The sequence below is a fragment of the Mobula birostris genome, chromosome 2, assembly GCF_030028105.1.
Source record: "Mobula birostris isolate sMobBir1 chromosome 2, sMobBir1.hap1, whole genome shotgun sequence".
Lineage (NCBI taxonomy): Eukaryota > Metazoa > Chordata > Chondrichthyes > Myliobatiformes > Myliobatidae > Mobula > Mobula birostris.
In genome coordinates, this window is record NC_092371.1 from 7318849 (window position 1) to 7380301 (window position 61453).

Here is a 61453-nt window from a genome sequence, read left to right on the forward strand (position 1 = left end):
CGCCCTTCAGACGGTTCACAAAACTGCTTCTTTTACACCTTTTTCTTTCAAATGTGGTTCTGCTACTGTTGGAGCCTGTGATTTACAGTTTGACAGTGTGTTTTCGGGTCGACTGAGCAATCTGGCGCTTTGCTGTTCCTGAGGGGGTTTCCATGAGGCTTCGAGCGGCCTAGAGGCCAAGAAGCCTGAGACGGGGCGCGAGCCCACGATCGACTCCCTTTCTCGCCAATCTCACCGATTAACGTGTCGAGCAAGTTTGAAAATCATCGCGGCAGGTGCGGAAGGAAAGCAAGTGTTTAGGCGCTGCCTACCGGCCTCTTGCTCGCTGCCCCCCGGAGGAAGCTCCTGTACTGGAATGGTTTCTCTGTCCCTCAATGCCGTCAGAGGATGTCGCAGAGCCCTGGGCCTTGGGGAAGGTTTAATCGATGTGGTTAGGGACTGGACTCTGTAGTTCACATTATGATGTGTTTCTGGTTTCTGGCGGCTCCTGTTTTTGTCGCTATTTTGTGCGACTGTGGTCGGGGCAGCCTGCAGGTAAGGAACGACGGTGCTGGATTGAACTGAACAGACGACGATTTTGTGGGTTGGTGTTTGACGTTCTGTCTTTTCTGCCCATTCTTTTTGCAGCCAGCGCGATTTTATTTGTGCGGTGGGCGATTGAACAGGATCCATTGTGTTCTTTTGTTTCGTGGCTGTCTGTGGGAAGATAAATCTCAAGGTTGTACACTGCATACGTACTTTGATAATAAATGTACTTTCAGTCTTTGGTGGCATGCAAAAACCTTGGTACATGTCAAAAGAGCAAACCAATTCAAACCTTCCCCTTGCACCTCAAACCTATGCCCTCTAGTCATAATCAGAATCACTGATGTATAGAACACAGAACAGTACAGTAGAGCAAAGGCCCTTCGGCCCACAATGTTGTGCCGACCTTTTAACCTACTGCATGATCAGTCTAACCCTTCCCTCCCATGTAGCCCTCCGTGGGCCTGTCTAAATATCTCCTAGACGTCCCCAATGTGTCTGCCTCTACCACCACTCCTAACAGTGCATTGCACACACCCACCTGTCTCCGTGTAGCAAAACCTTCCTCTGACACCCGGTGTATGCATCTGTGCAGCTTCTTACGTTGTGTGCGTCTGTGTGCGGTGTGCGTGTGCATTTGCATGCTTGCTTTGTCTCTGTTCTGTATATGTCATGAAATTTGTTGTTTCGTGGCAGCAGCACAATGCAACACCTAAAAATTACGATAAGAAGTCTATAAGAAGTAAATAAATAGTGCAAAAAGAGATCATGGATGGTTCAGAAATCTGATGGTGGAGAAAAGGAGCTGTTCCCAGCCGGTATCTTTTAACCCAGGGTCAGGGTTATCACTAGAGGGCATGGGTTTAATGTGAGAGGGGAAATGTTCTACGAGTCTGTGGTGGCCAGTGCTATCATGTTTGCTGTTGTGTGCTGGGGCAGCAGGCTGAGGGCAGCCGACACCAACAGAATCAACAAACTCATTCGTAAGGCCAGTGACGTTGTGGGGATGGAACTGGACCCTCTGACAGTGGTGTCTGAAAAGAGGATGCTGTCCAAGTTGCATGCCATCTTGGACAATGTCTCCCATCCACTACATAATGGACTGGGTGGGCACAGGAGTACATTCAGCCAGAGACTCATTCCACCGAGATGCAACACAGAGCGTCATAGGAAGTCATTCCTGCCTGTGGCCATCAAACTTTACAACTCCTCCCTTGAAGGGTCAGACACCCTGAGCCAATAGGCTGGTCCTGGACTTATTTCATAATTTACTGGAATAATTTACATATTACTATTTAATTATTTATGGTTTTATATTGCTATATTTATACTCTGTTCTTGGTTGGTGCAACTGTAACGAAACTAAATTTCCCTCGGGATCAATAAAATATAACTATGACTATGACTATGAGACGTGGGAGGCAAGTTATTTTTTAACACAGAGAGTGGATGGCGCCTGGAATGTGGTGGTGGAGGCAGATTGACTATCACTGACAAACTGTGGTGTCTTGCGGCAGCAGTGCAGTGCAATGCATTAAAAGTGACTATGAATTACAGTAAGAAATATATCAAAGATACACAGTGCAAAAAGGGAGCAAAATACTGAGGATGTTCAGATACAATTGGGTCTTGGGTACATGGATAAGCAGAAAATGGAGGGACATGCTCATCCAGCAGGTAGAAGGGATTCGTTTAGTTATGGTTAGTTTAAATGAGTTCGGCACACCATTGTGGGCCAGGCCTGTCCTGTGCTGTACTGTTCTATGTTCTATGTTATAATGTCATTTCTCCTGCCACTTCCTCCCTTGACTCATCGAGAGGGGATACAATATTCCGCTTTCCCAAAATAACATCCTGTTGCTGGATTAGGACTGCGAGAGCCTCCTGAGACTTGAGAGGGACTGTTTGCGAACTGGAAAAATGTGATCCTAGTCCTGAGAGCTGTTACATTTTGTAACTCGGAAACTTATTATTATTATTAAACATTAAAACTAATCTAAAGGAAAACAAGGGAGCCAGAAATGTGAGTCCAACTTCATTTTTTACTTCTAAGTGAGGCATGCACATGTGACTTGGTGGCATGATGACGTATGCCATTTACATACTTTTACAGATAAGCCTCAAAGCATCATGTAAACAACAAAGGATGCTTAATCAAACAATATATTTACAATATTACTCAAATATTACTGATATATTAAATAAACAACATTCCTCAATTGGAGTCAAAGGATGTGGTTTTGGGGTACTTGGAGGCACATGATAAAATAGGCCAAAGTCAGCATGGTTTCCTTAAAGGAAAATCTTGCCTGACAAATCTGTCAGAATTTTTTGAGGAAATAACAAGCAGGATAGACAAATCAAAATCAAATCAAATCAAATTCAAGTTTGATTATCATTCAACCATACATTAAAACAGCATTCCACTTGGCCAAAATGCAAAACATACACAGCATATTCAAAATATTGAGGAAAAAAACATAGTCACACAAAAAAATATATACACAGCTTAAGTCCCTGAGCGACAAGGCCCGCAAATTGACGATACAGTTCTCGGCAGTGCGCAGACACGCGCAAACCAGTCTGTAATTCCACTGATCAAGCACTGGAGGGCAGCACCAATGGGAGAGTCCATCCCCCAACCGAGTACAGACGCCAAGCTACAGTCTTAGGAGAATGGGCAACGAAGCGACAAATGGAATACAGTGTTGGGAAGTGTATGGTCATGCATTTTGGTAGAAGGAATAAAAGCATTGATTATTTTCTAAATGGGGAGAAAATTCAAAAATCTGAGGTGCAAGGGGACTTACGGGTCCTCATGTAGGGTTCTCTAAAGGCTAATTTGCAGGTTGAGTTAGCAGTGAGGAATTCGAAGGTAATGTTAGCATTCATTTCGAGAAGACTAGAACCTAAAAGCAAGGATGTAATGCTGAGGCTTTATAAGGCACTATGACGCCTCACCTGGAGTATTGTGAGCAGTTTTGGGCCCTTTATTTAAGAAAGGATGTGCTGGCATCGGAGATGGTTCACGAGAATGATTCCAGGAGTGAAATGCTTATTGTATGAGGAGCGATTGAAGCCTCTGGTCCTGTACTCACTGGAATTCAGAAGAATGAGGGGAGATCTCATTGAAACCTATCGAATGTTGAAAGGCTTAGCTAGAGTAGATGTGGAGAGGATGTTTCCTATGGTGGGGAGAGTCTAGGGCTGGGGGCACAGTGTCAGAATAGAAATATGCCCATTTAGAACGGAGATGAGGAAGAATTTCTTTAGCCAAAGGGTGGTGAATCTGTGGCGTTTACAGCCACAGGCAGCTGTGGAAGCCAGGTCATTGGGTGTACTTAAGGCAGAAGTTGACAGGTTCTTGATTAGTCAGGGTGTGGGAGAAGGCAGCAGAATGGTGTTGAGAGGGATCAGGATCAGCCATGTTGAAATGGAGAGCACACTCGATGGGCCGAATGTTCTAAATCTGCCTGAATGTCTTATAATATTATGGTCTTGGGAAGGTGTATTTAGTTCACTGGAGTATTCTCTTATTAATCCTCTATTGATCTCTTTACAATCTGATCCCTCCGCCTGGTTTCCTCATCCCCAACCTCACCTGACGAATTCTCATGTTTTCGTATCTCCATCGACTCCTTTCTTTTTGGCCTTCCATTCATCCAGCGGAGCTTTGATCTTTGTACCTACATTTACAAGCAGCTTCTTGTCTCCCTCTTGAAGTTCATGCAATAACCTTAATGCACGCAGAATAGATTCTGGTTCTTTTCAGTGGAATGCCTGCAACTTTCCTGAAGCTCCTTGAACTCTCTCCCAGCTTAAAGTCAAGCCACATTTCACAAGTAACTGCCTGATTAACAGATCAGAAGCTTTCTCAGATATGTTGCCTATGAAAACCGTTGTAGTCAGACCACTGCTTTTATCAATTTCACGCTTCCTCTGAGTAGCATGGTCCTTCCTTGGTTCAATATGCTTTCCAACCAGAGACACAGAGGTTGTCACCAACACCCGTTTTCCCTCTGTTGGTGACGGTTCATGGTGTTTGGCATGGAGACAGTCGTGGCATCATCTTAATTCACTTTCATTTGACTCTGTTGCCGGGGATGTGGCATGCAAATGGTGGATGGATCTCCAATCCAGTTGTAGTTGTCTCAGCCACTCACATCTCCACAATGTTGGCCCTTCTGTTTTTACCACATACAAGCCCAATGTGGCTTGTTGTTTGTTCTATTTCACTGTCACGAAAGTCACCTTTTCTCCAGAATAAGTTCTCCGTTGGACATCTGCAGGCTTCAATTTAGTATCTGCGTTCAAACTTATTTTGTGTAATGACTGAGACAGCTGAAACAGTGTCCAATTCCATTTTAATTAAATTGCCATTCTATTTTGGTGTAAGCCATATTGCTGGTCTCTTGTTAGTTTTTATAATTGTAAATCTCAAGACTATGCCGTCCTGTGTCATTCATCATGATCAGATTTTTCATCAACAGCATGCAGAATGTTCTTTTTGAGACTGCAACTTGACTTTTTATTTTTTTCCTCTTCCCTGTGCAGTCCATTTAATTTTGTCTGCGCAGCATGCTCTTTGTACATGTCCTACTTTGTTGCATGTTCTGCAAGTTTCATTTTTAAACCTCCATTTGTCTAGTGATGTGAACCTCTGCCACAGTTTGTTTGGCCACATAGGTTTCTGTTTAGATGTTGCAATTTTATTCACACTCACTTTTATTCCTGACTGTAACTCAAATGCGTTTCTGCCTGCTGTTTCCATTGACAAAGCTATTTCAACTACTCCCTTAAATGTAAATTGTGCTTCAGTAAGGAGCATTTTTTTGAATGCTTTCCTTTAAGATTTCACAAACTAAATGATCTCTCAGTGCATCATTAAGCCCATCACTGAACTGACAATCCTCAGACAACTTCTGCAATTCGCCTTGTATGCTGAAATGGACTCCCATACCATTTGTTTCCACTTATGATACCTAAAACATTCTGCAATCAATAATGGTTTTGGTTCTAAATGTTCCTGTATTACTTTCGCAATATCAGCAAAGCTAATTTTGGCTGGTTTGGTTAGACCAGTTAAACGTTGAAGCAAACTATGTCTTTAACCCCAATGCACTCAGCAAAACTGGTATTTGTTTCTCATTGGCTGTTACTTTGTTTTAATACTGCTCAATCAGCTCCATATATAATATCCAGTTATTTATTGTGGAATCAAATGCATCAATCTTTCCAATGTAGCCAGTTATTTCTGCTCTTTTTTTTAAAAAATGGTTATTATCACCTGATACTCACTGTTTATGAATGTGAATTGGTCTGTTTTCTAATTTTTAAAGAAGTTGATCATGTCTATCACTCAAAATGAAGCATGTGCTGTGCTATTTTTTTTTACTCAAACGTCTCGCTGCACTTAAAAAAAACTGAACGTTTTGCTGCGCTTCAACGGGTTTGTTTAAAACTTCCTCATCACCATTGTTATTTTTTAAATATAACTCTGAAACTTTAAAGCTAATCAGAAAGGGAGCTGGGAACGCAAGTCTAACTTTGTATTTTACTTTAAGCGAGGCGTGTACATACGACGTGGTGGCATAATGACGTATGGCATTTATATACTTTTACAGATAATCCTCAACGTATCATGAAAGCATCAAAGTTTGCTTAATCAAACAATATATTTACCCAAGTATTACTGATATATTAAGTACACAACAGCTGACAAAAATCCCAAACCGCACGAATCATCTGTTTTACTGGAGCCGTCTGCCAGATGATCATGAGTCTCTGGAGCCAAGAATGACCTCATGCTTTAAAATTGCTGGTGCTGTTGGCTGGGATGGTGGTTGGGGAGGGGGTGGTTTTGGGAAACATTAACCCATTCCTCACCACAACCACACCTCCAGAACCTTGCCGACCAACTCTCCAAGGGCTGGCAGAACACAAGATATCACAGATGCTGGAAACTGTATGAGAGAGATAGAGAGGCTGGGTAGAGAGTGAGAACACAGGACAGAGGGGTGGAGGAAGAGAGGGAAAGTGATAGAAAGAGAGAAAGAGTGTAGAGAGATGGAGAGAAACGGGCAGACAGAAAGAGACTGTGGTCGAGAGATGGACTCAGCATCTGTGGAGGTAAATGGACAGACGATGTTTTGGTTTGAGACCCTTCACCCCTAGCACTGTGCTCCAAAGGATGGCTCTGCAGACACACTGAGACGCAGGAGGAACAGCAGGTGGAGAGGAAGGAGTCACAGAGACCTCTAGCACAGTTCGGACAATGAAGTCTATGCCAACCACCTAACTTATGCTCATCAATTTCTCTTTTCATTGTCTTTCAGCTCCTCCCACCTTCTCCAGACCTGAGGTGCGACCACGGGCGTCTGCATGGGCTCCAGCTATATCTGCGACCTGGATGGAAGAGTCCGTGTTCCAAGCCTTCAGTTTTGGTCCCCTAATCTGAGGAAAGGCATCCTTGCCTTAGAGGGAGTACAAAGAAGGTTCACCAAATTGATTCCTGGGATGGCAGGACTTTCATATGATGAAAGACTGGATCGACTAGGCTTATACTTGTTGGAATTTAGAAGATTGAGGGGGGATCTGATTGAAACGTATAAAATCCTAAAGGGATTGGACAGGCTAGATGCAGGAAGATTGTTCCCGATGTTGGGGAGGTCCAGAACGAGGGGTCACAGTCTGAGGATAAAGGGGAAGCCTTTTAGGATCGAGATGAGGAAAAACTTCTTCACACAAAGAGTGGTGAATCTGTGGAATTCTCTGCCACAGGAAACAGTTGAGGCCAGTTCATTGGCTATATTTAAGAGGGAGTTAGATATGGCCCTTGTGGCTAAAGGGATCAGGGGGTATGGGGGGAAGGCTGGTACAGGGTTCTGAGTTGGACGATCAGCCATGATCATACTGAATGGCAGTGCAGGCTCGAAGGGCCGAATGGCCTACTCCTGCACCTATTTTCTATGTTTCTATGTTTCTGTGTAAGCCTTCATTGGTAACACTCCCCAACTCTTTCAGCACGGTATTGTTGACTGCGGCCACCCACGCGAAGCAGATTGGGGGACCACGTCATCGAGCACCTTCGCTCTGTCCGTAGCAAAAGGCAGGATTTCCTGGCAGCCCCTCCACTCCAATCCAACTTCTCGTTCCCACTCTGACATGCTGTCCGTGCCGACCGAGAATTAAATGCAGGGGCTTGACCCCCCCCCCATTGCTTCTGCCCCCATGGATGCTGCTCAACCTGCTGAGATTGTCTGTGGCTCCAGATTCCAGCATCTGCAGTTTTTTGTGTCTCTGACACTGCAGGGCAGTGATTAGAGCTTTGCTTTGCAGCAATAGGAGTTCAATTCCCACCGCTGTCTGTAAGGAGTTTGTTCTCCCCACGACAGCATGCTTTCGTCTGGGAACTACGGTTCCCCCCCATAGTCCAAGCTCCTACAGGCTAGGATCAGTGAGTAATAGGCTTGCCCCGTTGGCACCAGGAGCATGGTGACACTTGCGGGCTGCCCTGAGCACTTCCTCGGACTGTCTTGGTCATTGGCGCAAATGACACATTTCACTGTGTGTTTCGACGTACGTACGACACATAAAGCTAATGTTTAATCCTTTATTTCCCCCGCAGCTTCTCATCAACTTCCCCCAGATTCTACACCTCACCCCACACACCAGGGGGAGATTTACAGCAGCAACCTTGCACGTCGTTGGGATGTGGGGCAGGGGGTGGGGGGAACCAAAGCAACCAAAGCATCCAGGGAAAAATAGACACCGTCACAGGGAGGATGTACACACACACACACACACTCAGCGCCAGAGGCTGGGTCACAGGGAGGATGTGCAAACTCGACACACGTGCACACTGAGTGCCAGAGGCTGGGATCGAACCCGGGTCGCTGGAGCCACGAGACAACGGCTCTACCCTCTGCATCACCGGGGTCTCCTGCAGGTTCTCACAACCGAGTGTCTTACCCTAATGGTGCCGGCTTGCGAGACTCTGGGACACAGAGGGGTCCAGATAACCCAGTACACAGTTCGGAGACGGCTAAGATGCAGGTCGTGTAGGTGGTGCACTGTTGCAAGTATCCTGACTGGATGCATCACAGCCTGGTACAGCAATGCCAACACAGAGGCTCTGGAGATCAATGGGCACAGCCTGGTCCGTCATGGGTACACCACTGATACCACCTACAGCAGGCCCTACCTCAAGAAGGCGGCATCCATCATAACACCATAAGGCATAGGGGCAGATTCAGGCGCTCGGCCCATCGAGCCTGCCCTGCGATTGGATCAGAGTGGATTTATTATTCCTCAGCCCCATTCTAATCTGAGGAGACTGATGTCCTTTAACATCTGCCGGACGATGCTGAGGATGTTCTACAAGTCTGTGGTGGTCAGTGCTATCATGTTTGCTGTTGTGTGCTGGGGCAGCAGGCTGAGGGTAGCAGACACCAACAAAATCAACAAACTCATTCGTAAGGCCAGTGATGTTGTGGGGATGGAACTGGACTCTCTGACGGTGGTGTCTGAAAAGAGGATGCTGTCCAAGTTGCATGCCATCTTGGACAATGTCTCCCATCCACTACATAATGTACTGGGTGGGCACAGGAGTACATTCAGCCAGAGACTCATTCCACCGAGATGCAACACAGAGTGTCACAGGAAGTCATTCCTGCCTGTGGCCATCAAACTTTACAACTCCTCCCTTGGAGGGTCAGGCACCCTGAGCCGATAGGCTGGTCCTGGACTTATTTCCTGGCAAAACTTACATATTATTATTTAATTATTTATGGTGCAACTGTAACGAAAACCGGTTTCTCCCGGGATCAATAAAGTCTGACTGGGACTATTTTCTGAGCTTCCCATGCCCTTACCAGTGAAGACCCTATCAACTTCTGCTTTAAATATACCCAATGACTCAGCCTCCGCAGCCACCTGTGGTAATGAATTCCAGTAGTCCACCATCTGTGGCTAAAAAAATTTCTCATCATTGTGGCTAAAAAAATTTCTCATCATCCCCGCCATCTGGGCCGCGCTGTTTCCACAGCTGCCTTCGGGAAAGAGGTAGCCTGAAATCCCACACTATCTGGCTGAGGAACAGCTACTTCCCTTCAACCGTTCAGTTATTGAACCCACTGGCAGAACCCTGATCACCACCTCAGTAATGGAGTACTACGGACCACCTCTTACACTACCGTGGATATGTCTCTGACTGTGTCTTAAATTGTTTACACTAAGGTTTTGTGTTTGCAGTCTTGTTATTTTTATCATATCTAAAGATTTGCTGGTTGAGCCTCATTGTGGGATGAAATGAACTGTAGCTATTTGGGTTGAAACACAGTTTGTTTTTTCTCCTCGCAAACACGAGGAAATCTGCAGATGCTGAAAATTCAAGCAACACACATAAAAAGTTGCTGGTGAACGCAGCAGGCCAGGCAGCATCTATAGGAAGAGGTACAGTCAACCCTTCATCTCGGCCCAAAACGTCAACTGTACCTCTTCCTATAGATGCTGCCTGGCCTGCTGCGTTCACCAGCAACTTTTTATGTGTGTTGCTTGTTTTTCTCTGTCTGTCATTCTCATATGGTGAGTGGTTTGTATCTACAGCAGGTGCCATGAGGGGGCTTGTGTTCTGCGGAGACCATTCCCACCGGTTGCATCACCGTCTGGTATGGAGACGCTAATGCACAGGGTCGGAAACGCTTAACTGCGTTGTAATATCAACCAGCTCCATCACGGGCATGAGCCTCTCCACCATGGCGGACATCTTGGAAAGGTGGTGGCTCAGAAAGGCTGCGTTTATCATTGAGGACTCCCAACCAGCCAGGACATGCCCCCTTCTCATTGCTACCTTCAGAGCAGAGGTACAGGAGCCTGAAGGTCCACACTCAATGTATTAGGAACAGTCTCTTCCCTTCCGCCACCAGATTTCTGAACGGTCACGAACCCGCGAACACCGTTTTTGTTGGTCGTCTGCCGTATCTGACAATGGCGGTGAAACCTCTGCGGGAGAGTTTTCAAGCGTGGATAAACCGTTGCACTGGGGCAGTTCCTCAGAAGTCCGGGTCCGGTGGGTTCAGAAACTGGGGTCTTCCTTGGTTTCAGTCGATGACCATGACATCTCCTGTGCCTCGTCACGCCTTTCACTCTGTACTAAGCATTGACTTTGCGAGTTGGGACAAGTATGTCCCCCATCACAGCGGGGTGTGACAGCCGCCGACATCGCTCAACTGGTTCAGCTCGTCGAAGCAGCGCACTGGGGTGTGGCCACTGCCACAGGTGAGAGCCCAGTGTCCCACGGGGATCACAGGTGAGTACGTTGCCCCAGAATGGACATAACACCTTCACCAGAGGTGGTGTCCCTCCCTGGCCCCACCCATGAACACTACCTCACTATTTTTGCACCCATCTATTATTGTAATTTATGGTAGTTTCTTTTATTATGTTTACACTGCAAAATGACATATTTCACAACATATACTCAGTAGCCTGTGAGTATATGTTCATGGTCTTCTGCTGCGGTAGCTCATGCAGTTCAGGGCTCAACGTGTTGTGTGTTTAAAGACGCTCTTCTGCCCACCACTGCTGTTGAGTTACTGTTGCCTTGAACCAGTCTGGGCGATCTCTTATGACCTCTCCCATTAACAAGGTGTTCCCCCCACCCCACAGAATTGCTGCTCACTGGGTGCTTTTGGTTTTTTTTTTTGGCACTATTCTCTGTAAAAAACGAGAGACTATTGTGTGTGCAAACCGTAGTTTCTGAGATACTCAAACCACCCCATCTGGCACCAACAATCAAATCATTCCACCATCAAAGTCACCTAAGTCACATTTTCCTCCCCATTCTGATGTCTGGTCTGAACAACAACTTGACCATGTCTGCACGCTTTTATGCATTGAGTTGCTGCCACATGATCAGCTAATTAGATATCTGCTCTAACATGTGCACCTAATAAAGTGGCCTCTCAGTGATTCTGAATCTGAGATACAGCAAGCACGTTTTCCATTGTACCTGTGCCTCTCCGTACTTGTGAACATGACAGTAAACTTAAAAACAAACTGTTACTGACAGGAACTGAACAGTTTTTGTTTCATTTAAGGGTCTTCAGATAAAGTTAGTGAAGTGAAACTTAAAACGAGCGGGATGTCTAATGAGAAAAGGTCAGACAGGCTAGGCTTCTATCCACAGAGGTTGGGGGTGGGGGATTGGGACATAGAAGATCTTCAGGACAGGGTGTTTTCTTCTGCTGTGGGAGAATCTAAAATCAGAGATCACTGTTTACAAATAAGGCGGTGCCCCGTTAGAGGAAATTAATGCATTACTTTTTATTCAGAGGATGATATGTTTGGAATTCTTTTCCCCCAAGGGAGGCGGAAGGTGACAATTTAAATGTTTCTGTGGCCGAGGTTTATATTCGATGTGTCATGTAGATCAAGCACAAATTTCTACAGAGGTACCGTGGAGAGCATCCTAACTGGCTGCATCTGGTATGCTGCGGGGAGGGGTGCTATTGCACGGATCCAAGTCAGCTACAGGGAGTTTCTAAAGTCTCAACTTAGTCAGCTCCATCATGGGCACTGGCCTCCGTAGTATCCAGGACATCTTCAAGAAGCAGTGCCTCAGCAAGACAGCATTTGTCATTAAAGAACCTTATCACCCAGTGCATCTCCTCTTCTCATTGTTACCATCAGGGAGGAGGTACAGAAGCCTGAAGGCACACACTCAACGATTCAGGAAGAGCTTCTTCCCCTCTGCCATCTGATCTCTGAATGGACATTGAACCCGTGAACACTACCTCTCTACTTTATTTCTATTTTTGCACTACCTGTTTAATAATTAATACTGTAATTCAGTTCTTCCCTGTTATTATGTACTGCTGCGACAAGGTAACAAATTTCACAACATATACCGGTGATATTAAAAACGCAAACACGAGGAAATCTGCAGATGCTGGAATTTCAAGCAACACACATTAAAAATGCTGGTGAACGCAGCAGGCCAGGCAGCATCTCTAGGAAGAGGTACAGTCGACGTTTTGGGCCGAGACTCTTCGTCAGGACTAACTGAAAGAAGAGATAGTAAGAGATTTGAAAGTGACTGCACCTCTTCCTAGAGATGCTGCCTGGCCTGCTGTATTCACCAGCAACTTTTATGTGTGTTGTCCGGTGATATTAAACCAGATTGTGATCTGTATCTGCATGCCTGTGATGCCCCTGCCAGCAAGTTTTTCCATTGTAGCCGTACCTTAGATTTCCTGAGATGCAAAGGGAGGTTATGGGGATACTGGCAGGTTCCCCCATCAACTCTCACTAACTGTTACAAATGCACCACAGAACGCATCCTACCCAGATGCAAGCAACACACATCAAAGTGACTGGTGAACGCAGCAGGCCAGGCAGCATCTCTAGGAAGAGGTACAGTCGACGTTTCGGGCCGGGACCCTTCGTCAGGACTAACTGAAAGAAGAGCTAGTAAGAGATTTGAAAGTGGGAGGGGGAGGGGAAGATCCAAAATGATAGGAGAAGACAGGAGGGGGAGGGATGGAGCCAAGAGCTGGACAGGTGATGGAGAGGGTCCAGCTGAAGTTTATAAGCATGATTCCAGGAACGAGAGGGTTAACACATGATGTGCCTGGACTTGCTGGAGTCTAGAACAATGAGGAGGGATCTCATTGAAGCCTACCGGATATTGAAAGGCCAAGATAAGGTGGATGTTTCCGATAATGGGAGAGTCACCAGAAGGCACAGCCTCAGAAAGGAAGGACATCTCTTTGGAACAGAAATGAAGAGGAATTTATTGAGCCAGAGGTGGGGGGGGGGGGTGAATCTGTGGAATTCATGGCCACAGATGGTTGTGGAGGACAAGTCATTGGGAATATTTAAAGCGGAGGTTATTAGATTCTTGATAAGTCAGGGTGTGAAAGCTTACGGGGAGAAGGCAGAAGAAAGGGGTGAAGAGGGATACTAAATCAGCCACAATGGTACAGGGAAGCAGACTCAGTGGGCCGAATGGCCTACTTCTGCCCCCGTGTCGTATTGTTTACCAATTCTGCACTTTCTCTGTAGCTGTTACACTGCATTCTGTTATTGGTTTACTTTCTTCTACCCCGATGCACTGTGTAATGAATTGAGCTGTATGAACAGTATGCAAGAACATCTCACTGTTTGTGATAATAACCCAGTACAACACATGTAAACACAGGTTGGAGGGGGAAATGTCTGAGTAGCCTCCAGCCCGACAGCATGAACACTGATTTCTCTAACTCCCAGTGATTTCTCCTCCTTCTCTCTATTCCATTCCCCATTCTCTATTCCTCACTTCCCTCCTCCCCTTTCTCCCGTGGTCCATTCTCCTCTCCTACTAGATTCCTTGTTAAGCCCATTTCCTTTCCCCCCTATCACCTCCCAGCTTCTCACTTCATCTCCCCCGCACACACCCAACCCCTCCCTCACTTAGTCTCACCTACTACCTGCCAGCTTGTAGTCCTTCCACCTTATTCTGACTTCTGCCCTCTTCCTTTTCCAGTACTGATGAAAGGTCTCGGCCTGAAACACGGACAGTTTATTCCCTTCCTAGACGTTGGCTGACCTACTGAACCCTCCAGCATTTGGTGTGTGTTGTCCATTTACACTGATCCACATTTCGTTTGTACATTTTCGCATCAGATTAGTAATGATGTCAACAGTTACATGGAGAACAGGGTTGAGGGGGAAAGTGAATCGGCCACGATCGAATGGTGGACTAGACTTGAACCTAATTCTGCTCCTACGCCTTAGTGCAGTGCCAAGACCATTTCTCCGTAGCTGTTAGTTACAGTAGTTCTATTTTGTTTGATCTTAATTGCTGTATACAGTACGGAAGAATTTTTTTTCACTGTAGATGTGACCATAATAAACCAATTCCAATACGAAGATGAGGTTGCAATTAGATTCGACCTAACCTGCTGCATGGTAGTACTGGTGAGAAGGGCAGAGTGGCCTTTACAGCGTATCCTTGCTGTTCCTTAACGAGGCGAACAGCGAGACCAGACTGCCCCCTGCTGGTCACATAGAGGGCGGCTGCTGAAGGGACACAAGATTCGACAGATGCCGGAAATCCCGACCAACACAACAAAATGCTGGAGGAACTCACTAAGTCAGGCAACATCTTTCGAGGGGAACTAACAGTCAACTTTTCGGGCCGAGGCCCTTGGCTCCTTCCTGATGAAGCGTCTCGGCCTGAAAGTTAAGATTGTTTATCTCCTTCCATAGCTGCCGCCTCACTTGCTGAGTTCCCTCCAGGCAGGGAAGATCACAGCACCCTGTGCACCCACGAGGAGGTACACAGAGGCAGACAGGCGGGCGTCCTCGGAACGCCGAGCATATTTCTTGGGTTTCTCGTCCCATTCTGTGGGGAGCCCAGATCCACCGGGTGAGGGAGTCCAATGGTTTTTTTTGTCGAATATTTTTCCGCTCCAAGGGAAGAATCGTTTCCATTGACAAAGCAATCGTGGGGATGAAACCTCTTTTGTATGCCAGGAAGAATTAAGACATGCCTGCACACTGGAACGATTTTATAGATTAAAAAACCTACGGGGTTTGACAGAGTAGATGTTGTTTGTCTTGCCTGGTTTAACTGCGACCCCAAGAACCCGTGGACACGGGTTCAGCCAGTCCACCACTGAAACCAGCCTCCCCTCCATGGGATCTGTCTTCACTTCATGCTGCCCCCACCCACCCCCGGACATTATCTCTTCCATCAGGCAGAAGATTCATCTGCAAACCACCAGGCTCGAGGACGACGAAGTGGACTCTTTCCCTCACAATCTACCTTGTCACGACTTTATTGCCTGCCTGCACTTTCTCTGTAACTGTAACGCCATATGCTGAAATTCATTGTTTTTTTTTGTGTTGAGGTGATGAAATAGTCTGCATGGATGGTGCACAAAAGTTTTTCACGACACCCCAGTACACGTGACAATAATAATTCAATTGCCAAAACACAAGGGTTACTCCAGGGAAAAATACCCTTCAGCCCACCGAGGGAAGAGGCGTGGAGGGCATTTTATCGTACAAGGAGCGTTCATTAATCTTGTAACAGCGGGGTAGGAGCTGTCCGTTTCATCGGGAAGAAGGCAGAAGACGCAAGGGTTTCGGCGCGAAAAGTCAACTATTTCTTCTCCTCATCGATGCTGCCTGATCTGCTGAGTTGTTCCTTCAGCCCACTGGGTGGGGGGGGGGGAGAGGGAGTGTGGATGAGGAAGAGATGGGAGGGAGAAGGACGAGGGAAGGTGGGGAGTATTGAGAGGGAGAAAGAACGAACCGGGAAAAGGGGGAAATAAAGGGAGAGGGAAGCAGAGAGAACGAGAGAGCGTGGGACCATGTGAACTGACACCGGACCAGTTACTCCAACGCACATGTGCTCTCCCCTTTCCATTTCCAGCGGGGTCTTTACAACATTCTCCCTTATTACCGCAAACCAATGATCTCACCCTGTTTTCATCTACTGTTACACAATTTAACGTTGCATGTCTTCTGGGAGTTAATTGCAAGTCCAGGAAATCCGACTGCAAGGGTGGGAAATCCCGAACCAGGATCACCGACTGCCCGCTCGCGTGGGCCGGAAGGGACAACGGCTGAATTTCACTCTCACGCACACACACAACGGCGGGGGTGGGATCGGGATCGATTCCGGGTACCTGCAGAGTCGGGCTAACTGACCGTGCCTGAATTCTCCACGCCCGAGTCAGAGACCAGGGGCCGTGCACAAAACGGAGGGAGGGGAAAGACTGGAGAGGGAGAAAGCCGATCCCTATCCCGGCTTAGGCGCACGTTTTCAGGTTCCTTTATTTATCACACGTACCACCCGACACGACCTCAGAATGTGCCGGGAGCCACACATTCCGGTGCCAATGCAGCAGGTCTGCAGAACACAATGTCAAATACCTGTGCCTAAGAACGTGGTAACCTGCATTGTCCCAGCAGCACTTACATTCACTGTGATGAGGTTGGCAATTGACCAGTCAGTGTATAGGAAAGAGATTGAAAATACGCTGAAAGGGGCAACTTTAGGAGGAGGAAGCTGGAGGTCCATGAGCTAAACCTCATCGGGAGAATCAGAGGCGGAGAGGGTCAGCAACTTTAACTTCCTCAGTGTATCATTGCAGAGTATCTGTCCTAGGTCCAACGCGTGAGCACCATCACGATGAGAGCGCAGTAGCGCTTCTACTTTGTTAGAAGAGTTTATTTTCGATTCGGCATGACATCCGAAACATTGACAAACTTCTATAGATGTGTAGTGGAGAGTATATTGACTGGTTGCATCACGGCCTGGCATGGAAACACCAATTCCTTTGAACGGGAAATCCTACAAAGAGTGAAGACGGCCAAGTCCATCATGGTTAAAGCCCTCCCCACCATTAAGCACACCCACACGGAGCGCTGTCACAGGAAAGCAGCATCCATCATCAAGGACTCCCATGACCCAGGCTATTCTCTATTCTCGCTACTGCCATCAGGAAGGTGGTACAGGTTCTTACCCCTCAACCATCAGGCTCTTGAACCAGAGGAGACAACTTCCCTTGCCCCACAATACATGGACACACTTTCAAGGATTCCTCTATATTATTATTTTTCCCTATTTGGTACTTGCAGAGTTTATTTTTTCACAATGATTCGTCGGCCCTGTTAGGCATGGTCTTACATTGAACCTATGGTGTTTCTTGAGGCTCTGGCCATCAGGCCTCAACTTCTGTCTGCCTTCGGTCTTTGGTCGACGAACGAGGACCCCAAAAACTCCAGTTTTGGCAGCTATGTATTGAAGGGAAAGACTGCCCCCCCCCACTTTCCCATTCCATTAGATGCGACCTTGGCTTCAACTGCTCATTCCCCAGGACCATCAACCCTACCCCACAACTCCCAGGAGCTGAGCTGCCAAGGTTCCCCCAATACTACATCCTCACTGGGTGGCCCTGCTCTCCACCCCCACCCCAAGTTACCCTCCCTGGAAGGAAATCTCTCAGATGCCATCCTATCGGAATCCGATGTTCCTCTCACCCTTTCAAACTTTAGCGAGCTGCAGCTCAATCTCCCCTCGAACATCAACCCCAAGGAGCACATTGCAATCCAAACCCTCTCTCTTCGACCCAGCAGCTGGGGTCTAACTGTATGAAACTGTGGTCAGGCCGCACTTAAAGAGTATTGTGTGCAATTATGATCATCCCATCAGAGAGGGGATGTGCAGGCTTTGGAGAAAGCAAAGAGCAGGGTCACCAGGACGCTACCTGGATTAATGGGTATGAGCTACAAGGAGAGGTTGGACAAACCTTGCGTCGCTTTCTCTGGAAGTTTCTAAGATTATGAGGGGCACAGATCGAGAGCCAGTATCTTTTTTCGAGGGTCTAAATATCTAATACTGGAGATGAAAGTTTAAGGTTAAAGGAGATTTGTGGGGTAAGATTTTTTACAGTGATGATGCACTGAATGCACTGCCAGGGGTGCTGGATACGTTAGAGGTATCTAAGAAAGTGCAGAGAATAAAGGGAAATGGATCATATGCAGGCAGATGGGATCAGGCGCCACCATCCTCATTAGTTTAGCACAATATTGTGGGCTGAAGGGCCTTATTCATGTGCTGTACTGCTCTAGATTCTAATCTAGGATTTTGACAACTGATTTTCCAGACCTTTGAAAGTTACTCAATTTCTTTCTAATATTAAACAGTTGTATAAATTTTCCAATAAATGTAGTGAATTTAAAGGGAGTGAGTACAAGCACATTCGCGGATCACAAATCCAGATCTGGTTGCGTACCCCAATTCCAGTCGGGGCCCCGGACCTCAGATCCCAGAACAACGAGTGAGTGAGAACGCCCCCACACACAATGTTTCCGTCTGAGACGCAGGTTTTACTGTACCGGCGTTACCCACTAGAGGGCAGCAGCGTCGCCTCAGCTCCAACCTCGGTCCCTCACCCACAAGGGATCGCAAATGGGTGGAGGAACGACCGGGAGAGGGAGAGGCCAGTGGCAAAATTTGAGACGGGGGGGGGGGGGGGAGGGAAAGACACCGAAAGAGGGGGGTACGGATACCGACCGGGGGGGGGGGGAGAGAACGACACCGACAAAGAGAGAGAGAGCTGAAGAAATGGCAGGGATGGGAAGGTGGAGAGGGGCCAGGTGAGGGGGGAGATCCAACTGTCTACAAGGAGCTGGATCCCAGTAGACTCCATGAAGGGAGACCAGCCTCCATGGGCTTCCAGCAGTCCCCGTCTGAAGAGGTCCCAGAGTTCACTCAGTTGCCGGAGGAAGGGTCTGAGCAAATCTACTGAAGGGTGCTGTTTCTCTGAATGCCTCACTTCCCAAAGACGTTTCCAGCACCGTGCTCCGGACCCTCAGAGCGAAGCATGTGACACAGGAGGTGGTAGGTGGGGGCTGTCTGGTTTCTGTTACCAAGAGGGGATATTCACTCTGCCAATTGCCGGAGGCATCCACACCTTCCTACCAAACCCTATTCCCTCCCACCACCCAACAGATTAAATTCCTCCTAAAATCAGAAACCACCCAAGGACTGTGCATTATCTTTTTAATATAAATATATGCAGCTTCAAAGGGGAAGATATTGGGGGGATGGGGAGTGGGTGTGGGGGTAGGGGGGAGAGGGTGCCCCAAAGCCATAGTCTTGATTGCAAGTTTTGCCCCCTCACCCACTCCCAAGGGGGAAATAAAACCATCCAAGAGAAATTTTTGGGACAGACGAGATGAAATATCAGAGTTCCGGGGTTAAAGCAGGAGATGCAGAATCTTTGTGTTTATAATTTTTTTTTCTGCTTCCTGCAAAGCTTCATTCAGGGCACCGATCCCACATAAAGACCCATCACTCATCACCTCCCACCCCACCTGAACACCTATAGAGGGCTTGAAAGTTGGGAGGCTGTTTGCATCTGACCTCACCCTTCTGGCATAAGGGGAAGGGAGGGTGGAAAATGGGCAACAAAATCCCAGAACTCACTCCCATAGGGGTTACCCAACTTGGACAAGGAGTGGGGATTTTCTGCCCATCTTCTGGCAGAATAAAAACTCTAGAAGCATTTGCACCAATGAAAGGGGAGAGGCTGATGATTTGATGCCCATCCATAGCTACACAGGGTTAATGACCTTTCTTGTTTTGTTAAAACAGCACCCCCCTCCCTGTCACATTCTGCCCATCAAGTCTGTGGCAACTATAACCCTCCCATTTGATTTTACCATGTCAACAGTCACGTTGCCATTGTAGACCTCCGACACTAGCTGATACAAACAGTTGCTTTTTCTCTGTTCCCTCACCATCTTGCCCATTTCCAACAGCCTTGGCGTATTAAGTGACTGCTAAATGGGAAGTGGAGGCTGATTCTTCAACTACCTCCCCCCCACAATCCTCCTCCCCACCCATCCAATCAAGCCCCATCAAAGCTTCCTGCCATTTGCTTAACCCTGTCATGCCCTGCCAAATTTACTAGCACTGGCATTAAAATTTTTTAATATATAGGCATCCGTTAGTCTCGTGAGACCATGGATTTGCGCCTTGGAAGGTTTCCAGGGCGCAGGCTGGGCAAGGTTGTATGGAAGACCGGCAGTTCCCATGCTGCAATTCTCCCCTCTCCACACCACCGATGCTGTCCAAGGGAAGGGCATTAGGACCCATACAGCTTGGCACAAAATTTACTGCAATCAATTTCAGATTAAAATGCTGTGGTCACAGGCTCTGACGGTAGAAGTGAATCCGCTGAATTTTATCATCATGGGGGTCTCCAGTCAAAGCAAGTTTACAAGCCAAGGTTATTTTAGGGGAGGGAAGTCTGCGCTGATTGTTCCAGGGATCTCTAATGCAGACAATGACTCCAGAGCACCAGAACCAGGTAAACGGTAGGGTACCCTGATACACATGGGTGGGTGGGTGGGTGGAGGGGGAGTACCATCCGCAACGAGCAGCCTTACTGCCCGCAAACCGAGCGGCGGTGGAGCGGGAGCACAGCCTCTGCGAGGTGAGAGTGGCGAGTTAACCCCGATTGAAACAATAAAATAAACTTAAAGCAGTTCACAAGACAGCCACTGTCAGCAGGATGGGGTTCGGAAGTAACGGAAACTTTAATTACAAAGTGAAGCACACGTCAGGACTGCGTGCTGCTAAGAAATGCCCTTACTGCTTTCAGTAATGCCTCTAGTGGATGTTTCAGCTGAGCTCTCAATCCATTTGAAGGTATGTTTTATAAACAGGGGCAGTAATCTTGAAGGGAGGAGGGTGTGAGGTGCACATTTCAGTAGCTCCCTGCACCGTCCCTGACAAAACACTCGGGAGAAGGTAGTACCCTTGGATGGTTGGAAAGAGAAGGCGAGGTTGCTGTCGGAAGTGTAGGGGGGGGTGGGAGAATAGGGAAAGAGGGGTGGAGTGAAGCTGGGTTGATTCTGCTAGTTCACGAGCGGGGGGAGGGGCACTGTTTTCAGAGGGAAAAAAACAAACAGCCACGATGCTTAGACAGAACAGAATTTCTCCACCGCACTCTCCAGTCTACCCACCCCTCCCTCCGTCACACACGAGTTGGGTAAGTTTGCGCCTCAGTCAGAACCCACATGGTGTCTCGGCAACAGTCAGCCCGCCAGTTTGCTGGTCACCAGCGAGGATTTCCTCTGCGGCAGGTCCTCTGGAGTTGGGATGTGGTCTCCCGTCACCAGGTTCTTGTCTGCCCCGCTGCTCGGAGGCTGTTTGTTCTTCATCTTTGCTTTGGCCATGTTGTAGTCCCCAGAGTCGAAGTATTTCTGCTACAAGGCAAGAGAAGAAAATATAAAGACAGGAAAGAGAGGGCAGTTAGGGCAAAAGAGAGAGAGAGAAGTGGGTTTGGCAGGGATTGGCGGAGAACATCACAAGTTACAAAATCTGAGACAGTACGTAACACAGTAGATGTATATGGCAAACACAGACCGTAGACACTGGAACGTAGGGCGTTTCTGGAGGAACTCAGTGGGCTAAGCTGGGTCTGCAGGGAGGAAGGTGTAGGGAATGAATAGTCAACATTTCAAGTCAAGACCCTCCACCTGGACTGGAAAATAAGGGGAGAGAGAGTCAGAGAGTGGAAGGGGTGGAACAAGAGCTGGCAGATGAGGAGGAAGTGATGTGCAGATGGAAGAGGGGGAGAATGGGAATAGTAACGGAGACTGGGAGGTGAAGGCAACCAGTGATTGAGAAGGGGAAGTCTTGAACCAGAGGGGCACATTTTTCCCCACAAAGTGTGGCGAACATATGGAATGAGCTGTCAGAGGTGGTAGTGGAAATATGTAGGTTCAGTTTAAAAGGTTTTTGGATGGGTTATATGGAGGCCTTTGGCCAGAGGGTGGTGAATCTGGGAATTCATTGCCACAGACGGCTGTGGAGGCCAAGTCATTAGGTGTACTTAAAGTAGGGGTCGATAGGCTCTTGATTAGAAAGGTTATCAAATGTTACGGGAATGAGAATGGGTTGCGGGGGACAAAAGTGAGTCATGATGGAATGGTCGAGAAGATGTAATGGCCAAATGTCCTCGCTCTGCCCTTGTGTCTTACGGTCTTATAAGTAAATGGGGATGAGGGAAGGGGAAAACGGGAGTGTTGTGAGAAGCTGAGAGGTATAGGTGCAAGGGCTGGAATCTGACAAGAGAGAGAGGGAGGGAGAAGACCCAGGAGTGTGTGGCTGGTAGGCAGATGGACTGGCAGGGGGAGGGAGGAACACAGGATGATGGGCAGATGGGGAATTCGAAATAAAAACAACAGTGTTGGGAGAATTTAGCCAGTCTCACAGCATTGCTGGAAAGAGGCACCAGTCAAAAGTTTTGGGTTGGGGAATCGTTGGGGAGATTGGGATAGGATGGGGGGGGTATTATTTTGTGGAATCCCCACTCCCAGTCTGCTGAATGCCATTTTAATTCTTAATCCCACTCGGTTTCCAATCAGCCTGTGGCCTCCTCCACTACCACAGCCAGGACCAGACTAGAAGGATAGTATCTCACATTCCCTCAAAAAATGAAAAGTCTTCAGCTCTGGTTAAACTGCTCTCTCATTGTTGTGACAATATCCTGACAGTTAGTCCTGACGAAGGGTCTTGGCCTGAAACGTCGACTGCACCTCTTCCTAGAGATGCTGCCTGGCCTGCTGCGTTCACCAGCAACTTTGATGTGTGTTGTTTGAATTTCCAGCATCTGCAGAATTCCTGTTGTTTGCTCTCATTGTTGTGTTTAGATCCTCTTTCTACCCCGCGTCTGTGAAATTCCACACTAACAATCAGCACTCATCCTCCCTACCATCTGATCTGACCCAACTCATCTCTTTCTAGGCTCAGGAGCCACTTTATTATGTACCTCCTGGGTGTATGTGCGTGGTTTTCTGCTGCCGTAGCCCATCCACCTCAATGTTCAAGGATGCTCTTCTGCACACCACTGTTAACATGTGGCTATTTGTGTTACCGTCACCTTCCTGTCAGCCTGAAGCAGACGGGCTATACTCCTCTGATCTCTCTCATCAACAAGAGGTTTTCATCCACGGAACTTCCACTAATTGGATGTTTTTTTGTTGGTCTCATCATTCTCTGTAAACTCTAGACTGTTGTGTGAGAAAATCTGAGGAGATCAGCAGTTTCTGAAATACTCAAACCACCCTGTCTGGCACCAACGATCATTCTATGGTCAAAATCACTTAGATCATATTTCTTTCCCATTCTGATGTTTGGTCTGAACAACGACTGAACCTCGACCATGTCTTCATGTTTTTCTGCACTGAACTGCTGCCACATCATTGGCTGATTAGATATTTGTATTAATGAGGTGTACCTAATAAAGTGGCCACTGAGTGTAAATGCCTAACTAATCTCTTCCTCTACACAATGCCCATATCCATCCATTCTCGACACATTCATCTGCCTGCTCAAGAACAACAACTGAACGTCTTGAAACAACACACATCAAAGTTGCTGGTGAACGCAGCAGGCCAGGCAGCATCTCTAGGAAGAGGTACAGTTGACGTTTCAGGCCGAGATCCTTCATCAGGACTAACTGAAGGAAGAGCTAGTAAGAGATTTGAAAGTGGGAGGGGGAGGGGGGAGATCCAAAATGATAGGAGAAGACAGGAGGGGGAGGGATGGAGCCAAGAGCTGGACAGGTGATTGGCAAAAGGGATATGAGAGGATCATGGGACAGGAGGCCCAGGGAGAAGGAAAGGGGGGGGGGGAACCCAGAGGATGGGCAAGGGGTATATTCAGAGGGACAGAGGGAGAAAATGGAGAGAGAGAGAAAGAATGTGTGTATAAAAATAAGTAACAGATGGGGTACGAGGGGGAGGTGGGGCATTAGCGGAAGTTAGAGAAGTCGATGTTCATGCCATCAGGTTGGAGGCTACCCAGACGGAATATAAGGTGTTGTTCCTCCAATCTGAGTGTGGCTTCATCTTTACAGTAGAGGAGGCTGTGGTTAGACATGTCAGAATGGGAATGGGATGTGGAATTAAAATGTGTGGCCACTGGGAGATCCTGCTTTCTCTGGCAGACAGAGCGTAGGTGTTCAGCAAAGCGGTCTCCCAGCCTGCGTCGGGTCTCGCCAATATATAGGAGGCCACATCAGGAGCACCAGACGCAGTATATCACCCCAACCTCTTGACCATGTTTTTATGCATTGAGTTGCTGCTACATGACTGGACGATTAGATAGCATATTCACGAGCAGTGGCCACTGACAGTATTTACGGAAGCCTTCAAATTTCTAGTATTTTTGAACTCTGGGCATAAGGTCCCAGATATTGCTGTAGAACAGAGACTTGGGGGACAGCTACATAGTACCCTGAAAGTGGTAGACAAGAAAGTGCATTTCATTTTTGCCTTCATCAGTCAGGACACGGAGTATGTCATGTTGTAGTTTCTTCAATACATTGGTGAGACCATCCTAAGAGTATTGTGTATAGCAGGCATGTCATTAAGCTGGAGTGGGGACTGGAGTTCTTGAATTATGAAGAGAGACTGGACAGGCTGGGACTGTTTTATCTGGAGCACAGGAAGCTGAAGCAAAGTTTATAAAATCACGACGGACATCAGTAAGGTGGACGGTCACAGTCTTTTCCCCAAGATAGTGGAAAACTAGAGGGTGCAGGTTCAAGGTGAGAGAAGAAAATTTAAGAGGGACACAAAGTGCCAGAGGAAGTGGACTCTGTCTATACTTCTCGCTGTCTTAGTAAAGCAGCCAGCATAGTCAAAGATACCACCCACCCCAGACATTCTCTCTTCTCCCCTCTCCCATCAGGCAGAAGATACACAAGCCTGAAAGCACATTAACACCAGTTTCAAGGACAGCTCCATCTCACTGTTATATGAATGGACCTCGTGTATGATAAGATGGACCCTTGACTTCACAATCTATCTTATGATCTTACTGCACTGCACCTTCTCTGTAACTTGTAACACTATTCTGCATTATTATTGTTCTGTTAGTGAGGTAAAACAAAATAAAACAATAAGAGAACTCAGAATAGAGTGATAATTTGTATACACAAGTTTTTCACTGTAGCTTGGTACATGTGATAATAATAGAGTGTTAGAGACATAAACAATTACTACTGATATGGGCTGAATGCAGGCAACTGGGTTAGAAGGATATGGATCTGCCCTCTCTCAATCACATCCTTCCTATCGCTGGGCAGCCATGAACAACCCTCCACTTGCAGTCTCACCAAGGTCTCATACAGCTGTAACATGATATCCCAACTCTAGTACTGAGTGCCCTGACCAATGAAGCAGTTTTGGACAAATATGGTTGCCCTATCCAGGGTAGGAAGTACCCATGATTCTTGGGCTACTGGCATGTAATTTGAAGAGAGATTAATCAAACTGGGATTATACTCCCAACCGTCAAAGGATTTGGGAACTGATCTCATTGAAACCCACAGTGAGTAGATGCAAAGATCCCCCGGCTGGGGCACACAAGAGGGCTCGCATCACAACACAACAGGATTGGCCATTTACTGTCAAGACGATGAGAAATCTCCTTGCATACAGGGCTGCAGGTCTTGGAATTCTCCACTCCAGAGGGCCATGGAGACTCAGTGGCTGAGGATAATCAGCACAGAAGTCCGCAGATATTGAGGGAGCTGAGGGACTGTGCATATGAGGCAACAGGTCACCCATGTTCTTGTTAAGTAGCAGAGTAGGCACGAGGGTGGTATGTCTCTCTCCCGTACTGGTCCTCAGATGCACAGATAAATCCTTACGTGGACAGCGGAGAGAACCTTGGGTGCAGGGAAAGGTCCAGATGACCCATAGTTTCACTCAAGGTCAGAGAGAAAGGGATTTACACAGAGGCCCTTCTGTTAGTGACAGAGGATGTCTACAATGGAGGTTCTTTCATACCGAGGCCCTTCCCTTGTACACTGAGGACCTGGGGTGGAGGGTGTTACATAGTTTGGTGTCCTGTATAACTTTAGGTATTGATTTTGCTTATTATTGTCACACTCATCAAGATAGAGTGAAAAGATTATCTTGCATACTGTTCTACAGAAAAAAAAATCAGCGCATTGAGCTAAAACAAGAACAATGCAGAATAAAGTGTAAAAGTCACCGCAGAGCCCACTTGGAATACTGAGCTCAGTTCTGGTCACCTCACTACAGGAAGGATGTGGAAACCATAGAAAGGGTGCAGAGGAGATTTACAAGGATGTTGCCTGGATTGGGGAGCATGCCTTATGAGAATAGGTTGAGTGAACTTGGCCTTTTCTCCTTGGAACGACGAAGGATGAGAGGTCATCTGATAGAGGTGTATAAGATGATGAGGGGCATTAGTCAAAGGATTCTTCCCAGGGCTGAAATGGCTATCACGAGAAGGCACAGTTTTAAGGTGCTTGGAAGTAGGTACAGAGGAGATGTCAGGAATAAGTTTTTTTTTTTAAAAACGCAGAGAGTGGTGAGTGCGTGGAATGGGCTGCCGGCAACAGTGGTGGAGGCAGATACAATGGGGTCTTTTAAGAGACTCCTGGACAGGTACATGGAGCTCAGGAAAATAGAGGGTTATGGGCCACCTTAGGTAATTTCTAAGGTAAGGACATTTTTGGCACAGCTTTGTGGGCCGAAGGGCCTGTATTGTGCTGTAGGTTTTCCATGTTTCTATGAAAAAGTGCAGGTAAACGATGAACTGCAAGATCATAATGAGGTAGATTGTGAGGCCAAGGGTTCTTTATATTGTACAAGACATCCATTCCAGAGTTTCATAACAGCGGGATAGAAGTTGTCCTTGAGCCTGGTGGTACGTGCTTCAGATTTTTTGCATCTCCTGCTGAATAGGAGAGGGCAGAACAGAGAATGTCTGGGATGGGAGGGGTCTTTGATTGTGCTGGCTGCTTTACTGAGGCAGTAAGAAGTGTAGACAGAGTCTACGGAGGAGAGGCTGGTTCCTGTGATGTGCTGAGCTGCGTGCACAACTCTCTATAGTTTCTTGCAGTCACGTGCAGAGCAGCTGCCATACCAAACCGTGATGCATCCAGACAGATCTGGTCTATGCAGTTTTTCCAGCTGCTTCACTTCTGTGGACTGTATGAGACTGTGTAGCATATGTAAATGGAAATGGGTGAGGGTGCAGCCCCTATTTACCTTCCTGTAGGGGGCTGCTCTTTTTATTTATGGTTACACTTTAGCCCCACCCTCTTAATATTTTGTTACCCAGTGAGGGGGTGGGGGGGGGGGGGAGAGGAGAGGTGGGTCGGGAGGAATTTGGCCTGGTTCCCTTGTTCCTGGGCCTGGCCAACCAGACTCAGGTCATGGAAGCAGAGGGCTCCACCCAAGCTGATTTCCTGACTATCTTCTGGGGGTACATTCATGCCCAAGTATCCCTGGAGAAAGAACACGCAGTGTCCACATACACCACGGAAGAGTTCCAGGATGACTGGGCACTGCAGGGAATAAACTACATCCTGGATCGGGATGGAAATCATTTGGCTGAATTCAGTCATGGTTGTAGTTTTCACACACTTATTGTAGGGTTGTAGTACTTATAATAAACTTGTTTTTGCAAGTGAACAAGTGCAAGAGGAAATTAGCGAGAACGTTGATGGCACTTGAGGAGTTGAATTTTAGGTTGAACAGGTTCAGACTTTATTCCCTGGAGAGCGGAAGAATGAGGGGAGATTTGGTAGAGGTATACAAAATTATGAGGGGTATAGCGATAGGGTGAACTCAAGCAGATTTTTCTTCTCCAGTTGGGTGACACTAGAACTAGATTATGGGTTAAAGGTGAAATATTTAAAGGGGAATCTGAGGGGGGAATGAGCTGCCAACAGAAGTGGTCGATAGGTTACGGGGAGAAGGCAGGAGAATAGGGTTGAGAGGGATAATACATCAGCCATAATGCAATGGCGGAGCAGACTCGAAGGGCTGAATGGCTTAATCCTGTCCCTATATCTTATGATCTTTTGGTCTTATGCAGGTTCAACAGTACAATATAAGAGAAGTTCGGATAGGTATGTGGATGAGAAGGGTATGGTGGGCTATTTTTCCAGTGCAAGGGAGGTAGGATGAGGCAGAAAACCAGGTTGGCACAGACTAAATTGGAACACAGGGCCTGAAGTAGTATTCTATCACTATGATCACCTGCTCCTTACCCCTTTCTGCAGCCGCTTCATCAGGAACTCAGAGCCTCCGGGTCTTAATCCCAAAACCGGGTACTTGGCTTTTAGCTTCATTTCCTCGGCCTTTTCTGGGCTCATTGCTCCTTTCTCCTGAGTGTCCTGCAGGAGCAAAAGGGGAATATTAGCACCAAAGCAGTCAAAGTTACTTCCCTCACAAAAGATTGTCAGGTACCCAATCTGTGAAACAATGAAGTTAATACCCTGATTTTTATGACTGCAAATTAGTCCCCTGATCACACTAATTTTTTTTCCTCCAAAAATACTTTATTCAGAGTTATTACAAAATAGTTATTTACATATAAGAAAAAATCATTCGTTGACTCTGAGTCCTTATTCAATAAAGTTATTTACAATAAAATTATACGTTGACTCTTTGTTCATATACAAATGAAAGATGTTTACAATAAACCGTTCATTTACTCTCAACCCTTGGTCAAGAGTTAAGACTTACTAACAATAAAGGCAGGCGTTGGCTCTAATTCCTTTTCCAAATTAACAATTCCACCCACTCCTGGGGCACCATGTTGATTATCTGTCCACACCGCTGATGAGGGTTAGCCTCCTCCCCACCCAACCCCTCACACCCCCACAGGTGATGAACCTTAAACTGTGATCCTTCCCCACCGAGCCTTCGCGGTGGCCGTACCAAGCTTGAGTGCATCCCTCAGCACGTACTCCTGCAGGCGAGAGTGAGCCAGTCGGCAGCATTCAATCACGGACATCTCCATGTGCTGGCAGACCACCAAGTTTCGGGCAGACCAAAGCGCGTCTTTCACCGAATTGATGATCTGCCAGCAGCACCAGATGTTTGTCTCCGTGTGCGTCCCCGGGAACAGCCCGTAGATCACGGAGTCCTCGGTAACGCAACTGCTGGGCATGAGTCTTAGTACTGTCCCTTCCATTCTCTTCCACACCTTCTTCGCGAACCCACAGTGTGCAAAGAGGTGAGCCACCGACTCCACCCCATTACATTCCTCCCGTGGGCAGTGGGGTGCCGAGAAAACATTCCGGGCCTACAGGAGGGATCACACTAATGTGGCAGGAAGCCAAGTGAAATTTGGCAGCACCCAGCAATTTCCAATTCAAACAAAGCCCCACAATAATTGGGGGACACTACTGTGACATCATTGCCGAGGGTGCAGTTTTGATGCAGAAGGCAGACCACGGTGACAAAGCATCTTGCTTGATTGCTAGCCCACCTCTGAAACAAAGTCAAGATCTCCACAAGTACATGTGCGCTCAGGTGCAATGAGAAACTTACTTGTAGCAGCATCACAGGCACATAGCATCTTTGCACAGCATTCACAAGAAAAACAAATTATACACATTTTTTTTACAGAAAGAAAACAATTAGAACAAAAATGTCCATTGTAGTGCAAATGGTCATGGCGTTGCTATACTGAAGTAGTGATTAGGCAAGGTGGTTTGTCAGGCATTATTCTGGGGTTATGAAATATGGATAACATAATTATGTAACAATGAAAATTAGACCAGTTTTCAGGAAATGAAACTTGCCCACAATATTCTGTGGTCTTTTGTCCAATTGCACCTATATAGAGGAAGACAATAGAGTCAAGAGTGTTTTCCAGTACACAAAAAGTTAAGTGAAAGATCAGGACCGTCTTCCACTGTGCATTGTGCTTTGGCTATACCTTTAACAAAGTGCTAATGGCAAGAACATTTATTAACACTTACTGTACTTTTCATTGTGTTCTTAATGCTTATTGTGTTTTTTTTAAACAATGCACGGTTGAAGACGGGTCTGATCTGTCACTTAACATTTTGGTTAGTTCATGGGAGCCACCCCTCAACATTGTGACAAAAAGGATATATTTTGGGTGTCAGCAGTTTCTACTCAGAGGTTTTTGGAACAGACACCAGTATTGAATATTCAAAGGGGTTCTGCTGGTTGGGATGTGTACTGTAAATATGTAATTCTGTAAACTTACCCGATTATATTCCAGATGTTAAAATTAGAAACATAGAAACCCTACAGCACAATACAGGCCCTTTGGCCAACAATGCTGTGCCGAACATGTACTTACTTTAGAAACTACCTTGGGCTACCCATAGCTCTCTATTTTTCTAAGCTCAACATACCTATCCAGCAGTCTCTTACAAGATCCTATTGTATCTGCCTCCACCACCGTCGCATAAAAAACTTACCCCGACACCTCCTCTGTACCTACTTCCAAGCACCTTAAAACTGCATCTTCTCATGTTAGCCATTTCAGCCTCTGACTATCCACATGATCAATGTCTGTCATCATCTTGTACACCTCTATCAGGTCACCTCTCATCCTCTGTCGCTCCAAGGAGAAAAGGCCGAGTTCTCTCAACCTATTCCCATAAGGCATGCTTGCCAATCCAGGCAACATCCTTGTAAATCTCTTCTACACTCTTTCTATAGTTTCCACATCCTTCCTGTAGTGAGGTGACCAAAACTGAGCACAGTACTCCAAGTGGGGTCTGACCAGGGTCCTATATAGCTGCAACATTACCTCTCGGCTCTTTGAGCTCAATCCCACAGTTGTATGCCTTCTTAACACACAACCAACCTGTGCAGCAGCTTTGAGTGTCCTATGGACTCGGACTCCAAGATCTCTCTGATCCTCCACACTGCCAAGAGTCTTACCATTAATAATATATTCTGCCAACATACTTGGCCTACCAATATGAACCACCTCACACGTATCTGGGTTGAACTCCATCTGCCACTTCTCAGCACAGTTTTGCATCCTGCTGTAACCTCTGATAGCCCTTCACACTATCCGCAACACACCCAACCTTCGTGCCATTAACTGATTATAGCAATTGAAACTGTAATTAGTTTTTTATTGTTACCTTTGTGTAGAAGGAGTATATGGTGCCTTGTAATCATATGCTGCCTCTAACTCTTTGTTCATATTACCACCAGGGACTTTGATCAATTTAACTGAGAATTTTTTATTTGTGAATCACATGCTCCTTTTTTTCCACCATAAGACATGGGAGCAGAATGAGGCCATTTGGCCCGAGTCTGCTGCGTCTTTTCATTATGGTTGATCCATTTTCCTTCTCAACCCCATTCTCCCACCTTCTCCCTGTAACCTTTCACGCCATTAGAAGTTTATATAATCATACAGGGCATAGATGGTCAGAGTCCTTTACCGCATCATAGGGGTGTCTAAAACTAGAAAGCACAGATTCAATGTGAGACAGAAAAGACTTAAAAGGGACTCAACGGGAAGTTTTTTTCCTCCCATACAGAGGGTGGTGGATGTATGGAATGAGTTGCACAGGGAGAGGTAAAGGCAGGTACAATTGTATTTGAATGGGTAAAAGGTTTAAAGGAATATGGGCGAAACGTGGACAGGTGTGACTAGCCTGGTGGGCAAATGGTCAACACGGGCCAATCGGACCGGAGGGTCTGTTCCACTTCGGTATTACTGTGTAAGAGTGGAACTGAGCACCTTACAGGGTACACTACGTGGAAGTTCCAGCACTCTGAATACCCTGCCCAACCTGACCTGAGCATTTCCTCAGCAATGTTATTGAGACCAAAGGTTCTTTTGAAACAGATTGCACGATAAAATAACAAATACACGGTACAATGTCCACCACCCTGCTGCTGTTGCAAATCATAGAAGTCCCAACAACTTAAATATAGCTCAGGCTGTGTCATAAAACCTACGACTGATGATGTGTCCTCTTCAGGAAAAACGCAGACAGGGAGTAAACAGTGTGACGGCAGAAATCCATTCACAAACAGTGGTTACTGCAGCAACACCCCACAACATGCAGTTCAGCTGCTCCTCAGACAGAACTATGAACACCTAATTGCCAAGGGATTTATTCTAGAGGTGTCTTTGATAAAACAGCACGATAGCCTCATTAGAAGGATGTGGAAGCTTTAGGAAGGGTGCAGAGGTGATTCACCAGGATGCTGCCTGCACTTTAGGGCATGTATTATGAAGACAAGTTAAGTGAGCTGGGGCTTTTCTCTTTGGAGACAGGTGACTTGATAGAGGTGTACAAGATGATAAGAGCAATAGATAGAGAACAACCAGAGACTTTTTCCCACAGCAGAAATGACTCATACAAGGGGGCATAATTTTAAGGTGATCAGAAGAATGTATAGGACTAGAATATAAGAACAAGGATGGGATGCTGAGGCATAATAAGGCATTGGTCGGACTGTACTTGGAGTATTGTGAGCACTTGGGCCCCTATCTAAGAAAAGGTGTGCTGGCATTGGACAGGATCCAGAGGAGATCCACGAGAATGATTCTGGGAAAGAAAGGTTTAATGAACGAGGAACTCTGGGCCTGTGCTGAAGTTTAGAAGAGTAAGAAGAATTGGGGCGGGGGGAGGGGGGAATCTCATTGAAATCTTATCAAATATTGAAGGCCTAGACAAAGTGGATGTGGAAGGGATGTCTCCTACAGTGGGTGAGTCTAGGACCAGAGGGCATTGCCTCAGAATAGAGGCACGTCCATTTCGAACAGAGATGAGAATGAACTTCTTTAGCCAGAGGGTGGTGAATCTGGAATTCATTGCCAAAGACAGCTTTGGAGCCTGAGGCTACGTCCATACTAGACTGGCCAGTTTCGCATAAACAATAGGTATCCACACCAGACGTTTTTGAAAACACCTCCGTCCACATTGAAACGGGTGTTTGGGCGAATCTCCTCCTACTGGGCATGTGCAGGACACATCTACAGAACTCACCCGCTTCGACGAGTACGCCCGACTCCGACAGTTTGAACCAAGCAACAGGTGATGGCTGCAACATGCTCGGTGTGGAATCTCACCGTGAAAGACTTGGTGCGTGATTGTCCAGTTACAGACTAGAAAAACTTAAAAGGAAATTGCCAAACGACAGACAGCTGTTGGCCCTTGCAGAGAGGACTTAAAACTAAAAAAAAACAAATACTGGAGTGTATAGAAGCAACAGGGAGTTTACGGACAGTATGACCCGGCTGACGAAAAACACTGAAACACTGACTAACTCCGTTGCAGAGGGATTTGCAATGATGAGGAATATGATGGCTACCCCCCAGAGCTTTTCACCACCACAATACCAGCCTCACAGCCACTACGGACACACAGACCCCCTGGTGGCCCCACCAATATCTTCCCCACTGTCACAGAGGGGTCACCCTGGGAACACTTCCTACAGCCATAGACTCTTCACCGATAAAAGGGACAACAGCTACAACTAAATGCAGTAAGGCTTGTTACTGGGCAAAAGTGAAATTTGCTGCTACCTCATTTGTTTGTCTTTACTTTTGCCATGTCTTTCTGTATTATTTTGTTGTACTTAACATGTGCAATAAAACAAATTACTGGGCAAAAGTGATTTTATTTTTACCTGAGTAAAAGTGAAAATTACAATTTTCCTTTTTTGGCCTTAACATTTTCACGTCAATGCAAAGATAAGCTACTACTTAAAAGTGACATTTTGGAAGTAGTGACAATTGCATCTATTGAATGTTTGCACAAGCAATACATTAATAAAGCACCTTGTTAAATGTATAAAACATGTCTGCATCAGTGTTATCTTGTATTTCCATACAATGTTACATTAGGCTGTTACACATCTATTGTCAGAGAAGTACTTGCTTAAATAGGTAAACCACCTTCATACAAGCAAGGACAGAAAACAGGGCAAAGTGAGTATACTTATTTATTCAGTATTGAGTAAGTTATGGGTCAAAGTATTTGGTGAGTACATTTCTAACTCTTCTGGCTTCAGCCTCGTTGCCGTCTGTTCTGAAATTGTTAGGTTGTGTGTGTGTGTGTGTGTGTGTGTGTGTGTGTGTGGGGGGGGGGGGGCGGGGTTGAAATTAACCTAGACGATAAAGTAACCAACACACACATGAAGCCACTGTTGTGGTGTTGGAGGTTGTGCTCAAGAAAACAATGAAATGGCCCGCTGCCGCCACCACCTGTTCCGGCACGTCATGACAGCGGTTTTAAAAAGATCTGGTTACCCCGTACACACTACGTTGGCCGTTAGGCGTTTTCAGATTTATTCACTCTGGAGAGTGTTTTTGAAAAGCTGCATTTTCGGGGGAAGAAAACGCTGTTTCAGTGTGGACGGAGTCTCAAAACGAAGAGAAAAAGCTTCGGTTACGGACTTACCTGGTCTAGTGTGGACGTAGCCTGAGTCATTAAGTCTATTTACAGCAGAAATTGATAGGTTCTTGGTTAGCCAGGGCATCAAAGGAAACTTGAAGAAGGGTATGAGGTTGACAGGATTAATAGCTCAGCTATGATGGAATGGCGAAGCAGACTCAATGGCCTGAGTGGTCTATTTTCTGCTCCTATGTCTTATGGAATGTGAAGAGGTAAGCTCTTTACACAGAGCGGTGGATGCTTGTAACGCCCTGCCAGGAGTGGTGGTGGAGTCAGATATATTAGGGGAATTTAAGAAACTCTTAGATACTAACATAGATGTTAGAAAATTGGAGGGCTATTTGGGAAAGAAGAATTCAGCTGATCTTAGTTAAGTTAAAAGATTGGCCTAAGAATCTGTAGCATGCTTTAATGTTCAGACCATGACACTGTGCTGAACTAATTAAACCTCTAATTAAACTACTTTCCTTCTGTCAACATAATGTCCATATGCCTCCACTTCTGCACATCTACATGCCTATCTAAGAGCCACTTATTGTATATGCCTCCATTACAACCCATAGCAATGTATTCCAGGCACCCACCGCCCTCTGTAAAAGAAATTGCACCACACATCTCTGAACCCCATTGGGTCAATTGTGAGAGTCCTGGCAAGCATGCATGTGGCCGATAGATCGTGTGGTGAATTGACCGGGCTTCCTACACGTGAAGGGCTCTCTCTTTTGGCATGGGCTTTCGAGTGCGCATGTTTTTCGTCTCAGAGGGCCCAGTTTGTAGCTCCCATACTTTAAGTTGTCCCAAATGTACTGTGGCTAACATGCTTTTAATTCTATTACTCTGTTATTGTTCTTGCTCTACACATATGTAACAATATCCTTTCCACACCTTACCCCTTCACAATTTGAGACAGCAATGGGGGACTTGGTTCGGGGTCTCTTGTTGGACTCGTATTGGGAATGTCAGTCTGCCTTATGCATCCAAACTCCCTTCTCCCTTGGGCTTGTGGCTCAGAGGCAAGCCGGTGTTAAGCCAGTAGCATGCAGCTGGATTTGGGAGGGACAGGTTAAAACTTAAGATTTCATGGGCCATTTATCCTGCTTTGTAATCTCTTTATTACAGTCCAAGACGCAAATGTTTGCAACTTAACCCCAAGGCGCTGGGAGCAGAAAGCAGGGCTGGGTAGGATTATTACGCAAGCACAACACACACAAAATGCTGGAGGAACTCAGCAGGTCAGGCAGCACCTATGGAGGAGAACAAGCAATTGCCAACACCCTTCATCAAGACCGAAAAAGGAAATGGTACGAAAAAGCCAGACTAAAAAGGTAGAGAGAGGGAAAGGAGTAATAGCTGAGAGATGATGGTTGAGACTAGGCAAGGGGGGAGGTGGGTAGGTTAGGGAAGGGATGGGTGAAAGAGTTAAAGGACTGAAAGAAGAATCTAATAGGAGAGAAGAGTGGACCATGGGAGAAAGGAGAGAAACCAGAAGGATGTGATGGGCAGATGGGGAGAAGGGGTAAGAGAGGAACCAGAATGAGGAGGGGAGAGAAAGAGAAGAGGTAGGGGTAGAGAGGTAGAGACAGAGAGGTAGAGACAGAGAGGTAGAGACAGAGAAAAGTGGGAGGGGGAGAAATCACTGCAAATTGGAGTTAAGTCTATGCATCTAATGGCCTTTGATCTGAATTTCTTTGTTTGGCTTTACAGGGTGAACAACTTGCAGTAGTAATTTCATGCAGTTCAAACAAAGTGACTTATTTACCAGTGACCTAATGCCAAAGGATAACAGCTCAGCGAAACCTGAAGAGAATTAAAAAAAAAATCTACCTTGTCCTGAAGCCCTTCCCGAACTCTGTGACCTCTTTGTACCCAACAATAATCTCAGACATGATCCTCTGTACGTCTCCACTGCTCAAGGCTGTGCCTTCAGTGGTGGGTACAAAGCTCTGGAATTCCCTCCTGATGCTGCAGAACACCTCATCTCTTCTCCTCAACTGCCCATCACCTCCCTCTGCCCCTCCTTCTTCCCTTTCTCTCATGTAGCACTCTCCTCTCCTAGATTTCCCCTTTACCTTTTCTATCTATCACTCACCAGCTTCTTATTTCATTCCCCCCCTCCCCACCCTCCTACCTTCTCACTTGTTTTCACCCATCACCTGCCAGCTTATACTCTTCCCCCTACTTCCAACTTTTAAACTGGCTTCTGCCTGTTCCTTTCCAACCCGGATGAAGGGCCTCAGCCCAAAATGTCAACTGTTCATTTCCCTCCATAAATGCTACCTGGCCTTCTGATTTCCTGCTGCATTTTGTGTGTTGCTGTAGACTCTGCCATCTTCATCAATGGGCAGAACCCTCCCCACCTTCCATACCATCTTCAGGAAGCAGTTCCCTCAGGAAAGTACCATCCATCATTAAGGACCCTCACCATTCAGGACATGCCCTCATCTCATAACTACCATGAGGGAGGGTGGTATAAGAGCCTCACAACATGCTGGAGGAACTCAGCAGGTCGGGCAGCATCTGTGGAAAATATGGGTCGACGTTTCGGGCCGGAACCCTTTGTCAGGACTGTAGAGGGAAGGGCTGGAGATGGGACTAGGCGCAGTGGATGACCGGGACGTCTTCTGTGTCTTGTCCTGCTCAGGTTGGAGGAGCAACACCTCATATACCATCTAGGTAGTCTCCAGCCCCTTGGTATGAACATAGAATTCTCCAACTTCTGGTAATTCCCTCCCCGTCCCTTCCCCTATGTCACTCTGTTAGCCCACCTTTGGTCCCCACCTGGCACTCAGCTCTCACCTGTGGCTCCCCGTAGCTGTTTGCATGCGACAGCGGCCACACCCCGGGCAACAGCTTCGACAAGCCGGCTAAACCAGGTGAGGGTAGCTGACGGGTCTCAAACCCTCGGTGAGATAGGGAGTTGTCTATTCCAGCATGTGAAGACAGACTCCGGCGGATTGAGCGGACGAGACCAATGGAAGGTCCAGCAGTCAAGAAGTCAGTCTCTGCAAGTGTCGTGGAACGTGTAGAGCAGGACAAGACACAGAAGACGTCCCGGTCATCCACTGCGCCTCGTCCCATCTCCAGCCGTCTAGACTCTGTCTTGCCCCTGGATCCAGATGGGAATTGGGAAGAGAGAGTGAGGCTGACGCTGCGCAACTCTCCCTCACTTAAATCCAAATCACGCGCTAGTCTCAACACCATCATATTGGTGTCGAGGTCCTCATCGACGTCAACGATGGACGAACAACAGAGGGAAGGGGCAGAGGCCCTACAAAGAAGCTGGGGGGAGGGTGGGAAGGAGAAGGCTGGTAGGTTCCAGGTGGAAAACCAGTAAGAGGGAAGATAAAGGGGTGGGGGAGGGGATAGGCAAGAAAGGTGAAGCCACCCACTTCAACTCTGCTTCCCACTCCCATTCAGATATGTCCATACATGGCCTCCTCTACTGCCATGATGAGGCCAAACTCAGGTTGGAGGAGCAGCACCTCATATACCATCTAGGTAGTCTCCAGCCCCTTGGTATGAACATAGAATTCTCCAACTTCTGGTAATTCCCTCCCCCTCCCTTCCCCTATGTCACTCTGCCCCCTCCCCCAGCTGCTTATCACCTCCCTCATGGTTCCACCTCCTTCTACTACCCATTGTGTTTTCCCCTATTCCTTCTTCACCTTTCCTGCCTATCACCTCCCTGCTTCCCCTCCCTCAGCCCTTTATCTTTCCCCTTACTGGTTTTTCACCTGGAACCTACCAGCCTTCTCCTTCCCACCCTCCCCCCACCTTCTTTATAGGGCCTCTGCTCCTTCCCCCTCCAGCATGTTGTGAGTGTTGCTTTGACCCCAGCATCTGCAGATTATTTTGGGTATAAGAGCCTAAAAGCCATTCCCAATTTTTTTTGGGACAGCTTCTTCCCCTCTGCCATCAGATTTTTTTAAAAAAAAGGTCCATGTACACTGCCTCACTGTTCCTCTTCTGACATATTTATTTAAATTTTAAATGCTTTTATTGTAACTTGTAGTAATTTGTCTTTACACTGTACTGCCATCACAAAACAACATATTTCACTGCATACATCAGTGATAATAAACCAACTCTGATCTCTCTGCCGCGACGTGCTCTTCCATATGGAGTGTGCGGTGATTGGCCCCAAAGTGGCCACATGCCAAATCTTGCTTGTGGCCACTCTTGTAGAGTACTTTATGATGTTTAACTACCTTCAAAGTACTGTTGTGAATTAGGAAGGGAGGTCAGAAAAGCAATGTAGCAGGTAGTACTGCTGCCACACAGCTCTAAATACTGAGGTCTGATGCCAACCTGCTTATTTCTGTGCAGTTAGCACGTTTTTCCTGTGACCTTGTGGGCTCCCCCAAAGGGCCCAAGCCACATAAATATTCTAAGTGGGTTAATTCGGCACTGTGAATCACTCCCTCTATATACATAAGCAGCAAAAGACTAAAAGGGGACTTTGTGGGGATCAGAATACATTGAATGGGTATATGGAAAACAAGAAGAGGGAAGAGTCGGATTGCTCAGAGCCAATGGGAATAATCACTTCCTTAGTTAAACAAGTTTCCAAATTCAGAAGCTAGAAACTCCAGCATCTATAATACTGTTCTGATGACCTTGGACTTTCTGACTAACAGACCCCAATCTGTTAAGTTAGACAACCTCTTCTCCTCCATTCTCACTCTGAATACCGGCGTGCCTCAAGGCTGTATGCTGAACCCTCTTCTGTACTCCATTTTCACCTATGACTGCGTTCCTGTACACGGTTCTAACTCCATAATCAAGTTCGCAGACGACACCATGGTAGTTGGCCTGATCAGAGGGGATGACGAGACAGCCTACAGGGACGAGGTCCAGCACCTGTCTGCGTGGTGTGCCGACAACAACCTGGCCCTTAAAAGCCAGAAGACCAAGGAGATTATTGTGGACTTCAGGCATTCTAGGAGCCACACTCATGTCCCCATCTACATCAACGGAGCTGTAGTGGAGCATGTATCAAGCCTCAAATTCCTTGGTGTCCACATTTCCGATGATCTCACCTGGTCCCTGAACTTCTCCATCCTGATTAAAAAGGCACAACAGCGCCTTTATTTCCTGCAGAGCATCAAGAAAGCTCACCTCTGTCCCAGGATACTGACGGACTTTTACCGTTGTACCATTGAGAGCATACTCACCGACTGCATCTCAGAGTGGTATAGCAATTGTCCTGTATCGGACCGCAAAGCACTCCAGTGGGTGGTGAAAACTGCCTAGCGGATTATAGGCACCCAATTGCCCACCATTGCGAACATCTACCATAAGCGCTGCCTGGGCAGGGAGAAAAGCATTATCAGGGATGTATCTCACCCTAACCATGGACTTTTTACTCTCCTCCCATCCGGTAGGCGCTACAGGAGCCTCTGCTCCCGCACCAGCAGGCACAGGAAGAGCTTCTTCCCTGAGGCTATGGCTCTGCTGAACCTCATATCACAGCGCTAAGCAGTATTGCACCCATGTTGGACTGTCTCAGTACTTTTATATTTGTATGCTGTAGCACTTACTTTTTATTCGCAGTTATTTTGTAAATAATACTTTTCTTTTGCACTTCTCGTCAGATGCTAATTGCATTTCACTGGCTTTGTATCTGTACTCGGCACAATGACAATAAAGTTGAATCTAATCTAATCTAATGAAGGGTCTCGACCCAAAACATCGACTGTCCATTTCCCTCCATATGCTGCCTGACCTGCTGAGCTCCTCCAGCACTTGTGTGTTGCTTTGTGATTCTCTCAGGGCCACAAAGCTTAAAAATGCTGTCCAGTATCCCTTAATGTGATACAGAGACTTGGATCACCTTACATTGATCCTGATAATGTCCAGACCAAAGAGACCTTTCGACCATGCCAACCATCAACCAAATATTTATAACCCATCCCAATATTTATATTCCCCACATTCCCATCAATTACCCCCAAAATACTACCCATAAGACACAGGAGCAGAATTAGGCCATTTGGCCCATCAAGTTTGCTGATAGCTGATTTATTCTCCTGCCTGCTCCCTGTAACCTAACCCATACCCCTCACCCAGATAATAAAGGGGCAACTAACTCACCAACACATTAGGATGTGGGAGGAAACCAGAGCACTCTGAGTCCTCACATGGCCTCAGAGAGAATGTTCTAACTATATATATATACACACACACACACACACCACACACACAGTGCCGGAAGTTAGGAGTTAGGATCGAACCCGGGCCTCTGCTGCTGTGAGGCAGCAACTCTGCCATCAACATTCTGAAGAACACCCACTGGCCTACCTTCCCCCCTCACCTGGCTTCACTTATCACCTGCCAGCTTGTACTTTCCCCTAGACCACCACCTTATTCTGGCTTCCTCCCCCTTCGTTTCCAATCCTGATAAAGGGTCTCAGCCTGAAATGTCAATTGTTTATTCCTCTCTATAGACACTACCTGACTTGCTGAGTGCCTCCAGCATTTTGTGTGTTGCTCTATAAATCCAGCACCAGCAACATCTCATGCCTCCAAAAGAACACTTTGTGCTGTGTGGGCTGAATGGCCAGGATACTAAATAAACTATTTTAAATGGACCAGTAAGATCATGAACAAACAAGGGAGAAAGGATCCTGGCTTAGCTCCCCTAGCGATACACTGAGGCATCAGTTTTGAGATCAGCTGCCGAGTTTAGATCCAGAAGTCAAAACAGGCAGGGATAAAAGTCAGCCAACCATTATAAACAGAATAATTAAACTTTACTACAGCTTGCAAAAACAGAGCAGCAGAGATAAGGGGGTGGGGGGAGGGTGAAGAGGAGCTGCTTGGTTGGTGGGGATCAGTGGAGATACGACCAGAGGGACAACAGCTGAACGGGCTGAACAAACAACAGTGGATTAGAGATCCGAAGAAGAGCTCAGTGATGTAATGTCAGTGGCACTGGTAACAGAATCCAGGGCTGTGCGTGCCCATTAGTCCTTTACCTGTGACCCTCAGGGAGCCAGTGCCTCTATTCATAGCTGGCGTGTGAAACACTTTGAGCTAGGGCTCTTCTTACCCCTCAATGACAAGGCAGTTGCCTGGGGAAGATAGCATTATCTCACAGAGCACTTGTGTTCTCGAGAAGCCTCCAAATCCACATCATTCTTCTGCGCATGTCTCCACCATACAATGTAAGATTTTAAAGGGCAGATACTGTTGGATTAAGGAAAATTGAGGAACAAACTATTGGCCCGGCCACCTGGGACGAGAGGAAAGAGGGTTTCATGTGAACAGGGAATTTTATTACATGCTGGTGTACAAAACCATACGATATTGGAGCAGAATTAGGCCACTCAGCCCATCAAGTCTGCTCTACCATTCAAGATGGTTGATTTATTTTCCCTCTCAACCCCTATGTATAACATATAACAAAAGACATGTGACAATAAACAATGTTTCTTTAGAAGTGAAGTCAATCTTTGCCATGGAGGATTTTAAAGTGATTAAAGAAATCAAGGATACAGGGGCTGGACAAATTAAGGAACTCGGTTAGAGGAAGATCCACAATATTCAAAGACGAAGGGAGATTGTGGCGTCTGGTGGCCTATTCTAGTTACATAGGACCCTGAAACATAGCACGTGGCTCATCCCACCAGATGAAGGACAGACCGACAGAACCCGTAGAGTGGTAAACAGTCTGTCACAGGCTTGTCACTGCAATCTCTGCACCAGTCAGTTGCTTTACACACTACAGATTGCACATCCCATTCCCATTCTGATAGGTCCATCCACACCCTCCTCTACTGTAAAGATGAAGCCACACTCAGGTTGGAGGAACAACACCTTATATTCCATCTGGGTAGCCTCCAACCTGATGGCATGAACATTGACTTCTCTAACTTCTGCTAATGCCCCACCTCCCCCTCGTACCCCATCCGCTATTTATTTATATACACACATTCTTTCTCTCTCTCTCCTTTTTCTCCCTCTGAATATACCCCTTGCCCATCCTCTGGGTTTTCCCCCCCTCCCCCTTTTCCTTCTCCCTGGGCCTCCTGTCCCATGATCCTCTCATATCCCCTTTGCCAATCACCTGTCCAGCTCTTGGTTCCATCCCTCCCCCTCCTGTCTTCTCCTATCATTTTGTATCTCTCCCTCCCCCTCTCAAATCTCTTACTAGCTCTTCCTTCAGTTAGTCCTGACGAAGGGTCTCAGCCCAAAACGTCGACTGTACCTCTTCCTAGAGATGCTGCCTGGCCTGCTGCGTTCACCAGCAACTTTGATGTGTGTTGCTTGAATTTCCAGCATCTGCAGAATTCCTTGTGTTTACGTTTTTAAAAAAGACAGCACTATTCTGTTGCTTTACACTACAGACAGCACTATTCTGTTGTTTTACACACTACAGACTGCACTATCCTGTTGGCTTACACTCACTGCTGTAATTATTATAACCATGACACTGTTTACTTTGTGAGCTCATACAAGCGAAGAATTTGATTGCACCCAGGTGTAAATGACAATAATCTAACCTAATCTAATCTTGCCATGGAGGAGTGCAGACAAGGTTCACCAGAAAGATTTCTGGGACTTGAGAGGTCAACAGTCCAAGGCAAGTCTGCTCGACTTCACAAGGTTGAAAGATTCAAAGAGAATTAGCCATTTCAGGGAGAGTCAAGGACAACCTTTATCACTCAGAAAGAAGGGTATTTATTTATCTGTTGAGATACAATTTGTAATCGGCCCTTCGAGTCAAACTGCCCAACAACACCCAATTTAACCCTAGCCTAATCATGGGACAGTTTACAATGACTAATTAACCCTAATAACAGGTACATCTTTGGAGCGTGGGGGGAAACCAGAAAACCCACACGTATAGACTCTTTACAATGACATTGGAATTGAACTCTGAACTCTGGCACCCCAAGCTGTAATAGCATCTTGCTATCCACTGCGCTACTCTACCTCAGTGTCAACGCAATGCACAACTTCAAGCCCAAAGCTGACAGATTTGAATCACTGCCAGAAGGTGTCAGATGCCCGATTGAATCAGCTGAAGCTTACTAGTTGGTAAAATAGGCTTGACGGGCTGAATGGCCTGTTTGTTCTCCCATTGCTGAAGTTCTTACTTCACTGAAAGGTCATTCTGAATGAGCTACACAGGGCTGATGCAGTGTTGAAGAAAATTTTAACGAAAACACAAGAGATCCTATAAATCTGAAATAATATCAGATATTGGAAACACACAGCAGGAGTGGAGAGACAGACTGTTAATAACCCAAAGCATGAATGGTTTATCACTCCACAGGTGTGACAATCTCCAGCATTCTCTGCAGATGCAGAGTTAATATACATAAAGTTGAAATATGTATTTTTCACGGATATATACACAGAAGTCCGTTGTAGAACCACACCCACCCAGCTAATGGAATGTTTGTTCTGCTCCCAGCCAGAAGGAACCTACATGGCATCCACACCAGGCCTACCAGACTCAAAATCAGTTACTTTCCCCAAACCACCACCTGCTAACTCACCCTACCACAACCCCATGGGTGCGTGCAGCTTGGAATAATAGAGGGCTATGGCTAACCCTAAGTAATTTCCAAAGTAAGTACATGTTCAGCACAGCATTGCGGGCCGAAGGGCCTGTAATGTGCTGTAGATTTTCTATGTAACCCCCACTGCCACTACTTTATCATTTCCTGTCAGTCTGCCTCTGTACATGCACTCCTGTGCCTAGTGTCAATTTATGGACATACAATAAACTTATCTACATGAGCTATTTATACTATTCCATTTCTTGATGTAATTGCATTCTTTATCTTACTGTTTTTTTTGTGCTGCATCAGATCTGGAGGAACAACTATCCTGTTCTGGTACAGTCATAGACGTAGAAGAGAACAGTGAAACATGCCAAACCACTGTTCTGCCCAGTCCCACTGACTATGGAGGACCATAGATCTCCATACCCCACCCACCCACGTACTTATTCAAATTTCTATCAAATGTTGAAATCAACCTCACATCCACCACATGCGCTGGCAGCTTGTTCCACACTCTCACAACCCTCTGAGAGAAGAAGCCCCCCTCCATCATGTTCCCCTGAACATTTTACCGTTAACCCTTAACCTATGACCTCTAGTTGTAGCCTGACACAACCTCAGTGGAAAAAGCCTGCTTGCATCTACTCTATCTATATCCCTCAATTTTGTATACTTCTATCAAAACTCCCCTCAATCTTCTTCATTCGAGGAACCTATTCAATCTTTCCCTATAACTCAGGTTCTCAAGTCCCAGCAACATCTTTGTAAATGTTCTCTGCACTCTTTCAATCTTATTTACAGTACACCTTTCCTGCAAGTCAGTAACCAAAACTGCACACAATACTCCGAATAGGCCTCACCAAAGTCTTATACAATTTCAACATGACATCCCAAATCCTGTACTCAATACATTGATCCTGAAGGTCAATGTGCCAAAAACTTCTTTTTTAACAACACTATCTACAATGCTACCTTCAAAGAATTATTACTTGTATTCCCAGATCCCTCTGCTCTACCGCACTCCTCAGTGCTCACTGTGTAAGACCTACCCTGGTTGGTCCTCTCAAAGTGTACACCTCACACTTGCCTGCATTAAATTCCATCTGCCATTTTCAGCCCATTTTATCAGCTGTTCCAGATCCTATTGCAAGCTAATAGTCTTCCTCCCTATCCTCTACACCTCCAATTTTGATGTCATCCGCAAATCTGTTGATCCAGTTTACCAAATTATCAATCATATAGTTGATAATAGATGACAAACAACAACAATCCTGAAGAAGAGTCTCGGCCCAAAATGTCCACTATTTACTCGTTTTCGTAGATGCTGCTTGGCCTGTTGAGCTCCGCCAGCATTTTGTGTGTGTTGAACTATAGACCCAACACAGATCCCTGCAGTATACTAGTCACAGGCTTCCAGAGGGGCAACCATCTACTACCTCTCTGGCTTCTTCCGCGAAGCCAATGCCTAATCCAATTCATAACCTTACCTTGAAATCTCTGTGACTGAACCTTCTTGACCTCCCACGTGGGACCCTGTCAAACGCCTTGCTAGAGTCGATGTAGACAATATTAACTGCCTTGCCTTCATCAACTTTCCTGGCAGATTCCTCCAGAAACTCTTATAAAATTAGTTAGACATGACCTACCATGCACAAAGCCATGCTGACTATCCCCAATAAGTCCCTGCCTATCCAAATACTTATATATCCGGTCCCTTAGAATACCTTCTTATAACTTTCCCACTACTGATGTCAGCCTTACTGGCTTATAATTTCCTGACTTTTTCTTAGAGCCTTTCCTAAACAACAGAAAAATACAGTTATCCTCCAATCCTCCAGCTAAGGATGTTTTAAGTATGTCTACTGGGGCCCCTGCATCTTCTGCATCAGCCTCTCAAAAGGTCCAAGGGAACTCATTGTCAGCCCCTGGGGATTTCTCCACCCTAATTTGCCTCAAGACAGCAAACAACTTCTCCTCTAATCTGTCTAAAGTTCATGACCTCACTTTGCCTCACATCCAAAGACTGTGTCTGTCTCCCAAGCAAATACATACGCAAAAAAATAAATAAACCTAACTCTCTGAAATCTCTATACAGAACCTCGTCACTCATCCTACCCTTGACATTAGTACCTACATGGACCGCAACTTCTGGCTGCTCACCCTCCCACTTAAGAATGCCAAGGCCTCAATCCGAGATATCTCAGAGGGAACATACCATCCAGAAATTTTGTTCTCGGCCACAGGGCTCCTGTCTGTTCCCCTATTAACAAATCCCCAAATCCCCCATCACCATAGTATGCCTCTTCTCCCCCCCCACCCCTTTCCCTTCTGAGTCCAGAGGCAGATTCAGTGCTAGAGACTCACCCACTACTTTCCTCTGTTCCGTCATCCCCCCCCCCCCCCCCCCCGCCACTCCAACAATATCCAAAGTGATGAATCTGTTGTTGATGAGGATAGCCACAAAGGTACTCTGCACTGGCACCTTAACCCCACTCTCCTTCCTGACTGTCACCCAGTTTCCTGTGTCCTACACCTTGGGCGTAACCACCTTTCTATATGTCCTATCAATCACCCCAACTGAATGATCCAGTTCATCCAGTTCCAGCTCCAACTTATTAATGCGATTTGTTAGAAGCTGCAGCTGGATACACTTCTCGCAGTTGTAGTTGACAGGGACATTGGAGGTCTCCCTGCCTTCCCACATCCCTGAACAGGAACATTCCACTATCCTGCCTGTCATCCCTACTGTCCTAGCTGACCACATATAAAGAGAATGAAAAAAATCTTGAGCTTTTCTTTTTTTTTTTTTGCTTTCTCTGACTGAAGCCTCCAAGAGCTAAAGCCTCAAGTCACCACTCTAGACTCTGTCCACTGTGACGATGGCTGCTGCCTTTGCCCCTGCCTTCCTTTAATTTGCTCTTGCTGATCAATCCCGAACACCAAGCGGTCGCTGGTCAAAGCTCTTTTGCGCTGTACTGATCCACCACTGTCTTTTATCCTCAGGCAGGGACCTGATTGAAGTCCCCTCTCAAAACTTCAGGATGAGCTGCTGGTCAAAGCTCTTTTTATGATGAATAAGCTCTTCTTGTGCTTCCAGCTGGGAACAGGTATCGATTTTTACTGACATTTCAATGACAAACTCTGCCATCTTCATCAGAGACGATGCCTGGGCACGTCTGGTCCAGTGGTACTTATACCCGTCATCCATCCCTCCTGATTGGTTAGAGTGAGAACTTTGCCTTTGTTCACAGAGAATCCTGTAATTGCCAACCACCCTGACTCCCAGGTCATTTTTGACCTGCATAAGCTGTGATTTGAGCTTCTGCATATGTGTGTGGATGTAGTAATCTGATATTTCTTCACGATCCTGATGAATATAGGGAACACAGGTGGTAGTGATGGGCTCCTCCTCATTGTTAGGTTTCCTGGTCTTTCCAGGAAAGATGACCTGGGCTCAGGGCGGCTGGTGTTTACATGATTCCCCGTGAATGTGCAGCAGTGTACATCAGCCAGGCAGGACACTCGGTGGAAACCTGCATCAAGGAGCACAGCAGGTGTATCCATTTGGGTTACCCAGAGAAATCAGCGGTAGCAGAACACTGCATTTGCAACGGCCATAGGATCGACTTCGAGGGCACAAAACTACTGTGCTGTGCCAATGGCTTTTGGGACTGCCCGGTGAAGGAAGCCATTGAAATAAAACTAGAGGAACAAAAACAAAGGCCTCACTCCAAGTAAAAACTGGAATTCAATTGTAAGTAAGGTGGGACTATGAAAACCTGATTGGATGAGGACTAACCAATCAGGAGGGTTGGACGATGGGGGGGAGGATGGTATAAATACCACAGGACTAGACATACCTGGGCATCATCCCTGATGAAGATGGCAGTTTGTCACTGAAATGTCGGTTAAAATTGATATCTGCACCCAGCTGGAAGCCCAAGAAGAGTTTAGTCATCATATACACTGGGAAAGCACCAGATCCGTTTTTTTAAAAATAGCATTATAATCACTAGATGCAAAGTGTTCCCGTACACAAAATTCCATCACCTACTGTCTCATTCTCCAAAAGGAGATCTAGTATCACACTCTCTATCTGGGATTTCTATGTACTGATTACGGAAACTTTCCTCAACACATTTGACAAACTCTTTCCTATCCAGCCTTTTTACCGTATGTAAGTCCCAGTCAATATGTGAAAAGTTAAAATCACCTACTATCACAACTTTATGTTTCTTGCAACAGTCTGTGATCTCTACGAATTTGCTCCTCTAAATCCCGCAGATTGCTGGGTGCTCTATAATACAGAACGTACAACATAAAACACAGAAATCTACAGGACATTACAGGCCCTTTGACCCACAATGCTGCATCGATCATGTAACCTACTCTAGAACCTGCCCAGAATTACCCTACCGTATAGCCCTCTATTTTTCTAAGCTCCTCATACCTATCTAAGAGTCTCTTAAAAGATCTTATAGTATCTGCCTCCACCACAGTCACCGGAAGGGCATTCCACACACTCACCACATTCTGTGTGAAAAACTTACCCCAACATCCCCTATATAACTACTTCCAAGCACCTTAAAACTATGCCCCCTCATGTTAGCCATTTCAGCCCTGGGAAAAAAATACAATCCCATAACGTGGTCATAACCTTCCTATTCCTCAGTTCTACCCATGTAAGGGGTTCTTCTTTTATGTTACTGCTAAGGTTAATAACATAAGAAAGTGCTTCTCTCTCGCAGCTTGTTTGGGTTATAATTACTGATAAGAGAATTGTATTCATTTGCTAACCAATTGGGATAGATGTTATTCTTTCTTGTGTGTCTGTAAGCTATTGTTTTTGCAGGCTCTGGGGCAGAAGGCACGATAGGGACAGCGAGAGGAGACGCAATCCTGTAAGCTGGCCGATGTAATGGACCCCGAGCAGGAGTCCGAGGCCCAGAGTCTTCGGCGAGGAGAGGAGACAAAGACAGACTCGTGTGGAGCGTCTGGTTGACCACCGTGGTTGGTCCCAGGCAGCAGGTCGAGGATGTTGGAGGGGATCGAATGGTGGAAAGACTCCGTTAATCGAGCTCCAACTGTTGTGCATGAAGTGGCTGAACTTTGATAAATTTGGTGCCTTTTCCTTTTCTTTTATATTTTATCTCTATTAATTCATAGTTCCAGTAAGATCTATGAAGTGTAAGCATTTAAACACGTATGGTGTACTGTCTGTTATTTGGCAGGGTGGGGTACATCACACAGCATCCACCCAAACTTGATTACCCAGTCTGGCGGGGCCGAAAGCTGCTCCCCCTAGATGAAAGCGAGCTGAGAGAGCCTGAGGCTTACCAGGGGGCTACACCCATAAAACATCACCAGACAAGTTCTCCAGTCTGTCCTGACTGAGCACTGCTGTGACATTTTCCCTGACCAGTAATGCCACCCCTCCTGCTCAGTCACATCTCACGCAAAGGAATCAGAACACTGAGCTGCCAGTCCTGCCCCTCCTGCAAACAAGTCTCACTAATAGCTACAATGTCATAATTCCATTTGCTGATCCATGCCCTAAGCTCACCTGCTTTTTCTACAATACTCCTTGCATTGAAATATACTCAGCTCTGAACATTAGATCCACCATACTCTGCCTTTCGATTCCTGACTGTATGTAGGCTTAATATCTTTTCTCACAATCACTCCACTATCTGTTCTGACACTCTGGTTCATATTCCTCTGCAGCTCTAATTTAAACACCCCCCCCCCCCCCAACCTCACCATGCAACACTAGCAAACCTTCCCTCTAGGATATTAGTCCCCCTCCAGTTCAGGTACAAACCGTCCCTTCTGTCCAGGTCCCACCTTCCCTGGAAGAGAGCCCAATGATCCAAAAATCTGAAGCTCTCCCTCCTGCACCAACTCCTTAGACACGTGCTAAACTGTATGATCTTCCTAATCCCTTCTGCCTGCACATGGTCCATATTTCGTCATTCCCTGCATAGTCAGGTGCTTATTTAAAAATCTCTATTAAAAAAACCTCTGTTGTTTCTGCCTCCACCACCAGCTCATTCCAAACACCCACCTCTCTGTGTAAAAAGAAACTTGACCTCTTTGAACTTACTCCTTCTCACCTTAAGTGAATGACCTCTAGCATTAGACATTCGAACCCTGGAAAAACAGCTGTCTACTCCATCGATGCCACACAAAACTTTATGAACTTCTATCTGGCCTCCCCTCAGTCTCTACTACTTCAGTTTGTCCAAACTCTCCTCACAGCACATGCTCTCTAATCCAGTCAGCATCTTGGCGAGTCTCTGCAGCATCCTCTCCAAAGTCTCCTCATCCTTGCTGTAATGGGGAGACCAGAGCTGAAGGCAGAACTCTAGGTGTAGCCTAACATCAAGGTGTTAAAAAGAAATAGTAGATTGGACTGCCAGGGCCCCTTCCCAAGATGGAAATAGCTAATATAATGGTTAATTTTAAGGTGGTTGGTGCAACATATGGGGGGGGGGGTGACAGAGATAGTTTTTTTCTGCCCCACACAGACACTGGAGGGTGTGTGGAACACCCTGCCAGGGCGGTGGTAGAGGCAGATACATAAGGGACTCTTAGATGGGCGCATGGAAGAAAGAAAAATGGCTTTGTGGGAGGGAAGTGTTAGACTGATCTTAGAGCAGGTTAAAAGGTCTGCACAACATCGAGGGGCCAAACGGCCTGTACTGTTCTATGTGCTAAGAAACAGAAAAAATAATTCACGTTTATGTCAACTCCACCATGGACAGTCCCAAGCCCCGCTCTGAAATGGGAGGAGGGCTGGGTGTGGTGCTTGCAACCCCATCCTGATAAAAACCCAGAGCTACAGAAATACCAACAGAAGCTCCACTGACCTCATCCCTGGGAGAGGAAGAACACACAAAGACAGGCTACACCTGGGGACAACTTGGAGGACTGGCCCAGGACAAAGCACTCTGGCAAGCTACTGTTGGTGGGATATGCCCCAGTAGGCATGATGGGCTTAAGAAGAAGATGACACGTTTTTATCTCTCTGAGCTATTAATCTTTACTGTAGACAACTGCTGTCCTTGCAATGACCTCCGCGGTATTTGTTGGTATGCATCACCAATGGGAAGGCACAGCTTAGGAGGGTCAATGGCGCCTAACGGCCACTTCTTTGCTTGCATCTTTGAAATAGCTCTATTTTCACCTTTAATATCTCTATTTTTCCCTTTCAGGGTTCTTTTGAAGACCCTGACCTAGAGTTACACGCTGACTAAGGTTCTTTGTGGGAATGGGACCCGCTCTCGGGGTTTCATAACTGGCCATTGTTGGGCACGTCAAGGGCTCAGCCCAAGAGCTCAGCTTACCTTCAGAGGGCCAAATTTTGTGGCTTTGGAGACGGGGGAATCAGAAGTCAGTGTCCGAGAAGACCGGTGTGTCAAGGGAGATGGAAGATCTTTGGCTGTGTGCCCAGAGACCCAAGATCTGCGGGCACAGAGCTCGGAAAAAGAACGACGCAATGCACTTTTAATATCGTAAACCAGCAAGTTGTTTGTTATGTCTCCCCTCTCGCTGTGAAACGGGAACACTCCTTTCTCCCTTATTAGGGGGAGAAAGAGAGAGCCTGTGGTATGTCGAATGCCGGGTGAAACATGAAGTCTTTGGGGTAACTGCAAGTCTGTGTCTTTGCTGTTGCTTTGTTCATACTTGAGTGGCGGGAGCCAATGCTTTTTTTTTTGCCAGTGGGGAAAGGGGGGATTATTGCTTGCTGCCACTTACACCTGAGAGGGGAGCTGCGGGGTGGGGGGGGGGACTTTGGGGTTCTAACATTTAACTGTCATTCTTTGGGGGCACTCCTCTGTTTTTGTGGATGGTTGCGAAGATAAAGCATTTCAGGTTGTATATTGTATACATTTCTCTGACATTAAGTTTCTACGACAGCGTGCTGTACTTTAACCCCTTGACCTCTGTATCACAGAGACTGCCGCCCCTGTATGATGGCTGTGCTGCTGGATGGAGTGTGGAGAACGCCAGTGGCTAGGGGTCCATGAGATTGTGCATCACACCCAGTAAAGCATCAATTCTGTTGGCTGACCCCTCGCTGGTCAGGACTGTCGCGCTTCCCTACATCAACAGAATACAATGTCAACACAAGCGATTCTGCAGATGCTGGACATCCAGGGCAACACAGAAAATGCTGGACCTGTAGGGCAGCACCTGTGGAAATCAATAAACAGTCCAGTCTTTGAGCTGACTCTCATGTCCTTCACAAACTTCTATGAAAGCTGCCGTGCCTTCTTCACAATTGAATTTACATGCTGGGCCCAGGACAGATCCTCTGAAATGATAACACGGAGGGATTTAAAGCTGCTGACCCACTCCACTTTGGATCCTCTAATGAGGACTGTCTCACGGACCACTGGTTTCCTCCTCCTTAAGTCAATAATCAGCTCCTTGGTCTGGCTGACATTGTTGCTACGGCACCACTCGGCCTCATTTTCTATCCCCCTCCTACAGTATATGCTGATACGTCACCCCCTTTGATCTGGCCAACAGTGGTGTTATCAGCAAATTTAGATATGGCATTGAAGCCTTACAGTCTGAAGTGAGTAGAGCAGGGGGCCAAGCACACAGCATTGTGCTGCACTTGTGCTGAAGGAGATTGCGGAGGAGATGTTGTTGCCAATCTGAATTGGACAGAATACTACTCTCCTTCCTTACCCAGGAGGCTGGCACTCTGCACAGACAGGCAGTGGCATCTGCTCACCACATTTATTTGTCCTTCCCTAAAGAAAGGCACAAATCTAACACCACAGTTCCTCTCTCTGATAGATGGGGAAGCCGTTAACGGAGATACTTTCAGGGCCATGGGGTGGGTGGAGGAGTGGGGCCTTAACGTTAAGAGCTGTTTCAAAAAGGTAGGCCAGATGTTATACTGAGGGTCACTGCAAGTGAGGGGAGCAATGCCTCATCTTCCGCCTTCCAGACTCATCACTGAATCCAACAACTTCAAGCAAAGTTGTTGCCACTCCCTTTTTTGTACCAGAAGGCAGTCTGCTGTATGTTAAACAGAATTAGTGCGTATTTGTATAGTCAGTACTTGAACATATAGCAACAGACTTCACTTAGCGATTTCCCTCTTCCGTTGGTTTGAGTATCCTGTGAGGAACAAGTTGCCAAGTTAATGGTTAATAACTACACCTACAACCTTAGTTTCATAGAATGAAGCTTGGCAGCCCCAAAACATACACTTTTGGAGGACTGACTAGAAAAACTTGGCCCCCTGGCTTGTCCTGCCAAGATTAAAAAGAGCTTTTTTAATCCAAAGATCAGCTTTACTTGTCACAAAGCAGAGATATATAGATTCTTTATTAGTAAGGGCATCAAAGGTTATGGGGAGAAGACAGAATGGGGTTGAAATCAAACAGTGGAGCAGACAAGATGGGTCAAACAGCCTAGATCTGCTCCTATGTCTTATGTTTATCAAAAGAGAGTGAAATGCATCAGTTGTGTCAATCCCAACAGTCTGAGCATGTGATGTGGAAACCTGCGAGTGTTGCTATGCTTCCAGTACCAACATACCATGCCCGCAACTTCATATGGAAGAAAACACACATGGTCGCGGGGGAATGTACAATCTCTTTACAGGCAGCAGTGGGAACTGAACCCGGGTCACTGGTACTGTAAAGCAGTGGTCCCCAACCACCAGGCTGCAAGGAAACGATATGATTTGGCGATATGAAACAATATGAGTCAGCTGCACCTTTCCTCATTCCCTGTCACGCACACCCACTGTTGACTGACACCTTCCCCCCCCCCCAGTTGGCCGGTCCGTAAGAATATTGTCAATACTAAACCGGTCCGCAGTGCAAAAAAGGTTGGGGACCCCGCTGTAAAGCATTACACTGACCGCTGTGGTTCTGTGCCACCTCTCTCCATGCCACCCAACCCATGAAGATTTACCACTACCTCTGCTCCGTTCACCACCCTTGAAGCATCTCCCTGCCCTGTCCCCTAAGGTAATATCCAAACTTAGAAGCTCCCAACTGATCCCAATACCCAAACATCTTAAGTTCAAAATCAAACTAAATATGTGTCACCATATTCAACCCTGAGATTCACCCCTTGCGGGCATACTCAATAAATCCATAATAGAATCACTGAAAGACCAGACCAACTTTGGTGTTAAACCACTGTGCAAAAGACAATAAACTAAAAGAAAGAAGTAATAGTAAAAAAAATAAATAAGCAATAAATCTCGAGAACATGAGATGAAGAGTTGTTGAAATAATTTATAGATTGTGGGAAAATTTCAGTAATGGGGCAAGTGAAGTTGAGTTAAGTCACCTCCTTTGGCCAAGAGCCTGATGGCTGAGGGTTAATAACTGTTCCTGACCTGGTGGTGAGGGTCCTGCATGTAAATGTCCATCAGTGTATTTTTCCACTCTCTTCCACCTTCCTTTCAACTTTTAATCCCAGTCTCTATTGAAAATACCCACACAATCTAATTTCAGACAACCAGATCACACTGTATTAAAAAACAAGGCGCGTGATCTAGACCATAAGACATACGAGCAGAATTAAGCTATTCAGCCTATCAAATCTGCTCTGCAACTAGACTCTCTAACTATGATTCAGCAACTGAAGGCTCACTGGGCAGCCCATCAATGCTCTACCATTGGTTACTTTGCGAATTGAATCATTGGAGCAAAGTAACAAAGGCATCAGTGCAAGTTCTGGCATTTAGCAGAGGAGATTTTAGAGTGTGTCCTACAGGGAGTGTAGAGCGATTTATCTGGACTAGAGAGCATGTCCTATGAGGATAGGTTGAATTATGAGGAAGATCCCAGTTAATCTTTTAGCGCATGAAAGATCTGTCCTAGAGGTCGTGGGTTGAAGGGTCTACACTGTGCTGTAATGTTCTATATTTTAATTCATCTGGGTTGATATCTTATACCCATTAACTCTGCGTTGTTCCCATTCCTCTCAGAACTCCTAACCCCATTCTTTTTCTAATGACCTTAATTTAGAAAATTGCGCCAGTACATAATTCCCTCAAGCCTGTCTCACCACATGCTGGATGATTCACACAACCAGTCCAATGCTTTTCTCTGCTGTCCTCTCACATCATACTCTGCTCACCTGTCAGGCCCTGGGCACTAAGCCCTAATTAAGATGCAGATGTTACTCGACGCGCCGGGTGCTCCTCATCTCACTTTGGACGTCTAGTCATGTTACAGTCCCCACTCTATTCAAATTCACAGTGGAGTCAAGTTGGCGCGTGGCCAAGTGGTTAAGGCGTTGGTCTAGTGACCTGAAGGTCGCTAGTTCGAGCCTCAGCTGAGGCAGCCTGATGTGTCCTCGAGCAAGGCACTTAACCACACATTGCTCTGCGATGACACCGGTGCCAAGCTGTATCGGCCCTAATGCCCTTCCCTTGGACAACATCGGTGGCGTGGAGAGGGGAGACTTGCAGCATGGGCAACTGCTGGTCTTCCATACAACCTTACCCAGGCCTGCGCCCTGGAAAGATTAACGGATGCCTATAGAGTCAAGTTGATAAGAGTACTGTGTTCAGTTCAGGTCACCTCATTATAGGAAGGACGTGGAAGTTTTAGAGAGGGTATAGATGAGATTTATCAGGATGTGCATGGATTACAGAGCATCTCTTATAAGGATAGGTTGAGCTTTTCTCTTTAGAGCAAAGGAGAATGAGAGATTACTTTACAGGGGTTTATAAAATAATAGGTCGAGTGGACAGCCAGTGACTTTCACCCAGGACAGAAATGGCTAATACAAGGAGGAATAACTCTAATACTGTACGTAGGGAGGAAAATGTAGCAAGAATGTCAGGGCAGGTTGGTGTTTGGTTGTTTGTTTGTTGTTTTTTTTTAAAAACACAGAGTGGTGATGCATAGATACTCAACCAAGGGTGGTGGTAGAGGCAAATATACTGGGGACACACAAGAGACTCTTAAGATAGAGACATGGATGAAAGAAAAATGTAGGGCTACGTGGGAGGGAAGGGTTGCATTGATCTTAGAGTAGGTTAAGGATCAGCATATCGTGGGCCCAAGGGCGTGTACCATCCATGTTCTATCATATCACATGGAACAGGGTATTTTGACTATTCCAGTCCACAGTAACCATCAAACACCACGTCCAAAATCTACCCCTCATCCACACACTAGTTGCAACTTAAATCAGAACTATCCTACCAACCTGCACGCCATTGGAACGTGGAAGGAGACGGGAGCTCCTGCAGAAGCCACTTGCTGCTATGGGGAGAAGGTGCAAACTCCATGAACAGATAGCACCAGAGTTCAGGATTGAACCTGCGTCACCAGAGATGTGAGGCAGCGGTTCCACCAGCTCTGTCAAAGCACCACTTCCCTCAGACCCTCCTCCAGCCTCAATGACAGACATTCACTTCGCACTTCGTGTGCTGTCTGTGTAGTCTGCAGGTTCTCGCAGTAAGATCTGCAAGTGTTCCAGTGCAGGAGTAATCCCGTGATCTCTTTCATTCCTGGGATCATTCTTGTAAACCTACTTTGGACCCTCTCCAAAGCCAACACATCCTTTCCAAGGACTGCTCCCAATACTCCACATGTGGTTTGACCAATGCCTTATCAATTCCCTTGCTTTTATAATCTAGTCCTTTCAAAATGAATGCTAACATGGCATTTGCCTTCCTTACCATCACGTTAGCCATTAGGGAATTCTGCAGTAGGACCCCCAAGTTCCTTTGCACCTCTGATTTCTGAATTTTGTTTCTGTTTAGAAAAAAGTGTACACCTTTATTTCATCTGCCAAAGTGCATAACCTTACACTTTCGTACACTAGTATACCATCTGCCACTTCTTTGCCCATTCTCCCAATCTGTCCAAGTCCTTATGTACACTCCCTGCTTTTTTTAACACTACCTGCCTCTGCGGGGAAGAGTGGGAAACGGGATTGTTGAGAGCCAATACAGTCAAATAGGCTCAATGGCCTATCTTTTCTTCCCCTAAATTTGGTCTCGCGGTCCTCCCTCTAGTTTCCCAGACTCAGCCTCTGGCTGCCAGGGGCCCCTGAGCTCCAGATTTCCTACATTAAACACCTCTGGTCCTTGCCCTCCTCCTTTAAGACAATTTAATACCCAACAAATGACCAGAATGCTGAATGATATTGGTATTAGTGCATATAAAAAGAAACTTGACCCAAAAGACTTCAGATGCTGATATCTGGAGTACCAATAAAGACCCTGGAGTAACTCAGCAGATCAGGGAGCATCCGTCGGGGGAAATTAGCAGTTGGTGTTTCGGGTAGAGACCCTTTACCTGGGCTGGGCCACATCAGGGAAGATCAAATAATTAAACTTTTCAGGTCAAAGACTGTCCAGTAAAGAGCTCCAGACCTGAAACATTAAATGCTGCCCAACCTGCTGATTGCTTGCAACGTTTCTGTTTTGATTTCAGATTTCCAGCAACTGCAGTCACACCTTCACCATGTCTTTGGATGCGCCAGCCTGTTACCCCACTCTTCAAGGCTCGTTGCCAGTGTGTTATTTTAGGTTTTGAAAGCTCCTACGAAGAAATACTAGCAACACAGTAAAGAGTTTGTATATTGTCCCGCCACCAAAATTTCCTGCTTCGCACGCCCGCCCGCCTCCCGCCGCGCCGACGGACAGCGTGTGCAACCAATGGCAAGAGCGGGAACCCGCCCACCTAACCAATCAGTGGCCCGCTGAGGGAGGAAGCGGCGGGACCTGGGAGGCCGCGAAGTGATGGCCGCGCTCCACCTCCTCCTCCGCGCCGTGAGCAGACAGAAAAGCCGCAGTAACGGCGACTTGGCTCTCTATAGGGCGGGGGCAGAGGGTAGCTGAGCCCCCCGGGGGTGAAGCCCCGGTTTCTCGCGGTAAGATCAGGAGGTTTTGTTCCTTATTATGTCTACCTGCTTCTCCTCGCCGGTCTCCTCAGCCTGCGCCTCCAGCTCGCGGTTCTCCGACATGGCGCTCGGATCCACCCGCTCCCTTTCAACGCAACCGTCAGGCGTCTTTCAGTGTGAATCAAACGTTTAAGACAACGCAGAGAAGAGAAAGAAAGAATAATCTATTTTATATGTAAAAAAGAAAATAAAATGCGACTGCCTGCCTGCACTCCCGACCCACCGACCGCCGAGATGGCCGCCGCTGTCGATGACGTCAGCGCGCAACGCACCGTGCTTGCCGCGCTGCTGAGTGACCACCGGCTGCACCAATTGCTGGGCGAGCTCTTGTGAAAGGCGGCTCAACTCGAGCAATCAGCTCAGCCGTGGGAGGGCAGGAGCTGTCCCTCCCCTTTCCATCACGTTTGGTTGCCGTGCAAGTTCTCCTGCGCTGCAAGGGATTGGGGGTGCTGATTGTTGTCTAAAATGGGATTGGGTAGGGAGATTTTCCTGGTGAGAGTTTCCGGCCCTGACTTTTTAATGATCGCGAAAAAGAGAAGGGCAGTATGCTATCACTTAAAATTCCACTCTCCTGTAGCCTACTTGCCTTTTTCAAAGAGCTAGAATGAGCAAGAATGGACTGAGTGGCCTGTCCTTGGCGTTATTGAGTGATATAGCATGGATGCATGTCTACCAAGTCCACACCAAGCATCACCAAACATGGAAGCACAGCAACAGACCCTTTGGCCAACAATCCATGCTGACCATGGTCCATATCCGTGCCCTGCTTGTTCATAGGTCTGTCTAAATGCCTCCTTAACATTGTTGTTGTACCTGATTCTGACACCGTGAGGGACGTAGAAATGTCATTTTCAGAGGGTTGGGGAATCAAGAACTTCAGGTCACAGGTTTAAGGTGAGAGGGGGAAGAGTTTCAGAGACTTGAGAGGCAACTTTTTTTACATGGAAGGTGGTGAGTATACGGAATGAGCAGCCAGAGGAAGTTCGAGGCAGGCACAGTGACAACTTTTTAGAAGTCAGTTGGACAGGTGTACCAGAGCTGTGTTGTGTCCTCACTCTTGTCTGGGTCTGAAAGCTGCCGCCTAACAACCAACAACCTTGCCAAGCTGTCATTGTTCCACACCAGGAAGATCCTCCATACTTTCTGGGCAAGCAAGATCTCCACTCACCCCGTACTCCTTCAGTGTCATCTAGAGGACATGGCTACAATCATCGTGAGGAAACATCGGAGATGGATTGGGCATGTGATGCGAAGAGATGCCAACTCCATCATCAAGACCTCTGAAGGGCAAAGGAAGGCGGGACACCAAAGACAACTTGGCACCGTACCATAGAGGCAGAAATGAGGGCCCTGAACCACACCTGGCCAAGGTCAGACAGAGATGGAGAACCTTCATTGTTACCTTAAATGCCAGTGGTGTAATGAGCAGATGAAGATGATAGATAGGTGAGATTTAGAGGTTATGGGATAAACTCTTCATTGGGACATTTTGGCCGGCATGGACGGGTTGGGCCAAATGTCCTGTTTCCATGCGGTTTGTCGCTATGACCATGACCTCCTTGGCAGTGCGTTCCAGATACGTACCTGCTATTCTCTAGCATCACCACCCAGGACATGCCCTCTTCTCATTACTACCATCAGGGAGGGAGTCCACACTCAATATTTTAGCAACAGCTTTTCCACTCCACTATCAGATGGTCCATGAGCCCCTGCTCCTGGTAGGCTTGCTCTTGGGCTTGACCAAGATGGCCACTCACAGGTCCAAGCTCTGCCTCTGCCCCTCTTCTGGGTTACATTCGTGCCCGAATGTCCTTAGAAAGGGAGCACATGATCACTTTGGGTGCAGTGGGGGATTACCGCGAATAGTGGGTCCCCCAGGGAATTGAGTGTTTTACAGATGGTAATAACGGTAGTTAAATAAATAACTAGAAGAAAGAAGCGATAAATATCGAGAACATGAGATGAAGAATACTTGAAAGCGAGTTCATGCATAGTGGGAACAGTTCAGTGTTGTGGTGCGTCCCCCCAGTTCAACAGTCTGATGGTAGAAGGGTAATAACTGTTCCTGTACCTGGTGGTGTGGGTCCAGAGGCTCCTGTACCACCTTCCTGATGGCAGCAGTGAGACCAGAGCATGACCTGAGTGGTGAGAGTCCTTCCCACCCTGTCTCCTCTATCTTGACTGTACCTCTTCCCATCCTGTCTGCCGTAAAAAATGCTATTCCCTTTTCTCAGTTCCTCCATCCCCACCACATCTGTTCCCAGGATGTGGCTTTCCTTTCCAGGACACCAGAGATGCCCTCCTTCCTCAAAGAATGTCTCCCTTCCTCCACCATTGATGTTGCCCTCACCCGCATCTCTATTTCCCGAACATCCGCGCTCACCCCATCTTTCCGCCACTTAACAGTGATAGAGTCCCTCTTGTCCTCACCTACCACCCCATGAGCCTCCACGTCCAACACATCGTTCTCCATAATTTCCACCATGTCCAAAGAGGTCTTACCACTAAACATATTTTCCCCTCGACCCCCTCACTACATTCCGCAGGGATTGCTCCTTCCGCGATCCCCTTTGTCCATTCATCCCTTGCCACTAATCTACCTCCTGGCACTTATCCTGGCAAGTGGCCAAAGTGCTACACCTGCCCCTACACCTCCTCCCTCACCTCCGTTCAGTCCTTCTGGGTGAGGCAACACTTCACCTGTGAATCTGCTGGGGTTAGTTATTGTGTCCGGTGCTCAAAGTGGCGCCTGTAGATCGGTGAGACCGGCGGTAAATTGGAGGGCCGCTTCGCTGAACGTCTCTGCTCCATCCGCCAAAAGGGGAGCTTCCCGGTGGCTAAATATTTTAATTCCAATTTCCATTCCCATTTTGACATGCTGATCCATGGCCTCCTCTTGATGCCAAGATGGCGCTACCCTCAGGGTGGAGGGGCAACAGCATATATACCCTCTTGGTAGCCTCCAACCTGATGGCAAGAATATCGATTTCTCCTTTCCTCCCCCTCCTCTCTTCTATTCTGCACTCTGGCCTCTTACCTCTTCTCACCTGCCTATCACCTCCCTCTTGATCTCTTGTTTCTTCTCTTTCTCCTACGGTCCACTCTCCTCTCCTATCAGATTTCTTCCTCTCTTCCGCCCTTTATGTTTCCTACACGCCTAGCTTCACCTTTCATATTCTAGCTATCCTCCTTCCCCTCCCCCCCCCACACCATTTTATTCTGGCATCTTCCCCCTTCCTTTCCAGTCCTGAAGAAAGGTCTCGGCATGAAATGTCAACTGTTTATTCATTTACATGGATGCTGCCAGACCTGTCGAGTTCCTCCAGCACTTTATGTTTGTGTGTGTTACTCTGGATTTGCAGCACCTGCGGACTTCTTTGTCTTGATGATGGATGCTGCTTTCATGTGCTCAATGGTAGGGAGGGCTTTATCTGTGATAGACTGGGCTGTATCCACTACTTTTTGTAGGATTTTCTGTTCAAGGGCATTGGTGTTAATCTACTGTCCACCGCACATCTGTAGAAGGTTGTCTAAGTTTTGGGTGTCATGCAGAATCTTCACAAACTTCTAACGAAGTAAAGGCACTGCTGTGCTTTCTTCATATTGGCATTTGGGCCCAGGACAGATCCTCTGAAATGATAACACTGAGGAAATTAAATCTGACCCTCTCCATCTTTGATCTTCTGATGAGCACTGGTTTATGAACCTCTGGTTTCTTCCTCCTGAAGTCAGGAATCAGCTGTTTGGTCTTTC

General features: G+C 46.7%; 1 protein-coding gene across 2 annotated transcripts; it reads right to left on the minus strand.

Annotated features, from left to right (window-relative positions):
- Positions 1-20606: 20606 nt before the first annotated feature.
- LOC140211802 (alpha-endosulfine-like) lies at positions 20607-57971 on the minus strand. 2 transcript variants are annotated; one of them, XM_072281959.1, is made up of 3 exons: positions 57707-57971; positions 28134-28259; positions 20607-21294 (listed from the first exon to the last, which is right to left on the minus strand). In XM_072281959.1, the coding sequence occupies exons 1-3, from the start codon at positions 57761-57763 to the stop codon at positions 21127-21129; spliced, it is 351 nt and encodes a 116-aa protein (XP_072138060.1). In that variant the 5' UTR covers positions 57764-57971; the 3' UTR covers positions 20607-21126. The 2 variants fall into 2 exon arrangements, with proteins under 2 accessions (XP_072138060.1, XP_072138052.1); XM_072281951.1 differs by having other exon boundaries at positions 20607-21297; positions 57707-57970.
- Positions 57972-61453: the final 3482 nt, after the last annotated feature.

Bases quoted from the DNA above. Each gene is read 5' to 3' on its own strand.
- LOC140211802 (XM_072281951.1), bottom strand. From the start codon at position 57,763: ATGTCGGAGAACCGCGAGCTGGAGGCGCAGGCTGAGGAGACCGGCGAG. The intron at 28,260-57,706 runs GTAGACATAATA...TTGCTCCTGCAG, and splicing joins AGACCGGCGAGGAGAAGCAG to GACACTCAGGAGAAAGGAGC. The intron at 21,298-28,133 runs GTAAGGAGCAGG...CTTGCCTTGTAG, and splicing joins TGAAGCGGCTGCAGAAAGGG to CAGAAATACTTCGACTCTGG.